The sequence below is a fragment of the Nuphar pumila genome, chromosome 3, assembly GCF_984573655.1.
Source record: "Nuphar pumila chromosome 3, dmNupPumi1.hap1.1, whole genome shotgun sequence".
Taxonomy (NCBI): Eukaryota; Viridiplantae; Streptophyta; class Magnoliopsida; order Nymphaeales; family Nymphaeaceae; genus Nuphar; species Nuphar pumila.
Window position 1 is genome coordinate 114,931,634 of NC_143251.1, and position 72,089 is coordinate 115,003,722.

General features: G+C 36.1%; 1 protein-coding gene across 1 annotated transcript; it reads right to left on the reverse strand.

Moving 5' to 3' along the window:
- Positions 1 to 21,685: 21,685 nt before the first annotated feature.
- On the reverse strand, positions 21,686 to 37,998 carry LOC149843381 (uncharacterized). The gene is made up of 13 exons (XM_089999753.1): positions 37,866 to 37,998; positions 37,062 to 37,767; positions 36,399 to 36,483; positions 36,198 to 36,287; positions 27,311 to 27,384; positions 26,473 to 26,557; positions 26,305 to 26,394; positions 24,992 to 25,113; positions 23,506 to 23,587; positions 23,353 to 23,400; positions 22,751 to 22,823; positions 22,528 to 22,631; positions 21,686 to 22,093 (listed from the first exon to the last, which is right to left on the reverse strand). Exons 1-13 carry the CDS (start codon positions 37,963 to 37,965, stop codon positions 21,977 to 21,979), a joined length of 1,776 nt encoding a protein of 591 aa, XP_089855879.1. The 5' UTR covers positions 37,966 to 37,998; the 3' UTR covers positions 21,686 to 21,976.
- Positions 37,999 to 72,089: the final 34,091 nt, after the last annotated feature.

The window sequence follows — 72,089 nt, forward strand, 5'->3', positions numbered from 1 at the left end:
CTTTGACTTTGGTGCGTCGTGATTCTCATGATTCGGTGAACGTACGGCGCAGACGGTTTGGATTTTGGTTCGAATGTATTTACTATCGAGTCCGATTTAATTTGAATCCGACTCATTGTGAAGCTACTCAATCATAATATATTTTTAATCATATTATAAAAATAATTTTATAAGAAATATAACTAAAAATTATTTAAAAATAAAATCTACACTGTTTTAACCGATAAAAACATAAATAAAATGCGACATTTATGTTCTTGACGAAAAACTCACGAAAAATTACCGTTTTTAATTTTTGGGTAATTTCTCGCAAGATTTGTTATTATACTCAAAATTTCACTCAGGCTCAAACTAGGTGTGTCATTGGGTCAGATCTGATTCGGAATCAGGTATATAAGAATTTGTATCTGACTTTGAAATGCAGGTATTGGGTCAGGACCTGGGTCTAATCAGATCTATCATAAAGAAGAAGAAAAAATATGCCTCATTCTTATAAAGATTACATGAACCAGACCCTTTTCACATCCCATAAAATAATAATTTTTATCTTTTCTGCAGTGAAAAAAAAGGATGACAGTGGATCATGAAAATTGGGGATCCATTTGAACTCGCCCCATTTTGAGAAGAGATGGAGGACATGAAAGGGAGAATGAACCAGAGATGAAGGTGAAAATCAAAACCCATGTGGGAATGGAGACGGGGATAAAGGGTAAAATTTTCATATGGGGCGTAAGTAGAGTGCTTGTCCCCTGCACCCGCCCCGGTCCACTGGGATGGAAAATCATGGGTATTAATTGGAACTTAAGTCAAATCCAGGTCTGGTATGAAATTTCACAAACCATGCTTAATTTTGTATCCTAATTGGGCTCTTTGAGTCCAACTTGGATTCCTAATTGAATCTTTTTCTTTATAGTCAAATCGTGACCCTATAGGTAGGGGTCTTAGAGGGTCGGATTTGGTTCAGACCCAAGTGAAACCAGACTTGAACAAAATTTTTGGGTATGGTATCAGGCCTGGATCCGGGTCTAAGAGAAACCATACTTGAACTCGATAAGAACTACATGAAACAGACCCGGACCATACCCAATAAAATAATATTATTTATTATTTTTGCATTGAAAAATCATTGGTCTTAATTGGAACTCGAGTCGAGTCTGGGTCAAGTATAAAATTTCACAAACTATACTTGGGTCCATGTATTAATTGGATCTTCGGATCCGAACCCGAGTCTTAATCGAGTCTTCTTATTTGTCACCATACCCAGACCCTATAGGGTTTGGTCTGGGTCAGGTCCGGGTAAACCCAACCCGTTGACACCTATAAGTTTTGATACGAGTCAAGGCAAAGTCAAACTCAACCCATTGACACCCCTAGTTCAAACTTCAATATCAAAATACAACCCAAAATTGATGCTAAGCATCCAGATATGAGCGACGAGCAAGAGACCTGATCTAGATTGCAAGACCCATGACCCCATGTCAAAATCACCCATTTTGAGTCCATTTGGGGTTGAGGGCTATTTTGGTCATTTTAAGTTTTTATTTTCTAAGAATTTTGGTTATATTTATCTTAGAAAATATATTTTGTTTTATGATTTTTGGAATCACCTCTGTATTTTATTTATTTTAGGTGCTAAATTATACGAATTTGGATAGGTATGATATTCGTTAGGATTTATTTGTGGCACTAGAGGGTGTATGGAGATCTAGGGTAGTATTTTTTCTTTTCTTTTTATCTAGATCCGGATCCAATTTGGTAGGAAGGCCCACTTGCCATGTGGCCTTTTGTAATTGAGTCTTGGATGAAGTGGCCACTTGAGTGACTAATCAAGGGCCAACCACCTCACTTAAGAACCATTTGATGTTCCAGAGGTGTTGCCCAGTTGGTCCTTTCCTTTTAAGTTAGGAGAATTTCTATTAGACAACCTTGAGGGAAAACAAGAGCCTAAGATTTGAAATGAGGCTTCTCATTGGCCTCAAAGAAAGTTGTCTCCCATATGGCCTATGAGAGGCCATGCTGCATTTTATACTTCATTAAATCCCTTATAAAAAAATGTTGGAGAGGTCTCTCTTTCCATTTAAAAAATTTTGAGAAGAAAAAGAAAAGAAAAATGGAGTTCTCACCTTGGATAAGCCCTAGTTGTGTGCACCATTAAAGGTTGATTCTTGTGATTGCCAATTGGAGTCATTGTTGTCGAGTTCCTATTGGTCGTGTTCTTGTTGCTGAGTCATTGATGTTCGTGGTGAAGCCATTGGTGTTATTCGAGTGTAACCATTGTTGAATTGAGTACCTTGTTGTTGCCTGTGTCGATCTGAATCCTAGTTGTGTCAACCTTGTTCTTGATAGTAGTGAACCTTGTAGCTACTTAGGAATATTGTACTATTTGTAAACTTGTGATGGTCATGGATTGCATCCTCATCTTTGCGAGTCCATTGTTTCGGAAGAACGTGGTGTTTGAGTCATCAATCTTCATCCATTTTCGGTTTGGCTAAAAACTTTGTTATTATCTTTGTGAAAAGTGCATTGATTGTATTTTTTAACTAATCAAAGTTGGGTTAAAGAGTAAGGGTTTTAGTTACATTGGAGAACAAGATTAGAAGTGTTTTCCTGCAAGTTGAACTTAAACACCTAACTAAAATCGGATATCCCCAAGCTTAGGTCTTGGATCAAGTAAGGAGGTTTGGATCAGATTCATACCATATGTGGATCCAAGATCCATTTAAAAAACTATAAATAGGGGTGATGCTCTGTAACGACCCCAACTCATCTCTCTTGAAAAGTAATTTTTTTTTAAACAATTACAAAAAATATACCTAGAGATCAGGAGCCTTACAGACAAAACACAATCCCAACCATAAAGGATCTTACATTAACCATCAACCAAACTAAATAACTTTATTCATTAATAATTCAAGTTTAAGAACAATAATCAATTCATTATTAATAATAACGGAGCCACACGATCCTAAAGCAAAATGTCAAAAGTCGTCACGCAGTTCTTATAGGTTCCTTATGGCAGTCGACCTCATCACTGGGCTTCAGATCCTATGAAAAACATAAAAGATGAACAATAATCAATTCATTATTAATAATAATAGAGCCACACTATCCCAAAGCAAAATATCAAAAGTCGTCATGCAGATCTCGTAGGTTTCTTGTGGCAGTCGACCTCATCACTGAGCTTTAGATTCTATGAAAAACATAAAGAGCGCAAGGTCATAATCAAAGATCTTGCGTACAAATTCCTCTAACAATTCAAATAGGCAAGAAAAGCATAAATCAAATGCATGTAACATTTTTATAGGAACATAATTATAACAATTCTATAATCCACTTACTATTCAAGCACTTAGAATCAGATATAATGCATTAACAATAACTAACAGGGAATGAAACAAGTAAAGTTGCATGAACTAATGCATAACAGTAAATATGCATGATATCAATGCACATGCATGAATAACTTATTAAGTTATTATCAAAGTTTTCTTTTGTATGCATGTCCTTATTAAATGCACATAATTTTAGTTTCACTTTTCATTAAAACTTGTCGATACTAAAAAATGGGTACAACAATTCTCGAAGTTTCCAGTTATAGCATAACATATAATTTGTATTTTATTATTGGGTTCCACACTTGGCCCTTGACCGATATCAAGAATCAACATCATCCATTGGAATATTAAAAATCAACATCTAATGTCGGGACACTAGGAAAATCAACATCCACTAATGTCACTTTCTTGGTATACCAATAACAACAGATGTGTCTACATACCACCCCAGGCAAAGTGGCAAAAATTTCTTAAAACTGTGGCCGGGAGGCGAACCATCATATCGGATTCAGGGGCACAATCACACACAGAGTTTTAGTATCCCCACAGTTTTTCCAAAACCGTCATCCAAGATTCTCACACTATGGAAGGAACATCTAGGAAGAAACATTAATTATATTGTTTTACCTCTTTTGTCTTTTTATTAAAAGACAGTTTCTTTTTTAAAAAATAGTTTTGCAAATCAACATACAAAACGCAACACGGGACCTTTGCCCATTACAAAATTTCATAGTGCAATTAATTTAAAAATCAATAGTTTCAAATGGATTTTGCAATGCATAAAATAAAACATAGAGCAACACCTGCTTGTGGTTCACATGGCCTAGAGTGGTTCACATCTGACCACTGGTGCATCTTACGCAAAAACCACAGTGAACATGTGATTACCCAATTATCCAAACATGTCCACAAATGCATATTCATTCACACATAATACGAATGTACATGAATAAACAAATTACATATGCATATGAACACATGCTTGGAACCTACATTTTGTTCTCATGTTTTATCTCATGCATATCCTTCAAACATGCACATGATTACGTTGATGTGACAGTAAATAACTTAAAAATTCAAGTGTTCATAATATGCACATCTATGTCATTATTGTATTAAATCTTATGATCATGGAAACAACAAATATTTTTGCCAATTCGGGCAACTCGGGCTACAACACATAGCTACCAAGCCTGAAGTTATGTTACCCCGCACATGGAACAATATTGGGACTCTATTGACAATTGATTGGACTTTGACAAAACAATCATAGCCCCAATCGATGACCCTATGAAGTCTCATGTTATTTTCTGCATATATGTGGTGCTCCTATATAACACTAAAGCACATACTCTTAGTGAAATTTCAAGACTCATGAATAGTCACATAAAAGCATGCATGGTAATCACATAAAAATATGCCTAACAGTTATATGAAAGCATGCATAACAGTTACATGAAAGCATGCATAATAGTCCGATCATAAGTAGAAATACATAATCTGAACATGAACATAAACATATAAATCTAAACATTCAACATGTATAAATCTGAACATTTAACATGTATAAATCTTTTCACAGGGACCATATCATGTAAATATATATATGTTTGATCATGCACAAGAATACAATCCATAAGCATCGATCATCACATACACAGACTATTAAGCATATGCAAGAACCAACCCATCGAACCTCCCAACGTATTATTTATGTCTTATATATAAATATATATATATATATATATTATCAAACCCCAGCTAATTGCATTCGGCTGGGAGGAAAACTATGAAGTTTGTCCAACTCATTGCAGTCGGCTAGGCTTAACAATTTTTAGAAACTGCTCAACCAACAGAAGTCGGCTGGGCTTAACAATTTTAGAAACTGCTCAGGCTATTTCAATAGGTTCCAAGTCCAATAAAAAAAAATCAAACTTACGCCAGTTCATGTAGCAGCAACAAAATGAGTCACATGGCAACACACCTGATCTAAACTTAGAGGTGGAGACGCAGTTTAGAGGTGGTTTGATGCTGGCTTGAACGACAACATCAAACAAGGCTAGATAGGGGTCCTAGCCGATGATATTCGACTGGGCAAAAACTCACTGGCATGAGCCCTAGCTGACGTCAGTTGGCTGGGCTTGATGTAATTGCCCATAGCCCAAACTGATAACAGTCGTCTGGGATGAACCCCATATCATTTTTTTCAGAACTAAGAAGTTATACAGACATTTATATAATCATGTGGCGATGTCAAAATCTATTTTGAGCAGCCTAACGGGGATCAATGCAGTTTTGATATAATACAGACACCACAATTTTTTTTTAATTCATACATGTATGCTTTAATAATAGTTTTTCAAATACACGCTAATACAGTTAAATCAGCCTGCTACGCCTGTGACAAGCCTGGTTTAGATCACACCTGATCCGAATCAGTCCGTTGTGGGTTGAGGTTAACCCTGGCCAAGCCCATATATATATATATATATATATATATATATATATATATATATATATATATATATATATATATATATATATATATATATGTGTGTGTGTGTGTGTGTGTGTGTGTGTGTGTGTGTGCATAGTCATGTATAAAGTATGTTCTTGTTATGAAATAAAAGTTTAAATCAGAAATACATGACATAAGCCATGCATATATCGAATTTCATAGATTGGACATACACAACCAAAATCAGATTCATGGTTTACTTCAAAAAATCTCACATAAATCTGATTTAGATTGTTTCCCTCCATTCGAATCAAGAGAGAGGAACCCGTACCTTTTTTTTGAAGTTTGAAAAAGAGATCGGAAAATAGCGGATGACCGGAGAGGAAAAGAGTCTCCTCTTTTTTCTTCTTTTCTTCCTCTCTCTCTCTCTCTCTCTCTCTCTCTCTCTCTCTCTCTCTCTCTCTCTTTCTTTCTTTCTTCTTTCATTTTTTTTTAAGTTTTATATTAGAGGGGGCCTCTATAGGGTGACACCCCTCTAGGGCTTCCTCATATGGGCTGGAGATAGAATTTCCCATATACGATTCTATCTCCAACGCCCTTTCCTAATCTTTTTAGATTTTTTATTGACTTTTCCAATTTTACTTCTTTCTTTTTTTTCTTTACTTACTTTTTTTATAGCAACCAAAGGGGCTCTTCTAGAGGTCCCAACTATTTGATAACTACCATATTTGATTGAAATTCAAAATTAATTGTTTTATTATTAATTTAATTAATTATTACTTATTTATTAATTAATAAATATCCAACAAATTCCATAGGGTGACTCATCCCTCTGCGAGTCTTTTAACTTTAAATTTACTTAATTTAAACCTTTATACTCAATTTAAAGCTTTAATTTCATTGGACCTGGATTTTGGATCTAGATCCGGATCTAAATCTATATCCAATATCCATATGAATCCCAAACTAGATCATAACCCAATTAATATGGGTCTTGGACTGAGTCCAGATCCATATTAACTAGGATCATATAGATCAGATCTAGTCTGATCCAACCCCGACCCTGTCCTATCGAGACATACATTTTTAAAAAAATATATATGATTTTTGGGCCAACCATAGCCTGAATTCAAGAAAATAAAATATCGTTGAAATCAGTATTATGAGGCGCATCTAATGATGTATAACTTGAAATTTGACTCTAAATTTTGCTTGAATTTAACCTAAATTTTGCTTGATTTTAAAGGTAAAAAATAAAAGTTTTCAGCATATTTTGTTTGGCTCATTTAGGTATTGTCAATGAGACATGGGCATATTCATTTGATGCCACCTAATATTGAGTATTTATCGATTGTTCTATAACACTTAGCCAAATTTTCAAAAAGCCAGAATTTAATATAGTGTAAAAACACACAATATTACATTTCTACCCCCTTAAAAGAATTTCGTCCACAAAATTAGAACGTACCAAATAAGTGTGGGTAGTGTTCACACATGTCAACCTCGGGCTCTCAGGTGCACTCGTCCAATCCGTGATGCTGCCAATGCACTTTCATGAACGAGATCGTCCTACTACAGAGTGTCTTCTCCTGGTGATTCACAATCTCCACCGGCCTCTCCTCTGTCATCAAGTCAGGCTGCACCTCAACTGCCTCATAGTGGATAACATGTGAGGGGTCAGACACATACTTCCTCAACATCGAGACGTGAATCTGAGAAAACTAAGGAGAAAGTGTCACACGATATACGATCTCTCCAACACGTTCAAGTATCTCGAAGGGTAAGCTTCCCCTTCTTCCCAAACCGAAATACACTCTTTGTAGGAGAGATTCGTACAAACACGTGATCACCCACGGTAAAGCTGAGCTACCTACGTCGTTGATCGACATAACACTTTTGCTTACTCTATATTATGACCAACCTCTGTCGAATCAACCGCACCTAGTTCGAGTAGTGCTAGATGACATCTAGAGGCTCCACTGCTCTCATTCCAACCTCATCCCAATACACCAGAGATCTACATGGTCAACCATACAGAGCTTCGTATGGAGTCATACCCATACTGGCATGGTAACTATTGTTGTACAAGAACTCTGGAAGCTTCACATGCCTATCTTACTCTCCTGCCCAATCCAACGTGCATGCTCTATGCATATCCTCAAATGTCTATATCGTGCGCTTTGTTTACCCATCAGTCTGTGGGTGAAAAGTTATTCTGAACTTCAATATGGTATAAAGGGCCTTCTGCAACTAACGCCAGAATTGAGACATGAAGCGACAGTATCTGTCTGTCACTATCGAATGTGGCACCTATGAAGTCAAACTATCCTATCCACATAGAGATTTGTTAGACTCTCCAAGCTCTGATTGATCCTGATCGGAAAAAAATGTGCACTCTTTGTCAACATGTCCACTATCAATCAGATGACATCGTGCTGACGACGAGTCCTTGAAAACCCTATGTTGAAGTCTATCGAGATGTCATCCCACTTTCACTCTAAAATATCTAGTGGCTGAAGAAGTCCACCAGGTCTTTGATGCTCGATCTTCACCTGCTGGCAGGTGAGACACTAAGAAATGAACTCTGCTATGTCCCACTTCATCTAGTTTCACCAATACGTCTATTGGAGGTCCTTGAACATCTTGGTGAAATCAGGGTGAATGAAATACCTCATCCTGTGGGCCTCACTGATCAGCTCCTCCCACAATTCTTTCAGAACCCACCATCTATCTTCGAACATGATGGCCTTGTCCTCCCCACGACGAAACTGTGTGTCAGGCTTCTGGGTACTCACGCACAACCTCTCGAACTCTGGATCAACCGACTGAAGCTTCTCGATGTAATCTATAATCTCAGGTTGTGCCTGCATCCCAATACAAAGGATGTGTCTGCAATCGTCTGCAAATGGCTGCCATCTGACAAAATCATCGATCAGATCACAACTATGTCCGATCAAACTAGTTGTCATGACAGAAGTCTTCATGCTGAGCATGTCTGCAACTATATTTGCCTTACCAGGGTGGTAGGCGATGGAGAACTCGTAGTCCTTCAAGAACTTCAACCACTTGCGCTGCCTTAAATTCAAATCATGCTATGTGAATATATACTTGAGGCTCTTGTGATCAGAGAGGACCTTAAACTATTTTTTGTATAGGTAGTGACGCCAGATCTTCAGCGCAAAGACAACTGTCGCTAACTCCAAGTCATGTGTGAGGTAATTCTTCTAGTTCACCTTTAGTTGTCGAGAAGCGTACGCGATGACCTTACTGTGCTACATCAAAACACAGCTCAGTCTGGTCCTCGAAGCATTGTTGTACACAATGAATCCACCCGTTCCAGAAGGCAAAGTCAAAATTAGGGTTGTGGTCAACCTCCTCTTCAACTCATAGAAGCTCTCCTCGCACTGAGGTGACCAATCAAACTTCACCCCTTCTGCAAAATTTGTGTCATCGAAGAAGCTATATGAGAGAAATCATGTATGAATTGACTATAATAGCCCACCAATCCCATGAAGCTTTTGATCTCTGAAACAGTCTTCGGCTGCTCCCAAGATAATACAATGTCTACCTTGGTTGAATCGACCTCAATGCCCTTCTTAGAGATCGCGTGACTGAGAAACATCACCCTGTCGAGCCAAACCTTACAATTTGAGAACTTAGCATAAAGCTGATGTTCTCTCAGTGTCTGCAACACAATCCGCAAATGCTCTTGGTGCTCCTCCACACACTTGAAGTAGATAAGAATGTCATTGATGAATACAATGACAAAAGAATCCATCCATAAACTAAAGACCTAATTCATCAGGTTCATTAATGTTGTAGGGGCATTGGTGAGTGCAAAAGACATCATCAGAACCCTGTCAGAATGGCTCATTCCACCTTCGCCTGTAAGGGCACCCTACTCATAAGGGCCGGTGTGTCAGAGTAGTTGTTGCGCCTTGACTAGGCTAAGTGCTCGTTGTGGCTACATATGCCGAGCAGTCAATCTGATGTGATCGTGGTATATGCATGCTCATATAAAATACTATTGTACAACTAGACTCGTAAGGGTCAGAGTGTCAGAGTTCGTTGTCCTCCTAAAAGAGGTGAAGCGCTCTTGAAGGTTGTAGATACCGAGAGTGGAGTCATGCATACATATGAATAAAACTTAACGATAGTCCCTTGACTACACGGTTGGATCATGCTTCAGAATACTGAATGAGGTTGGGGAACATATTTCTCTTAGTGCATAATGTAACACCCCAAATATTTAGCTTTAAAATTTTGGAATAATTTTTTTTTTCTAAACCACAGTGGAAAAGCTTTATTAAATCCTTAGTCAAGTTATTTGGGCGGGTTACAAGTAATAGCACAGACTCGAGGCATTTAAGTAAAATAAATTCTTGCATTGAAATACTACAAGTTATTATTTACAACTTGAAGATTTATTACAAGTCAGAAATCCTTAGGACATTCGAAGAAGATATGGTCACATGGCACTATCCGCAGCGACGACCGCAACTACTCGCCATATTGTTTTCCTAAAAATATTAATTCAGAAGGAGTCAGACTACCACGTCTGAGTAAGAAGCATAATATCCATATGAATGTGCACAGTGTCATGTGTATAAGTATATGTGTAACATGTTTAGATAGAACTAATAACCATTTAATAAATAATAAATGTACAGGTCACTAAAGTCAAGTATTTCATGATATATTCCATCAACATCAAAGCACGATGCATCACATGCATAAACCATATTCATATAAGTAATAACAACTTTGTAACTAATGTGGATGTACACCTGACTTAACTAAAGCATTTCATGTAAAGTGTGCATAAGACACAAAAACCAATGTTCAACACATCGTTCATAAGTTATCACAATTTTCATGTAAAGGAAAACCGATTTGAATCATGCCCTACAAGAGTCACAGCTTACTTCAACTATTTCAGCATCAAGCAGTATGCAACTACTTGAAGATTTTTCTTAATGCACTAACTTTATGTTTCATCTTGTTAATTATCATGTGGGTACGCACAGACATTCGACATCGTAGCAGACCGAGACCACACGGGGGTCTATTATTTTGTAACCTGTGTGACTAGCCGTACGGATATCCAAAGGGAACGGTTCATGACCGAGAGAGTACTCCCCAATGGATATAACAAGAATTAGGATGCACCAGTATTTCTGCAGAAGACTTGGATCTACCACCTAGGACGAATTGGTAGTCCTGACCCCCTAACTCCGTGGACTGGGGACCGGGTGAGACGTCTAGCTCTCACAAAAATAAGAATGTCCACAAAGCTTGTATCACCTACCCTCTCCAAGGTAGACCATGGGCCCAGTAACATACACCATCTTTCAGGTGTACCCAGAGCCTTGGGAAACCAGTAACATATATTGTTTTCAGGTATACCCAGAATCTCGGGAAACCAGTAACATATACTATCTTTCAGGTATACCCAGAATCCCATATATTTATTTTATGTGTATAAATATTCATTCTTGCTTGTTTGGGTCTAATAACATACACCGCCTTTTAGGTGTACCCAGAACCCAGGAAAATCAGTAACATATACCATCTTTCAGGTATACCCAGTATCCCACATTTAAGTTAAATAATGCATATTTTATATTTTGTTAAATTCTTAGTGCGAGTCATTGCACCATAGGGGCTTTCCAAAATCCCAACCCACATTCAGGGTGATCTTAGTGTATGCACATTACCCACTAGAAGCCCAATAGGTGGCAACCATAATTTCTCAGAATTCTGGTTCAACTTTGTGTCGAGTACTTATACATTCGGCATTTTAAGTTTGTTTATGAGCTCGAGTGTACGTTTCGTACTCCCACTGGTTACGCCGCAACATGGCTTTATCCAACTTTATCATTTCTTAAGTACTCGTTTGGCACTCTCAACATTTAGCAGAACCACATGTTCATTTTTGAACTCTTATATTATCCTGAACAAGAAATGATCTTCGTTGTGCAAATATTTGTATCATGTGTGTTCCATGTATTAGACATAAACCTAAAGTCCATATGTGAATCACATATTTAGTTTACCATCGAAGCTATTTCCTTCATAGATATATCATTTTCTTTCAAAGCACAGTGGTGGCACAACATTATTTCATATGTATGTGATAAAATTACATTTTTTAGAACATGCAAATATACCCATTCCAATCAGTTAATGGCCTGAATAATAAGGTATGCATTCTTCTAACAATTCAATGGTTTGCCTAGGACAACCACCCGATTGAGTACCTGATAACCCTTTTTGAGAATTCAATTCTATAACCAAATTCATATATGAAATGGAGCATTATATAATCTGAACCAGGGTAAAAAGAACTCATGGGTGCGATGAACAATTGTCTGAGAGACCTGATCATGCTTGGGTACATCACTGGCTTAGATTTGTTGGTTCACCTATACAGGTAATCATTTAGTTCCCAAGCATACCCGTGTATGCAGTTGTATAGTCAGGGCTAGGTGGTTCATCTACTACAGATTTGCACACATACTAGGTTGTACACATACCTGAATTGCATGCATAGATGGATTCTATGTTTACTTATGCAACATAGACTCTCATGTGCCAAAAGTATGTATGACGACATGTACTGGGATATTTTAGTCATTCCCACACACATTCATGTGTAAACATTTATCACCGTGTGAGTAGATTATCTACAGGCTAGAATATTATTTGATGGCTTCGATCATGTATGATTAGGTTTGTATTAAGTGTTACGACAATGAAGTTGTACACAAGACTTCAAGTACAAGGTTTTGATGATGAACAAGTGAATCAACTGCATTTCAGCTAAGGCAATGAAGAAAGATGACAAAAATTGAAGAATTCGATGAAGAATCTTTTGAAGACTAGTGTGCAAATGTAAAGTTCATTATATGGCTTAGATTCTTGTAAGAGCCTTACTTAGAGTGCATTTCGATTGCATTTCACCTAAAAAGTCTTTAGAAAAACTTTTCTAAAAGAACCTTTCATGAAATCATTTTAGAAAACTCTTTACTTAATTTTTCATGTTTATTAGTCGACCAATAGACTCACCAGTCGACCAACCTTTTTGCTTCAAATTTTCTAAGCAAAAACGTTATTTTTTTATAAAATTAGTCGACCGAAGGTTTTATCAGTCGACCGAACAAAATGTATGTTTTCTGGAAACTTTAGCAGCAGTCGACTGAAGGTTTTATCAGTCAACCGGACAGAATGTCTGTTTTCTGGAAAATTTAGCAGCAGTTGACTTAAGGTTTTATCAATCGACCGGACAAAATGTCTGTTTTCTGGAAAATTTAGCAGCAGTCGTCTGAAGGTTTTATCAGTCGACCGGACAGAATGCCTATTTTCTGAAAACTTTAGCAGCAGTCGACTTAAAGATTTTTCAGTCTACTTATGATATTATCAATCGACTAACTATTGTTCCAGTCGACGAATTTTGCCATTTTTCTGTAACTTTTAAAATGCATGTCTTTTCATTTTCAAACGTTTTGATCTTTCAAAATGGACTGTTTTGACACCCTTTCATACCCTCAATGTATGAATTTTTTCAATTATAAATATGAGTGCATTTCACACTCAAAAACATCAAATCCAATCGAATTACCCAATATGAATGATACATCTTTATTTTATCATGATGTGAAATAGCAATCACGTATACATAACTTCAGACTTGATTAAGACCATTCAATCTACAAAGTATGAAAGGTGTATTGAACAAGAAAATAAAACAACCAAATGATAATTTCATGAATAATAATCTGAGATACGCATTAGGTGATACTCATATATATATATATATATATATATATATATATATATATATATATATATATATATATACATATATATATATATACATATATATATATATATATATTATTTTATTTTTTTATTTTTTTCTGTGTGAGCGTTCAATACAAGGCTAATACTACCGATCCCACTATATAGAGTGGATCGATGCACGGACCAAGGCGTTTTCCAGCATCCCCTCATAGGTTCCACGTCATTTGTGTACCTAAGATTGTTTTGATCTTGGATCCGTCATGGCTAACGCCCACTCCAAAATATATGTATTTCCCTACATATATTCGAATTGTAGGTTTTGATATGAGTACTACACGTCACTAGGCATACACATAGGAACATAATGCCCTTACCTCGTGAAGTGGCCAATCCAAAGGTATGGCGTTCTTCCTTGTGGGCGTTCAGTTTTTCCCGCACTAACACCTCGTCGGAATCAATAGTGGATGGCGTCAACACTTGCACGGCTGGCGTGAGAGAGTAGGCGTGAGAGAGGGAAAATGGGGAATCGTGAGAGTAAAGAGAGGAGGGCGAGTTCCAAGGGCCCCTTTTTGTAGACTCCAGCCCACCAACCGTTCCTATCCTCCTCATTAACTTTCAACTTTTGATACCCCCAGCCCAACATTCGAATTCCAAGGCTTTCTCTCTCTTTTTTCTAATTTTTCATTAACTATTTGGTTGGGCTTCCCATTTGGGGAAGACGCCCAGCCCTCTTTTCTTGGGCGCCACTCCTTCCCCATTTAAGTCTTCTTAAATGGGAAGGTGAAACGCCCCTTTTCTTTAAAATTCCAATAAAAATTTTATTACTAATCTACCCTTTTGCAAAAATACTCTTTATTGTTGGCACAACGGGGATTCAAACTGAGGTCTCCACCCTAAGGGGTAACGAGCCCCCCCAGTGTGCCAGAAGTGATTTTGTTGCAAGTCCTTGCAACGAAATTTACTTATTCTTTCTCTTTCCTGTGTTGTGCTTTCAAAAAGCTAGCGGTTTTGCAAAATTTCTTGACGCCCAAGGAGTTTGAATCTGTGACCTCTATCATGTGAGTCTAGCGTCCTAACCTCTGTGCCAACTCTTCTTTAGTTGTCCTTTCTTGCAACTTAAATTCTCTTATCCACTTATGACAATCCTTCTAAATCTCTAGAATGAACATTTTCGACAAAAAGACACATCCTTTTTCAAAAATCTGTGAGGTTGGCTACTGAGGTTTGAACTCGGATTGCCTCATAACTGGGCAAGACCTCCTGCCATTATACCTCATCACCTCTTGTTATGATATTGGTCTTGTTTAATTCTTTTATAAATAAATTGAATTTCGACGAATTTCAAATACGAGTTGGATGAAAATTGTATTTTTGATCTTCTAAACTTTCTAATTACGTTTCTGGATCTTGATTGTTGTGCGACCCCTATTTGGATCCCTTAAGATCCAATTGGATTCTAATTAGGTTTCGGATCCATCCAGGATCTGAATCCATTTGTCGTATATGAATCCAGACACTGGATCCAATTGATCCAATTTGGATTCCAAGATCCATTTGGATCGACTCTACATCATTTTATCATATTTATTTTTAAGAATGGTAATATTTATTTATTTTGATAATTATCAAAATTTTACGGGTTTTACACAGAATGCATTGGTTTGCCCAAGTGGCAGTTGAATGTCCTATAAAGAACGGTTATGCCACCGAACACCTTCAGGACTATTGCTCACCGTGGAAGATAGTGATGGTACAGCCCACGAGTGGCACATATTTATCATGAACCAAAAAGTTCAAGGGACCTCCCATCACTCAGGAGGTTTGGAGGTTGAGTTATCCTTAAGATCTAAGGATTAAACTCTACTACTACAGTAGAGGATGTATTTGAAATAACCTATTAAGGTTATCCCGGTATGAGTTCTACCGCCCTACCATGGACAGGGTCATCAAACCTTTGAGGTATCTAAAATACATAGAATAATAAACTCCCAGAACATCGCGTTGATGCTGAAGTTCAAGTTTCTTCTATGTATCAGGAGGTGAACAGTAAATATCGAAATAATGCATTAGTTCTAGGTTCGGCGATGTATGAATGAATGTACGTTGATTTGATAAGTCTTGCATAACCTTGTGGAAGGCATTGAGATCATTATACTACTAGACCGATAGCGCAAAGACTCATGTTGTATCCGCATAACTAAGCTAAGCTTGCAGAGCTCTTACCTGGATTCGTAGGATACGAATGTGTCAAGTCTTAGAGACTTGAGCTTGATATTCTAGACGTGACCCTGAAGCAACTTACGTGATGTATGCCAAGTCTTGAAGATTTAAGCTCAATGTTCTAATCGTGGCCCTCAGAAGTTTTTCGTGTTATACGCTAAGTCGTGGAGACTTTAGTGTCATTATTGCAAATTGTGGCCCTAAGTAGCTTTGTGTATTTTCATAAGTTTATACTTGATTTGATTTAAATTCTTTCCTACCAGAGCAGCGATGGTTCTAACCCCATTTATTGTGAAATACAGGTATTGAACCTGCGATGCGATATGCGAAGCAAGGCGGCATTAAGTTCTATGGTTTCTCCAGACAATGTTGTACCGCTTTCTTTATAAAAAACTGCTTTCATAGAATACTACTTTTTTAAACAGTGATGTTTGTAATAAACAACTCATTTTGATAAATGGAATACTTTGGTGGTCATTGAGTGCTTGGCCACATACCTGTGACTTGCCCAATGTTTTCTAAAACTGACAACTCATTATCATCCATTTTTGCTACTAATTTTTTTTTCTAAAATCCACTACAAAGAAAAAAAAAGAAATCCATGAATTTTCGACCAAGTATTGTTTTGAAAATCTGGGTAGTTACACTAGTAGAGATAGTTCAAGCAATCTCATGCTCACCAAGGTCGGATACTTATTGATCATTGAAAACATATAAAACATAAGCTTCAAGCTCAATTTTTGCCTATTAACTATCATAGAGAGTTATACCAAAGGTACCAAAACCTCATGCAAGGTGCAAACACGGCAGATCAGTATACCAAAGAATTTCATGACCTCGTGGCTAGAAATGATATTTGTGAGAACTAAGAATGGTTAATTTCGAAGTACATAGGTGGTCTAAGCTATCAGTTACATGATATGCTCAATTTTATAGAGTGTTGGATGTTATATAAAGCTCATCAAAAAGCTAGATAGTAGAAGAAGTCTTCTCAGAGGAAGGCTTTGGCTAGAGTGAGTCAGTCCATGAAAGCCACTAGTCATGCACCTGTCGCACCAGCTAGTAAGTCGTTACCACCCTATAGGCTTCCCAATGTGAGTACTTAGTTTAGGAATACGAGTTGGGGCGTATAAAGAGCATCCCAAACTAGGCTAATTAGTTTAAGCAACCCCATCAAGTGTTACATGTGGGAAGTCGGGCAATAAGTCTATCGAGTGTAAGGGTAAGACTTTGTTCATGGAAGGTACGAATGATGAAGGAGAATATGAATTTGATCCAGACTCAAAACCTCAATATGACATGGAGGTCAAGGAGATTGAAGGAGAAGAGGAGTTAGAAGACTCATTGTTACCTGATAGAGGCAAAACACTCATTTTCAAGAGAGTTTATCTAGCACCTAGGCAGGACCTTAGCGATAGGTGGCTTAGGAACCATATTTTTTAGTCTACATGCACTATAGATGGCAAAGTATATAGGTTTATCATCGATTCAAGCTATTGTGAGAATGTTATATCTGTAGAAGTCATGTCTAAGTTGAAGATGGACACAAAACCACATCCTAGGCCATATCAGATGTCGTGGCTTAAAAAAAGTATGGATGTATGTGTTGAGCGTCAGTGTCTGGTTAAGTTTTCTATGAGAAACACCTATTTCGATGAAGTCTGGTGTGACATCCTTCCTATGGATGTGGGTCATTTGATTTTAGGAAGACCATGACAATTTGATAGGTATGTGGTGCATAACGGTAAGACCAATACCTACTCGTTCACTTATAAGGGCAGAAAGATCAATTTGTTACCTTTTAGTGATTTGCTACCACTATCGTTATCATCTTCATCATCCAGTGCATCTCCATCTTCATCCATTCATCAACCCAACCCATCTACATCTGAGTCAATTGCATCATCTAGGGTTAGGTTAGAGGGTGATTTGAAAGCGAGTTATAAATTCGAAGAAGAACCTCAGTTTGATGAGAGAATTATGGAAGTCTTGGAGGAAGTAGAGTTGGATGAGCCAAACCATGTGTCCTACATAGATCTGATATTCAATGAGATTGAAGACAACGAAGGAGTCAAGTTTGGTGTTGATCTTGAGGTAGATCCCCAATTTGATGAGGAGTTAGAAGAAAAGGAAACCTCACCTGAATTTGAGGACGTTCCTACATTCATAGATGAGGTTCATGTCATCTTTGACAATCCAATATTCGATGATGTCGATGTGGAAAAAGTTGAAGAGTCTCGTGAAGAACCTTCCTGTGTCATTTTTGACAATCTGATATTTAACGATGTCAATGAGAAAGTCCATGGAGAATCCTTACCTATTTTTTAAAAGGTCCTATTAGTTGATGAGGTTTGCAAGGAACTTATGTGCGAAGTTGAGGATCCATCTACTTTTTATGACTATGAGGATAGTGATGGGCTATAAGAGGATTATTTTGTCGATCATTTAGGAGTTGAGAAAGAAATTTTTCACATTGAGCATTTAGAAAGTACCAGCATCCATCCATTCCTAAATGTCAGTTGAACACCTTAGGTGTGTCAAGCATGAAGACACCAAAATTTTCTTTATGGTCTTATCAAGTGGTTGAACTAGACTATGCATCGAACATTAAATTTTAAACTAAGGAACATGCATATTGTTCATTTGATTTATTGAATTTTATAATGTGTTTCATTGCTAGCGTTGAGAAAGGGAATGTGTTATCATATAGTGATCTTAGGAAGAAATCCTTTAATTTAAGTGAAATTTTGCATTACAATTTTTGTTACGTGGATGATACAAATTTTTCTGAGATTGTTATTGCTTTAATTGAAGATAAACCTATTGAGTGTTCTATTTTAGATGACTTGTTACGTCAAGACAATTTGCTGCAATTTTCATCTTTTGTTGAGCTTCAAGTACAGGTTAAATATGCTTTTTGTGAAAATTCAAAATTGAAAAATCGGGTAATCTCCTAACTTGACAACCTTCTTTTTTCTGATCATGCATAAGTAGTATTGTTCTATATCTCTTGGCATTATAAGTTGCAAACATGCTTATTCTCACAAATATCCAAATTTGCTTGCATTATATAATTCATCTCTTTGTCATGGGGACAAATTCTATGTTGATTTTATTTTGATTTTTTGTATGCTGTGAAAAAGACTAAGCAGAAGGTAACATATAATTTTAAGTAGATTGTATCATCCAATTTGTTTCCTTTTTGTCATTTGTTAAATTTTCTTTCTTAGGTTTTAGCCCCTAGAGTATAACATGTATTAGTTGTCTCCAACTCATTAGACTCATTCAAGTGGTTTCTGGGTTTTACCTTGGTACTTACGTTCACATTACTTGCCAGCGTGGATACATATCAAATGTCTGGATTGTCTAGATGAAAAAACAGCGTATTTCTGCATATTATGTTCCTCTGTGCATAGGGATGCACAACGAGCCAAGCTAGCTCGGTTCGTGTTCGCTAATACAAATGAGCCAAGCTTGAACACAAGACCAGGCTCAGTTTAGATAAATGGGCCGAGCTTGTTTAGATATGTATATTTCTTATTTTTATTATCACATAACAGTTGTTGCTTTAATGGTTGGGCGGCAGTCTTTTTTTGAGAAGGTGGCAGGTTAGAATCCAGTTGCCAGCAAGTTTATTTTAATTGTTGACAATCGACTGATGACATACATTTCTGGATGTTTTTTAACAGAAAAAGAGATGTACCCTAATGGTGAGTCCTGCTAATTTTTCAAAAGTTCAAGGATCGAATCCCGCCCCTGTAAACATTTTTTATGTACTGTCTCGGCTCGAGCTCGAGCCAAACTGAGCTTGAACAGTATGCTTCGAGCTCGAGCCAAGCTCGAACATATATATTTTCAGGCGAGCCGAGCTTGAACAGCTCAGGATTGGCTCGAGCTCGGTTCGTGTGCATCCCTATCTGTGCATCAACCATATGCTTGGTTTTTCTTATTCTAATCATGCATCAGACATGCCTTAGTTTTTCTCTCCTTTTCAAAGTGTGGACTTTTCACATTATTATATGGTAGCATCATGTTCCCGAGTTTTGAATCACACCAAATTAGAATGGATAGTTTTCAACAGATTTCATGAGCTTTGATCATATAAATTAGCCGGGATTGGTATCCAAGTTCTGGGGTAACACCTTTGAGTGCGGGTGCTCTGGATTATTTTGGGTATTGTTTGCTAACCAATACTTGAGCAAGTCAAAACCTTAAATGCACACCATATGCACGTAAATAGAGAATTCATTTTCAAATGGGTTCTTGGAACATAAAGTCAATTTGTGATTGTAGTTCCTACCATGGTAATTGGTAGGTTTCATTTTTCCCCATGTAGGTTGGATGATTCTGACCAGAGCAAGAAGGGAAGGGAAGGGAAAAAAATTCAGTAAAATGCAGTCAATAGCTTATCCATCTTTTGGTCATATGTTTCTACAGTTTGATCGAATGGCATATTTTCATTGTATAGGGTTATCTATTTTGTCATTTCTTTATTATTTTTAGGGTAATATATTTCTATATTTTTATATTACAAATCTGAATTATGTGTATTTTTTACTTTTGCATGGATTCTTGCGCATTATGTGTTCGTTGAATTTTTTCCAATGCTTTTGTAATGAAATTTTAAACATACTATGCATAGCAAAGTTTGCATTCTGGAGCTGTAGCTGACCCTCATTTCAATGTGAGAAAACATTGAAGTTTTTACTTGTTTCATGGCTATTCAATGTATAAATGTCCTTGCCTTATTTCTGCAGCATAATACTTCTTTTATTGTTTTTTCTTTGGGTGTTACAATTTCCATATATAATTATTTATTCTATATCAGATGCTTGCTGTCATTGAAACTCAGTTTTTGTCTTTTTTCAGTCTGAATCCTCAGTAGGCGCTCTGCTGAAGTCCTTAAATCTGGAGAAGTATTTAATTACATTTCAAGCAGAGGAAGTATGTGATTTGTTGCAACCTCCTCTTGTTCATTTCTTGGACCTTTCTATGTTTCATAACCTTATGGTTTTCTGTCTAATTGTGCATCTCCAGATTGACATGACTGCACTTGTTCACATGACTGATGAGGATCTCAAAGCTCTGGAAATTCCAATGGTATTTGTCTTTGATCACTTTACACTTTCAGGAAAGTAATTGGTTTTTCGAATAGTGACCATAATATCCATGATCTGTCGGTGATTCATCATCCATCTATTTTGGGTAATCTATTATAACGCCTTTGTGTGTGAGAAAGATGCTTCCTTAGTAAAGATTACATCCATTTTTATCTGAAATTGATGCTTGATAATTATATTTTTGTTGCAAGCAGAATCTTTCCTTTTTAATGGTAGCTCTTTCCCTGCATTTTTTATGTATATGGATTGACATGTTAATTTTGTTTTTGTTTGCCTATCAAAAAAAATTGTGTTTGTTTATTTGGTGGAATTTTTAGGGACCAAGGAAGAAAATACTTTTGGCTCTGAATTCCAGAATAGAATTGAAGCCTCCTTCCTTTTTCATTATTTAATTTGCAGTGCCCAAGGTCATTACTAAAACAGTCCTGCCTTTTAAAATTTGAGTGTTTTTTTGTTCACCATTTATTTTGTTTCTTTACTAGGCTCAACTAACTCCAAAAAGCAATCACTTAAAGTTGGCTGTTCAAAGTAAGATCACTAATTCAAATGTATCTTTCCTTTTCCATTTATCTTTCATGTTTCTGTTTAGAGTGGTAGAATCTGAGGCCTAGTATGGAACGATCCTCTGCAAAGCCAAACATGTAATTTTCCTTTTTCTGATACAAGTTCTGAATGTTTAGCATGCCAAGCAAACTGCAAAGTTTTTAGTAACGCCAAAGATACACAGCAAAGAACCTTCTAACACTATATTATCACAACATTTTCATCTATCACAGAATATTAATCCTAGAAGATATAACAAGATCAACTGACAAAGGACATGTCTAAGTCTCCTGGGAACCAAAAACAAAATTTCTTTCTCTGCGGTCAGCATTTTGGAGCTGTTCCGTTGCACTTTCCATAATATGAGCAAAAAATTCAGCATATCACCTAAATCAAAAACTTCCATAGCAGAAAACTGGCACATGAACATTGGCTAAACGTGACATTGCACATATTAGATGCTTTTTCCCCATCTTCTTCGGTGACATTGCACAGAATCAAGAGGATGTTGCTTTACTTTTCCATGCAAGAAATCTTGTCCTTTCTTGCCTGTACCGTTTCACTTCTTTAAAGGTTGCTAGGAAAACATGCATCAGCACTGGAACAAAGAAAGGCTGTTGCATGGAAATATCCAAACAACAGACATGCGTTGCATAGTCAGGAAAACTGAAACAATGTTATAGGTGCTGCAAGAACCATGTCTCAGTCTGACACCTTTTTTACACAGACAGATGGGATAGGAATTCTCAAGCTTCATATTTTGTATTTTTTTATTTCCAAGAGTCTGAAATAGAAAAATAAAAATGAACGCAGAAAATATATACAGTTCTGTTTAGAAAACATTGGGTAAAAAGCCTCTTTTTTCCTTTCATGACATAGATTTAAGCAAAAATGTAGATGCAAATAACTAAATAAAAATCAGACATTTGAACAGGAAAGATTTTTGAAAATCACATGCGCAAGGACATTTCATGCCTAGAGACATTTGAGGAACTCTCACATGTCAAAATGTTTTGTGTGCTGTTCATATGGTTGGCTTGCTACATACCATGTATATGGCTATGTGGTGCTCAATGGGAAAATAAAGGAGCGACATAATTGATGGATGGAAAAAAGCATCTTCAGCTAGTGCTCTTGCTTGCCGAGAAGATACTGCACAAAAATGTGAGTGCAGTCGTTAGCGTCTCCACAAGTCTAAGCACATAATGCAGAGATACACTAAATTCATGTACTTTAATTTTGAAAGAATATTGAGTTTGAAAGATACATACATGCAACAGTGTCATAATCTCCATGAGATGCAATCCTCTGAGCTGAAGTTGAGGCTTCAAGCGATAACTTCACCTTTACAGAGCACAATAATTATCACAAGAAAAATATGAAAAATTAGAGAAGCAAGGAGTTATCCAAGATTGCTGGAAGAAAGAGTTGTTTGATAGCGAGTGATGGAGAAGTTGGAAAAACATTAACAGCTCAATGGTCTATGCTCCAGTTTTTATAAATTTCAAGTGTCTCCTAGTCAGACAGTTAAGAGAAACAAATCTTTATGGAACCACTTCAAAGATGCCATAAAACATTTATAAATTCCTGACCAGGTATCTGACCCTGGTGAGAATTCAATTAGAATGAGATTTCCTTGCATAAGCAATACGTAAAAAGCATCTAAATATTTAATTTTAAAACTATCACAATCATGAAACCCTGCTGCATTTCTATAGTGATCAATGTGAGAAGAAATAATAATAATAATAACAACAACAATAACAGCAAAAATAACAAGGCATGCAAGTGCAGCATCCCCTTAAGAAATATAAGAATCAGAATACATAAAATGTCGAAGTTAAAGTGCATAAAAAGAAATGGAACATGTTACCTGGGTCCCTATTTCATCCATGACAATCATACTTGGAAGGGATTGGACCTATGTAGGAAACATCCACTGATAAATACATGATTTGAAAAATAGGAACAGAAAATACTGGATGCTTCTAAGTCACAACTTTGTTACAAACCAAAAAACACGCACCAATCTAGAAAGAGAGCCAAGAGTTGTTGCACAAGATAAAAGATTAAAAGATGCATGGCGACGAATCAAGAAATCAAGCTCCCTGCAAGTACAAAACGGCACCATGGGCAATGTGTTAACACATTAAGCAATAAAATCTTCTGGCAATTAAGCATATGTGGATCTCAAAGGGATCATGCTTTCCATTTGCAGGGAAAAATAGTTTCAAATTGATGGGATACATAACATGATTTAAGAGACTAAAGTCTAATTGCTAGGAAGAGTTCCAGCATGCACTAGAGTAAGAGATGGAGATCATTTCCACTTTTTATGGAGGTCAAAGAAATAATTCTGGTAACAATTATTGACGTTTTCATGTGACCAGTTATCAAATATTAACAAGGGATTGATCAGAAGAATTATGTTCCTCAGTGGGTTTTATTACATCAAAAATACAGGAAAGAGGTTGGAGAAACACAAGCCAAAGTCATGAAATCATTTATGTAATGATGGCTGAGATCATTCCATCATAGAAAATGAAGTTGGCATCTGGAAGCAACATATATGCAAATAGATTTTTTCCCCTTAGAAAACCATATGCATCAAAATGAAAGTAAAATTTTTCTTCAGGCTGCCTGTACCAGTGGTTTCTGACGTAACTAGAGACCTCAGTAATGATAGGTCTCATATCAACCTGTACCAGTGGTTTCTGACGTACCTAGAGACCTCAGGATGATAGGTCTCACATCAACGTAGTTGTACATTAGACAATTGACTACAATTACATCTCTCATCAAGGTTTCCCACTAATCTAAAATTTCTTTTCAAGATAATAGTTATTCAGACAGTCAGATGCAAAACATAAGACAAACTAATTTGTGAAGAGTTTCTCAACACAATTTTTTCGTGAGCATTGGAAGCTTTTCTCCATGGTTGAAATATTCGTGAAGGTGATCATCAGAGGCATCATCACGGTAACAAATGCAATTAATTTGAAGCTCCCAAAGACAAATATCAAGAACAATAACAAAATCAAAACTTAAAGCAAGATTTTTGCAACATGTAAAGTAATGATATAATATTGTAAGAAATTGCTAAAAAAACAGAAAAATCAAATTAACTATATGTTCATTACAGAGTACATGAAAGGACAAATAGCTAGACTACATGTAGGAAGAACCATGGTTCTGCTCACATAAGTGAAGAGACGCAACACACAATTATACACAACCAAGCAAGCAAGAACACTAGTATGAATTTCCTAGAAACTATGTTTTCCAAAGCCTGTACAATTGCGAGAATAATCTGTCAGGTATGCATGTTAACTGTATAATAATATGAAAATGCCAGTATTGAAAAAAAAAGGTTTCGCACTAGGCTTTCACATAGCCAAAAAGAATGTCTCTGATCTTAGTTTCCAGCCAAGATGGACAGGAAAAATCAGAATCATTGTTTAATCTGGAATTGGATGTCTACAAGTAAAATGATATGCTAGTTGAGCATTTACCATGCTGTAAAGCCTGTTTCACTGGCTAAGACGTTCAAGTCCTCACTCTGTGAATTGTCAGAAAGAAGACCAAAAAGCAGCCTCACTTGCCCTATAAAAACTTTAAAGACTTGTTCCAGTTCCTGTTGCAAATTATACAAGCATCGACAAGAAGATGTATTTGAACTCAACAACAAACTACTAGTCTACTACACAATTAAGAATAAAAGAAGGATTGGTTATAAGAGCAATCAGCATTCAAAATACTTGCAGATAGACTATAAGAGCAAATCAAATAATCAATATCCAAAATACTTGCTTTGGTGCACATTGACAATATAAAACATGCACACAAAAACATTCAAATGATATTTGAAGTTTCAAGCTATTGCAGTGAAGTAGCATGGTGACAACTTGTACCAAAAGCAAATAACAGCTCCATATTTCCTACTTTACAACTTACAAACAGAGAAATAAGGCTAATAAGAAAGTACGGTTGAAAAAAATTCCAGTTGGCAGAAAAAATTGGAAATAAAATAATATTTGCAGTGAAGCTTAGATTTTCAGCATCTTTAAGCCTGATATTTTTAAGACTGCCTTACCAACAGCATTTGCAGAACAACTCAAATTTCCTTGTAAAGAAAAAATCAGCTTTTATAATGACAACAAATCTGCATATCATGGCATAGCATGGCCTAGAGTATGCTTTTGGAAATTTTATTATCACAAGTTGCCCTCATGGAAACCCCCTAAGAGCCACTTCACACAAGAAACTAGACATAACCATAGTCATTAGGTGTCACAGATTGTCAGTCGTGGATCGCAGGTAGTGTGCTGTACATTGCTTAACTACTAGCTGGATATTAGACAGCTTCTGGTATCCAGTTCAATATAATAACCATAACAGATATCATAAAAAATAGAAAGTTAGGACCCATACATGGGAAAAGATAAAACAAAAATCAACAATTTTTTTCTTGTCAAAATCTAAAGATAAGACATGAAAATTGGGTTCACCGATTTTAGTGATCTGGTTACCAACTACCTGCAATCCAGCATGTGCAACCAATCACCGGTAGGTCCAGTAAATCGTTTCACAATGGATATGACAAGTTTCCAACTTAAAAGTATCTTTCAAAAGAAGAAAAGCTGCAAACAAAAGTGACTCAACAAACATTTAACTGAGATTATTCTGAGAAATAACAAATTCCATCTGCAAAATTAAAAATGACAGAAACAGAATGCCAAACTCATAAAACAGTAAAATTCCAGTAAACACACAATCCTTTGCCATTACGCAATCTACTGCCTACTACACACATTATAAGTGATACCTGGAAAGAAAGAGAACTACGTGAAGGTTTAACTCTTTGAGAATTCTTCAAACAGCCAGGTGGGTTCCAAATAACAACGCCTCCCCACATCTAAAGAACAGCACTATGATAATGAGAATGCCCATACAAAAATAAGTAGCCCAGCAAGTTTCAGGTAGCGGAACTTACTGGAGATATAAATCCATTGGTAACAGAAATGTCACCATTTGGAAGTTGCAGAACCAGAGGGCACTCTTCTGCAGATGGAATATATCTAACAAAAATAAAACCCAAACCTTAATGATTATGAGATTTCTCAAATCCTAAATTTATATCAAACTCATGGTGGTATGGCAAGTTTTTCTGCTCAAAAATAATCAGTAAATCAACATTGAGATGATCACCACAAGAAGAAACAAAAGAAACATTGGATAATAAGTGTTCACAACATGTTGAAGAATCAGCCATCCAACATACACCTGTACACGTTATCCTCATGCATTCATCCAAAAATGGCTTACTAACTAGATGTATACCAAACGATATAATAAAAGCATCTAGACTTGCATTCCTAACAAGACTGGCAGAACGACAAGGCAGATTGCAGCAACTGAAAATATGGGCATGAAAGAGGTGACTAAGATGGGGAGTTCTAATTTTCAAGATCCTGTCCTTGATAGATGCCGATTAAATTCTATCAAAATCATCTTCACTAGTAATCAATATGCTGCACTTATAGATAATTACTTATATAGAATGTATAGGAAATTGGATGACAAATTTATGATTTTTAATAGAACCTAACAAATTTCAAATAAATCCACAACGAATTCTGTATTTCTATAAAAAAAATAGTAAAGAAAGAAATGAAGCTTAAATTCAAAAAAGATGACAAGCAATGGTCCTGTATTCATCAAAAAACCAACTAGCACTTCAATCAAAATACTCATTATAGGCTAACAAAATATTGAATAACCAACTTATAAGAACCCTCTGAAAAGAAAAGGATAGAGGTGGAAGACTATACACCACAAACTGCAGAATCTTTGACCTTCCAGCAGCAGCTACAGAGGTATCCAAATGCCATTCATTTGAATTTACCTATGAAATTATCCAAATTGTAAGTAACAGAATGTGGTTGCGTGATCTGAAGCAGATGGGCCACAAATTTAACTAAGTACTCACAGAAAGCACAAGATGAATATACCATGAATATGACTATCACAGCAAGACTTAACATACAGCGTAACCAGTAACGATGATAAGATACAACTTGGTTGACACTCTAAAAATAGAAGCAAGAGAAGTAAACTCTTTTTTTTTGCAAAAGCCATATTCAGAAGAACACAAATACATAGATTGGGCATCTGGATCATGGTCTCTTCCATCATCTCCCAATTGAGATCTTCAATTATGAGTTAAGCTTCTTTTCTCATGGCTCACTCCTTGATTTTCATTTCTCCTTATGAGGATCATGCTGTTAAATTGTGTCTCATATATATATATATATATATATATATATACCCAATAAGGGTAAATCTGTCTTTTTCTTCTATTTTACACATATTCTACTTTATGAATATGTATGTAATTTTATATTTATTTTTCCTTTTTCTTTTTTCTTTTCTTTTCAGCCAAAGAGGGGCCCCCAACATAGACGTTGGGGCCCCTCCAACGGTTAGAATTCTAACCGTTGGAGGGGCTCCAAGTCTATATTGGAGCCCCTCTTTGGTCTCCTAAGGTGTATAAATAGGGGGTCTTTTCCCTTTGTATTTGCTAAGCTTTTGTAAAGTCCTCTTTGGTGATTCAATAAGAGTTTATTTTTTATGCCTTTGTGCACTTGTGAGTGTTCTCCTTGTGCCTTTGTGCACATTTCTTATATCAAGGGTATTGTGTTTTTATACACATTTTCTCTATAGACATTTTCACATGGTATCAGAGCTCGGTCATCAAAAGAATGGATCGTGTGCTATCGCATTCCGGTGTGTATCTCGAAGAACGTGCTCTTACCTCATCCTTGGTTTTTTGGCATGAAAAACTCTTGCAATACAATTCGTGAGAAGCATACCACTTCAAGTAAGCATTAAAGACTTATTGTGGTAAGTATCTCTACTCTTAAATCCTCTCTTCTCAAATGGCGGAAAAAGACTCTCATTTTTCTCTTGGTTTCAAATTCAATGGATAGAATTACCATGTTTGGGCCAGCAACATAGAAACTCATATCAAAGGTAAGGGGCCTTGGGGGTATGTTCAAGGCTCAATACCGGAACCGGAGCCAAAAATCACATTGGTAGAAAAAGGAGAGATAAAAATTCTTGAGGAAGAAGAAAGAACCAAAGCTCTTGAAGAATATAGCAAGAAACATGAAGAATGAGATATGAGGAATTTCAAAATCCTATCATGGATTTTTTCGTCCGTTGAAACTAGAATCAATGCTAACATTATAAAGTTCAAAAAAGCATCTCAAGCATGGCAATACCTTGAAAAGATGTACACCACAAGGGATTTGTCTCACAATATTACCTTCAAAAGAGGGCCCCATTGAACTTCAATACAAACAATTAGAGTCAGTTTTTCAACTTCTTAAATGAGCTTAGACCCGAATTTGAACAAATTAGATCTTCTCTCCTATCTTCTTTTATTTCTCCTTCTCTTGAATATGTCATTACCAAATTAAGTGGGGAAGAAACTCGTATGGGCATAAGCAAAAATAATTCAAGTGTTCTTGCAACGCCTTCCAATCAAGAAGAAAATGATGGAGTAAATGTCGTTTCTAGACCGGGTAACAACTTGAGAACATATAAACCTCCTCATTTTAAAAATCAAAATCAAGGAGCAAGAGAAAATGGTGGGCAAGGCGAAAGAAAAGAATATAGCAAAATTATGTCATTTTTATAAAGAACCGGAGCACATCAAACCGGTATGTCCAAAATGGAAGAAGTTGTTGGCTATGTCCACATTTCAACCACAAAAGGAAGAAAGTTCATCTACTTTCACCAATGAAGCGCTCTCTCTAAATCAAATCGTGGAGGCACTTCAACCTCTTCTCAAAGAAGCTATTTCCGAAGCCGCCATGTCAGCATTCTTTCATCCTCGTAAGACTTCTTGGCTTTTAGATTCGGGTGCCTCCTTTCACATGACTCTAAATATTTTTTCCCTTTCCGAATATTCAAAAAACGTATCACCATCCTTTGTTTCAACCGCGAATGACACTTCTCTTGAAATCAAATGAATTGAAAACTTTGAAAGACAAGGATTTTTTATTCCCAAAATTAGATTTATACCAAATTTAAATTTGCTTTCGGTCTCTCAACTCTTGGACCATGGATGTGATAAAATTCTTATCTGATAAATGTTGGATACAAGATCGTCGGTCCGGAAAGTTGATTGGGGAAGGCTCTAGGAAGGGAGACTTCAAATATCAAAGAACTTTTTTTGTAATGTTGCCCAACATAAAGATATAAATGTTTGGCACAAAAGACTTGGGCATCCAAATGTCATCAAGCTCTCTTATTTACATTTTGTTAAAAATCTTTGTAAAAATAATTTCTCTTATAATGATTGTATTCTTGAAAAAATGAGAAGGTTTCCTTTTGAACAAAGATCCATGTTTACTACTAAATCATTTAAACTTGTTCATTCTGATGTATGGGGTCCGACACCTGTTATATCAAAAGAATGCTTTGCAAATTATGTTATTTTTGTAGATGATTACTCTAAATTTTGTTGGATATACTTTCTTAAACATAAGCATGAAGCTATGTCACAGGGATTCGGCTAGCAGGGTGCCGCACCCGCGTCGACGCGACTCAACGCGGGTGCGGGTGCGGCACAGGGTGCGGTCAACCTGATCCTGGGTGTGTTGACCGCACCCAGGATCATTAAGGTCCATTTTTTTTGGGATTTTTTTTTAAAAAAAAAATTGCCCAAATGGGCTGCGAAATTTTTTTAAAAAAAAATTATGCTGACAGTAGTTGTCAGCTGCTGTCTGTCAGCTGCTGTTCTGTCAGCTGCTGACAGCTGCAAAATTTGAAAAAAAAACCCGCCTGTTCCCCCGACCCCCTTTATATATATATATATATATATATATATATATATATATATATATATATATATATATATATATATATATATATATATATATATATATATATTACATTTTTGCCCCTGCCGCACCCCCGCACCCAGGTTTTTTGGAAGTGCCGAATCCCCGCACCCGCACCCGCACCCATGTGCCATAGGCATGAAGTATTCTCATCATTTAAGGCATATCATTGATTAAAAATCAATTTAATGGTAATCTAAAGATACTTAGGACCGACTTTGGAGGTGAGTATCTTTCAAATGAATTCAAAAGTTATCTTGAAAATTACGGCATTGTTCATCAAAAATCTTGTCCTAAAACCCCTCAACAAAATGGTTGGCTGAAAGAAAACATAGACATATTATAGAAACCACAAGAACCTTACTTATCTCTCAAAATATTCCAAAGAGATTATGGGCCAAAGCAGCTCTTGCATCCGTTTATCTTATAAATCGTCTTCCATCCAAAAATCTAAATAAAATTTCTCCATTTGAAATATTGTATCAAAAAGAACCCGACTATAATAGGTTGAGAGTTTTTGGATGCAAATGTTTTGTACTTACAGATAAAAATGGTAAACTCTCACAAAAAGTCGTTCCTTACGCTTTTCTTAGATATTCCGAAACGCAAAAAGGGTTTCGATGTTATGATATTAAAAATGACAAATTATATGTTTCGAGAAACGTAACTTTTTTGGAAAATGTTAGTGGTTTCGAACAATGTGAATCCCATGAAGAAAATATAGACTATTCCTTCTGGTTTGACTTATTATCCAGAAATGATGATATTTCTAGTGATGATGAATTCACATACAATGATATTAGTGATAATGAAGTGGACAAAAACAACAATGTTTCTAATCCACCTACCAACCATCATCACGAAGAAAAGACATCTACTGATCCTATCACTTATACACATAGAGATAGAGGCATTTTTAGAAGTGTAATTAAAAAATATAGTGAGCCTGGTGAACCTACTTCTTCATATGATGCAAATCCTCGAAGAACTGAAAGAACTAGAAGAGTTCCCTCTAGATTTATATCCTATGATTCATTCTCACCTAAATATCGAGTTTGTCCTAGTGTCATTCACTCATATGTCAAACGTAAAAATTTTGAAGAAGCCAAAAAGAGTATCAAATGGAAAGAAGCTATGAACAATGAACTTAGAGCACTTAGGAAAGTTAAACCATGGGAATTTCAAAATCTTCCTAGTGGTAAGAAAACTGTAGGATATAGAGGAGTTTTTAAAGTCAAAACCAAGAGTGATGAATCACTTGAAAGATATAAAGCTCGCTTAGTAACTAAAGGATATAGTCAAGAATATGGAATAGACTATGATGAGACATTTGCTCCTGTTGCGTGTATGGTCAATGTTAGATGTCTCATCACCATTGCCTCAATTGAAAAATAAAAAATTTATCAAATGGGTGTCAAAAATGCTTTCTTAAATGGTGATCTTAACGAAGAAGTCTATATGGATGCTCCTCCAGGTATAGAAATTCCTAAAAATAAAGGTATTTCGTCTACGAAAAACTCTTTATGGTCTAAAATAAGCTCCCAAGGCTTGGTACAATAGATTTAATAATGTGATGTTGGAAAATAGATTTTTTTCATGTTATACAAAATTTGAAATGTCAGACTTAGGTTTTCTGACATATTTTTTGGGTATTGAAGTTGTTTATTCTCACAGAGGCTATTTTTTATCTCAAACTAAACTTGCTTGTGAGGTCATTGACAGGTTAGGAATCATAGATGACAAGGTTTGTGAAACTTCTAAAATAGTAGGATCGAAGATGAAGATTGATGATGGGATTTTTTTAGAAGATCTCACTCCTTTCAGGCAACTGGTCGAATCATTAACATATCTCAGCATTACCAGGCCTGATATCTCTCATGCAGTACATGTTGCTAGCCAATTTCAACATGCCACTACAGCAGTACATATGAGCGTCATTCTTCAAATTATCAGATATACAAAGGAAACCACAAATAAGAGAGTATTTATATCTTCCTCCTCTGAATTAAATTTAATTGCTTATACTGACTAGGACTGGGGAGGTGACCCTAATAATCGTTACTCCACCACTAGTTTTTTGTAGTTTTTTAGGTGAATTATTAATTTCTTGGAGATACAATAAACAACAAAAGGTGTCTCTCTCATCTACCGAAGTTGAGTACCGAGCCATGGCAACCACTACCATGAAAATTGTTTGGATTCGGAGGTTGCTAGAAGATATGAAAATACATGTTCAAGGGCCCACAAAACTGTGTTGTGATAATAAAAGTGCAGTCTATATTGCCAAAAATCACACATTTCATGAGCGAGCAAAGCATATTGAGATGGCCTACTACTATGTTAGAGAAGAATATCTGAAAAGAGTTATAGATCTTCCTTATGTAACATTAGAATATCAATTGTCGGACTTCTTCACCAAGGCGCTCTGTTCTCCAAGATTTAACTTTCTTCTTAGCAAACATTCGGTCATCACGCCCTAAGTTTGACGGGGGGAGGGGGGTTAAATTGTATTTCCTATATATATATATTTATATATATAAAGAGAGATACATATACATATATATATATATGTATATGTATCTATCTACTCATATATATATAGATATATATTTATACCTGATAAGGGTAAATCTGTCTTTTTCCTCTATTTTACACATATTCTAATTTATGAATATGTATGTAATTTTATATTTATTTTTCCTTCTTTTTCTTTTTTCTTTTTTCTTTTTTCTTTTTTCTTTTTTCTTTTTTCTTTTTCTTTTTTCTTTTTTCTTTTTTGTTTCTTTTTCAGCCAAAGAGGGGCTCCCAACATAGACGTTGGGGCCCCTCCAACGGTACAACGTCTATGTTGGGGGGGCGTCTTTGGTCTCCTAAGGTGTATAAATAGGGGTCTTCTCCCTTTGTATTTGCTAAGCTTTTGTAAAGCCCTCTTTGGTTATTCAATAAGAAAGAGTTTATTTTTTATGCCTTTGTGCATGTGTATCCATGCCTTTGTGCATGTGTATCCATGCCTTTGTGCACTTGTGAGTGTTCTCCTTGTGCCTTTGTGCACACTTCTTATATCAAGGGTATTGTGTTTTTATACACATACTTTCTCTATAGACATTTTCACACATGCACCATATTAAAGCCATCAGAGAAGCTTCCTAAATGTAAAAGGAGAAAGTCCAAATGCTGGAGTCCTGACAATGTCAGAGTAAGGTCACCACTTCCGTACAACACAAGAACCAAAAGATGAGTTGTGAGGAAAAAGGTCACTGTGGTCATCTTTCTCAAAGCATGGCAAAACATACTGAACTGCTTACAGAAAAATACTGTCATATTTAGGTAGGTATATATAAATGTCGAAGGTAGCTATCAAAATTCAAGGAAATTCAGCCTTGCTCTATCATTTTCCTTAGAAGAGAGGAGGATAAGGCTAGCTAAAAGGATGAACATTGAGACTTAAGGTTTGGTTTGATTTCATGATCTTCAACGAAGAGTGTAAGACCCTGTTTATAGTCTAAGCATGCCTAGATGAGGTGGATTTCACCATATCCATGAATAATTGCTAACTGTGAGCTAAAAGCATGTCTATATAAATGTTGAGACTTGTGCAAATGTGAAGATTGTGTTTCATATGTTATGCCTTCCCACTCTTAGCGCCCACGCTATTTTCTAGAGTGGCGACCTACCCCTAGCTCTTCTGCCATCGCCACAGGAAAGAGGAAAGAGAGTAAAAAAAGCATCATCGTTTGTATAAAATAAAAGAACTTGTGGCAGTAAGCAAGTGAATTTGATCCCACCCTCTTTCACTAGTTAAACAGTGTGTGTATTCTCCGCTCATTATAGCTCTACACAGCCAGCTTCGCCAGAAGCAAGACAAGGTTTGTTTCTTCATAGATGGACTTGACGTATGCCGCAAGCGCCTCCCGCATTCCCCTTCCTTGGAAGCAGACTAGGGGAGTGATGCAAACTGGGGGAGTGATGTAGAGGCAACCAATCTCTCCCCCGCATCAGATTTACCTAGCTGAGCTAACACCCAACACGATAGCAAGCATTTCTTTATCGTATGCCTTAAATCAAACTCAATGAGAAACTTAACGTGGTTACAGCCCTGAATGGATATTCATTGAAGACCTATGTTGGACTACTGCTTGCTGAACCCCTGCTTGCCAAATTCCAGACATCTTTGAGGCCTAGTATTTTTAAATAGTAAATTAATTTAGAAGCAACCTGTGGAAGAACAAAGGCAAAATTTCTTTAATTGGCAGAAACTTTGTAATTGTATTCTATATTGGTTTAATAGAAACATTAGTTTGTCCAACGTTTCCACCATGAACATTAATAATGCATTTGCAAGATTTATGCTCTTTCTCTAAGATTTCCATAATCTTTCACATTTCCTTGGTTTTCGACTCTGAAAATGCTCTATGGCGCATGTTCAGGCCATCCATTTGTACTTGACACGCAATAGACAAAAAGTTGATATCTAAATATGTACGTTTATGTGCTTGTGTGTGCTTCTGCATGCACATCTACACAACATCCAACCTTGGACGAACCTGTCCACAATCCAACCAAAATCTTTAGCCCCAAACAATCTAAGCCATGCAAGTCTATTGAAAGCTATGTCACATGGGTGCGGGTGCGGCGCAATTTCAAAAATTTTGGACACGGGGACTGGCTATATATATATATAAAAGACTCGGTCAAAGTTGTGCCCATTAGGGGACAGGTGATGAGTTGTGAAGCCTGATTCAGGGTTTTTTTCCTTACAGGAGGGAGGGGGGGGGGGGGTCCCAGCGCGGTCAGCGGGCAGGGGTCCAGGGGGTGCCGCCCCTAGCGGGGGGTTATAGGGGGAGCTGCGGTCAGCGGGCGGGGGTGCCGCCCCTAGCGGGGGGTTATAGGGGGCAGCGCCATCCCCCCCCCCCCCCAAGAATTTTTTTTTTTTTTAATTCTGTAGCCCAGAAAATTTTAAAAAAAAAACAAAAAATAGACCAAAATGACCCTGGGTGCGTTGACCGCACCCATGGTCGGGTTGACCGAGTCCGAGCCGCACCCGTGACGGTGCGTGTCGACGCGGGTGCGTTGACCTTGGAGCCGATTCCGTGTGACATAGATTGAAAGCAATAATTCAGTAATATTTTCAAAGTTTAACTAAGAAATACGTATACATGTGTGTGTGTGTGTGTGTGCACGCTTTTGTCCAAATGTTGTGTCTATTAATGTATAAGGAAACCAAATGAAGTGCAGGCCTCAACCTAGCCACAACTGAAAAGTCAAACCATAAAGCAGACTCAAGAAACAACTACTTACACCAAGCTATTTCCCTACTCTACCTGCCATAATTTTGCAGCTTGCCATTTATTTTAGAAAATCATAGAAGAAAACTTCCTTGTCCCACTTCAGTTTTAGGAAACAATAGTATTATTGTTGACAGATCATGAGATTGTGGGTTGATCTTAAATGATCCCTTGTATAATATGAGGCACTTTATAATTTAGCCATTACATAACCTGGTTAATTAGTTGCTTGAAGATGAGGTGAAATCTATTTTTCCCCATTACAATGCATTTACTATCAACATTACTCAATCCCATGGAAATCAGGTTTAATAGCATGATAATAGATACATCTCCATTCTACATGCCAACAAAACAACCAGATACAAAGCACAAAGATAGCAATCCATCACATTTTGTAGCAAACTTTTCTTCCAGGGAATAAGAAAATATTTAACAGATGAAACAATAAGCTGCATGACACCATCAACAAACACATTAAAGAGTTCAAAGTTCAAAGTTCTTAAGTGGAGAATAAGTCGTACAAAAAATGGCAAATCTTTGGTACTAGAGATATAGCTTGACAACTTTTCATCCCAAAAGGAGCGTGATGCCTTTGGTGTGTGGTACAAAACCTGAAAATGAGGAACTTTGTTCAAAAAGCCTAAATGGTGAGACGCTTGACAGCATAGGGAGAAAAAGAACATGTGGAGAACATTACCCTATGAGGAGAAGCAAGCAACTACCTGACTTTCCACACTAATGTTAGCTACAGGTGCCAATGTCTTGATAACAGGAGACAATAAAATGTCATCTATCTTCTGGAAATCCCTGAATTTTTTAAGGAAACAAAGGAAAGTGTCACAGTCATGTGAATAGAAATGTAGGCATTAAAAATCATTGAGCTTCTTTGACAGGTATGTCATAAACTCATAATTGTTGGACGAAGAGAAAATGTCTAATAATGAAGATAGTTTGTTCTTGGAATCATAAGTTTGCATATTTATAGCAAATATTTTACTTTAGTTGATACTTTATATTTCAACTTAAAGAAAAAAAAAGGAAAAGCTTGAAAACCTATTTTTGATAATCCTATCATTGCAAGACCCTGATTCCGTGAGAGCTTCCTGTTTATGATGTTGAGAAGGAAATTTACAGAAGACAGTAGAAAAAGGAGGAAGGAAGAAAAATAAAGCGATTCTCTACTCTCGTGGACTTTGGTCTTCATTCCATAGGTTTCTGTTGATTCTGTACGATTTTACTGATCCTTAGAGAACCAACAAGGAGGCACCAGTTACCATGTTTTTGAAAAAACAAGACCATCTCACGATGTCATTAAAGTGGAATGTAACTCATCATTCACGGAGCAGATATTAGAACGGAAATAAGCTAGCATTAAAGAACCATACCAATCATAGATCCAATCATTAGGGTTCGAATTAAGCAGACTAAACGAAAGCACGACGCTTCCATCCGCTGCCACCGGCATGGACTCCTCTCCCGTCTGCAAAAACGCGTCCTCCCTACCACCATTAACGAAGAACTTCACAAAAATCCTTCCTACCAACGAAACAGCATCCACTGCGGACAATTTCCCCAGAATCCAAGCATGCCGATGCTTCCCAACCACGGACCTCACCGTGCTCCGATCCCCATTGATCACAAAAACAGTATAAACCCCATCGCGGCCACAATCCGCATTCCCCCCATACAACTCCTCCAACGCCTCATCGATTCGCTCATCGCTGTCCCCAGAATCGACGTCGAACCGACGAAAAAACGAATCTCGCAGCCCACACGGCCACCAACGCTTTTCTATGGCGCCTCCACTCGGTACGCACCCACTCCCGGTATCGATCGCCACTTCCACAGAGCCATTACCTCCGCAACCGCTGTGCCGCAGATCGCCCGCCGTCAACCGCCCGATCTCCTCGGATATCGAAACCCCTAGCTCATCCGCGCCGATTCCGATCCGATCGAACCCCAAGAACACCGCTCGGAAGCGACAGGGGAGCAAGAGCGGGTCCGTCTTGAGGCGGTTCGAGAAGGAGTCGATCGATCGGAAGGGGAGAGGCGATCGGTAGATCTCCGTCGACTTCAGAAGAAAGGGAAACCCTAAAAAAATTGAATAGAGAAAGAAGAACGTCGTTTTCTACACCGGAAAGAGGGAAAATCGAGAGGGAGGAAGGACGAGAAGGGATCAGGACGTTTACCTAGAACGAAGGAGAAGAGGACGCAGAGGGTTAGGGTTAGGCGCTTCGTTCCAGGAGGCGAGTTCCGAATCTTCGATCCCTCGTCGGGAGAATCCGCCATCGCTTCCGATTCGCGAAGCGCGCGCCGGGAAAGTGGAATGTCTCTTTCAAACGGGGTACCCGGCTATACTCTGCCCGGCTGTGAGAATGGATCGGATCCCTATGGGTTCGAAAGGGATCCGAACGAACCGAACAAGAGCTTGCTCAAGCTCGGTTTTTTTTTTTTTGGCAACTTGTGAGCTGGCTTGTTTACCAGATAACACATTGTCTCAAAACTTAAAGCAATATACCATTTGAACTCTAGAAGGGGCATTTATTTTTGGAAGCAAGAAAAATCTCATAGGAAAGAAAAATTTTGCATATGAGAAGTTTTGATATGATAACCTTTCCAAATGAAATTTTTTCATTTGTTTGTGTAGCACGAGAAACACAGAACAGAAAATTTGAGAAAAATGAGAGAGAGGTGGTTTGACCACACCTAAGATAGGGATGGGTGGGCCTTAGGTGCAGTCAAACCACACCATAGCGAGAGCGAGAGACCTGAAAATGGTGGGAGTGAGAGGAAGATGAAGGTAGATGAAGCTCTTGTTGTAGCGGCTCATGGAATGAGATGTGTTGCGGGTGAATGATTGTCATTAATGCTAAAAAAAAAAAACTGATAGGAAAAAAAAATTCACCCCTACGTGGAGAAAATTTTTCTAGAAAAATCATACTTTTTAGAAAAAGTTTTCTTTTAAATTTTTTTCTAGTTTGGAACAGTTGAAATTTTATAATGTTTTCTTCCCTACTATTTTCTCACTTCCAAACATGAGAAAAAAAAAATAAAGGAGGTGAAACAAAAATTTATTGAGAAATATGTGGCAGCAAACAACTAAAATATATATTTTATGTGAAAGTTGTTTCCCATGAGTGAGTTTGTAAGAAATGCCTCTTAAAACTATTGAGGCAAAAAGCTCAAGCTGAGTGCTGAGCCTTTTATATGAAAGACAGTAAAATAGATCGTATTAAAATTGAAAACAATAGGCCCATAAGGGTTCCGCTCATCTTATAGAGGCCACTTGTGAATGTCACCAAGTTGACGGAATGTCAAGAGTTTGAAAGCCATACCACCCCGTAAGGTTGAAGCTGGGAGTACTCTTCGGTGGGGCAAGAAAAACCTCAACGATTTTACCAATCAAAGACCAGCCAATGTCCAGTAAATGATGATGGTTTTCCCTTGAATTATCCAAAAAAGAAAAAAATTTGAAAGCAATAGGGTTGAAACTCTATAAACCTACTCTATTTGCACGCCAAACACTGCAACTATTTACTTGACACATACATTATGTGACAATAAATACAAAAAATGATTGTACCTTACAACAAAAATGACATGTTTCCTAAAAGAACCTGAAATTTCATAAATCAGTTTGTTGTTCAAAATAGTATATATTGTTATTTTTAGGACTTTTTTAGCCTTCACACCTATTGTTTTTGGTGAGAATTTTCTCCAAATGTGAATTTTTTTCGTCTCCACTGGAAATGCCTTAGCCGCTGCCATCACTGGTAGCCACCGCCTTAGCTGACGCTTAATCTCCATAACCGTGTCAAAAAACAGTCTTTCGTGAATCCCCTAGTAGTGAAGGTATGGTGGATTCTACCGCGATTAGAGGAGCCACTACTTGACGATGAAGAATGACTTGGGTTTTCTTATGAAAACTTGAACCTCGAAACCTTGCAAATACTCGAGTTATCGCAGATTAAAATTTTACCAAATTCGTATAAAATAAATGCGAGCGAACTTTCTTTTAAACATGAACCGACAAACATTGCAAATACTTAACATACCTCGCATATAAAATATAATGACATCGCATAAAAATCTGCAATTTTTTTTTAACTCAAACCGACAAACCTCCAAGTACTTGAGTTACCTCACATAAAAAATGTAATAGCATTGCATGAAAAATCTATGGGTTTTTTTTTTAACTTGAAGTGACAGGTCTCGCAAGTACTTGAGTTACCTCGCATAAACAATTTATGAAATTCACATAAAATAAGTACGAGAAAAATTTCTTTTAAACTCTCAAACTTTCAAACATTGCAAATACTTGAGTTACTTCGCATAAAAAATTCTTAAATTGGCATAAAAATTTGCAAAATTTCTTTTAAACTTGAACTAACAAACAATGCAAATACCTGAGTTACTTTACATAAAAAATATAATAATGTCGCATAAAAAAACTTTACTTTTTTTTTTAAACTTGAACCTCCAAACTACGCAAATACCTGAGTTACTTCACATAAAAAGGCTGCAAAATTTCTTTTAAACTTGAACCTCCAAACCTCACAAATAGTTGAGTTACCTCATATAAAAATTATACTAAATTCACATAAAATATGTGTGAGCAAACTTTCTTTTAAACTCGAACCTCCAACCACCATAAATACATGACTTACTTCACAAAAAAAATATAGGCAATTCGCATAAAAAGTATGCGACATATATTTTAAACTCGAACCAACTCTTGGGCTTTTTCGTGTTATATAAATAGTAGCGGCCAAGACATCACATATTCTAGAGCTCGCATTATAGTGCTATTCTCACATAATCTAGGGTTTTTTGTGATCCCCAAAATAATCTGATAGCTATTTTCAGTGTTTCGGTGACCTTTTTTTGGTATTATGGCGACTGAGAACCATGTGCTTATGAACTACGTTGTCCTTCTTACATTGTACTGTGAAGTATGTGAACGTCTTGAAACTTGAAGAGAGGGGGTTACACCTTTATTGTATTTGCCTCAACAGTAGCCAAAATAGAGGTTTTTAGACGTTTACCACATAAAATGCAAGCTAAAATTTTCATTCCGTAAGAAGCAACTGCAAACACTAGCCGAAAAAATAGATGAAAGGGTTGTTGTCACAAAGATGTCTCCTATTCTCAAAGCATCTAAGGAGGGGGAATCATCGAAGGAGCATTTGTTTGAGCCATGCACTCACTTAGATGTTGGAGATATAGCTAAGTTGCATTCTTCCCTTGTTGAGAATATGGATGATAGAAGAGTAGAGGATGAACCTCAGCAAAAGGAGGATCGAGTTGCACAACGATTGGATGCTTCTCAATTAGGGTTGCAGGCAGTTGTGCAACAGAATGACACTTCTCAACAAGGAAATAAGGCAACTCAGCAAGGGGCGGATGCCGAGAAGAAAGTGCAAGTGCTGAGGATTTTCTCGAAGAGGAGAAGAAAGTTTGATGCTCCTTAACAGGAGTCATAAGTCGATCACAGCTGCATGCACCACTTCTATTGGTTTCAAGCACGACAATGGTTCCAAGCTCTTCTGGAGGACATGAAGAAAATGCTTGATGGCATGCATTTCCAAAGTTTCTTTGAGATCTCACCATAGAAGATTAGTGACCCCCTCTTAGAGGACGTGGTGAAGTTTTTGAAATTCCACTAGAGGGGGGGGGGGGGTGAATAGTGAAATACGATACAGATCGATAAAATAAAAATTAAAGACAATAAGGCACAACACAATAAACATAGGATTTATACTGGTTCGGTCGAGTTACTGACCTACATCCAGTCCCCAAGTAAAACACTTGAGCCTTTCACTATAAAATTCGTGTTACGGGATAAATAGTACAACACCCTCTTCCTCAGAGGTCTACTTCTCTAAACAAAGAAGGGAAACACCCTCTTTCACAGAGGTCTACTTCTCTCAACAAAGAAGGGATACAATAGATAACAGAAAGTTACAACACTTTCCTAAAAAACCTTCAGAATGATATGCAGAGTATGAAGGCACGTATGAAGATTCTTAAAATGTTCTCTCTTTTGAAAATAGGTAGAATAATCTCTCAGGAGAACATAATGTTCTTTTTTTTTCACACACACTTGATTCTTATGTTAGAGAGCTTTTCTTGTCTTTTTCTCTTTCTTTTCTTTTTCTTTTTCTAAGCTCTTTTTCAATGTGTCGAGTAGGAATTTTTCTCTTTGAAAGTTCACTTGTTGTTTTGATATTCTTTTGTTTGTATATATATAGGTCTTAAGAAAATAGTCGTTGCTTTTTGAAATAATTGTCCTTTTGAGATGTGAGGTGTCAGGTCATCTCAAAAAAACTTTGTGTGAAATGATATGTGTATTATATTGTTTTTTCAAAAAGTCGTCATCCATAAATTAAATATTTGAGGTACATTATACGTTGTTGTGATTAAAAATGATATTTAATTTGTAATGGGTCTTTTCTCAAAATAAATGCTTTGTAGTACATTGATCATTGAAGTTTAATTTATAATGTAATTTGTCTTTACTCAATTTAATGATTTGTAGTACATTAATAGTTTTCTTACAAAATGTCACTTCTTTGTTTAAATGTTTGTAAGTACAATAAATGCTTGTTAAGTACTTTAATTTATAAATGGTCATTTCTTGAGTAAATGCTTTTGAAGTGCCATTTTATGTTTACAAAAAAAATGATAACTTTAAATATAAGTCAACATTTTTTAGTGTGAATTTTAGTATTAAATAAATAAATGGTCATTTCCTAAATTAAATGTCTTGTTAAACAATAAGTAGTTGTGTATAAAATAATATTAGTTTTCTCAAATCGTCAATTCAAGATGAATGATTGTGTATTATGAATCAATGTATTTTGTCTTTTTCTTTCATAAAAGCTTTTGAAATCATGAGCTTTTATATCTTTTCAAGTTGTCTTTTTCATAAATGCTTGTAGAAAGTACAATTAATGATTTTGAAATCATGAGTTATTATATCTTGTCAAAATGTCTTTTTCATAAATGCTTGTAGGAAGTATAATGATTTGTTTCAAAAAAGTATTTTTGAAATGCTACATAACGTATCCTTTTATGAAAGCTTAACTTTTTGTAAATAAATGGCTTATATGATTTCAAAGCATATAGTCTAATATGAAATATGCATGCTTCTGAAGGTTTTGTTACATATGACTCTAAAGAAGAAAAAAGTCTTCATCTTGAGGTAGCCGATCTTCTTGGATGATCTTTATGAATGTATGACCCATCAAGCTTTTTCTTCATAGTAGTATGATTGCATCAAATAGTTGCACTTGATCAAGTTGTCTTCACTCTTCTTAAGTGAAATAACCTTGCATCAAATACTCGTTAAATACATAGCACATCATATCCAGTCATAATATAACATATTCAGTTTCCCATATGAAAGCATATCATATTTATCATATCTCACGAAAGCATATCATGTATTTAGCATGTATCATCTGTATGCATCATGAAAGCATATCATATTTATCATGTATCATCAAAACATAGTTTCTTAACATTCTCCCTCTTTTTTATGATGACAATATATGCTCCCTTTGTCAATAAGCCATATGCATAATGATAATTTAAATATGATATCATACATGAAAAAAAATGCATAAGATGATAATATATATGAAAAACATAATTAAAAGTTTAAGTTTAGAAAATCGGATTTCTCCTACATAGGAGAGGTAGGTTTTTCTCCCCCTTTGTCATTGACAAAAAGGAGGGATCAAAGTAGGAAAGTTAATATTACAGACCACAATTATAAATCATTCGAAATTAGACGAGGGATGAAATTGTTGAAGAAGAGCATCTTGGCCAATCTTCAGAGAGTGAAAGGCTTGTTGCAGAGAGGCTTGATTCTTTAGCAGGAGATTCTGTGTGTTCTGGACATCCACGAGAGCAGAGAATATATCAAGTTCAGATGTCTGAGCAGGATCTGCCTTACTAGAGCCTTCGTCGTCAGTATGTTGTGGGAGTGACCCTTCTTCGGAGAAGTAGGTATCATCAAAAACATGTGTAGAATAGCAGACGACCTCACTGTGAAGTGGCACATTGAAGTATTTAAGAATGAGAGTTATAAAACACCCAAATGGAAGTGAACGAAAGACACGAAAATTAATCATGTTGTTAAAAATGATGCTCAACCAGTTGATGGGGAAGGAACAAAAAATTGCATAGATTAAGAGAGAGATTTCGTTTGGCACAAATCCCTTGGACGACTATTTGGGAAAGACATTGTGCGATAGGATTTGTGACAGAAGCTGAGCATGAGGTTTCAGATTGCTCATGTGCCACAGAAAGTGGGTGGATCTTGTGGAGTGAAGCACTTTTTTAAACACAGTACGATCGATGGGTATTATGTTTGGTAGATCGATGCCATAGTATGGAAGGTTCAGAATGCACCCTAAGGGGTGAATGTCAAAGGAAATGATTTTACCATGAACCATGGTGGTGACAACAGTTTGATCATGATTTACCGAGAGGTTGGTATAAAAAATCTTGATGAGAGTGGGATAATATGAAGCAGTATTTGATGATCCTAAAATTTGAATAAAGTCTTGGAGAGAAGTTTCGAGATCAAAGGAGGTGAAGTCTTCGAAGTGAACTAACTTTCCTGTTTGGATGAGAAGTGAGCTTACGTAGTTGTAGTAGTGAATGAGATCTGGATATCGCAGTTCTGAAGATTCAATCATGTTGACATCATCAGAGAAGGATTTGGAAGAGGAGGCCATGACGAGTAACTAAGAAAATAAGAAATAACCTTGGAGAGGATGTAAGGGGATAGAAGTTTTCGAATAGGTGATGAATTTGTGAAGAGTGTATCAATTTATTAAATAGAAGGATGAAGTTTATTTTAATAACAACTTGATGTTTTGTGAATGACAATTGAAATGAATAAAATTTGGATTTTAGCTGAGTCCATTATTCGTGAATGTCTATTTATGAAGAGTGAATAGTATATCTTAAGGCACTCGTGAATGAGTGATCAAGTCACTCTTTAGAAGAGTGTGTGGATATGGTCATAAGAACTTATTATATCATGTTAGATATGACACATGAAGAGTGGTTTGAATTCTTGTGTATGAAAGAAAAAAACATAGTTTCGAATATTATTTTCCATCATAAGGAAAACTCGATATAGGAGAGTCCATTGAATTGAGAAAGAAGTCATGGTTTGAGAATAGTGTGCTATTTGGAACAAGCTTTTTATGTGTGATTGATAAGGATGGACAAGATAGAAAGGATGAATAGAAACAAAGAGATGTATGGAACGATGTAAATAATGACCCACGAATTTTGAAGAATCTGATCATAGAGGTGATGAGACATAAAGAGTCTTAGAATGAGGAAAAAAAATGTCGTGAGAAGAGATGAATGTATGAATGCTATAAAGTGATAGGATAGTATAAAATAGAGAGTTTAATAATGGCCTAATAAAACAAACAACAAGTTGGAATATCATGGGTCAAAATATTTGATTTAATTAAAGGAGATAGACTCAATTTTCGTAAGGGAGGTTTTGAGAAAAAGACAAGAGAGAGTTATGAGATGAGTGATATGAAAGAATATTATGATGACTTATTTAATGTAAAAATGGTTTTTATGGATAGGCGTGAAAGGAGATAGGTCATAGGGTAATCATGTGATGTGTACTTTGAAAGACATGACATTTTTTGAAAGAAATGAGTGACATAAAGTATTTGTTTTGTATTTTAATACTTATAGTTTTTATGAGTGTACGTGAATATGAGGACTCACTTTGACTTTGAAAAGTGGTAAAAGGATGATGAGACAAGAAAAGTCAAAAATATATTCGAGAGAAAAAAATGATAAGAATAGATGAATGATAGATAAAAAAAACGAATAGACAAGAAAGAGTCAGATTTGAAAAAAAGATTTAAAATATATAAATGATAAACAAAAAAAATCATAAGATATTGCAAGGTTTTATCTAAGTAAAAATACAAATAAGTGTGATTAATTAGAAGTCACTTAGTTTACAGATTCTTAATTCTCTTCTAATTCGTATAAAGTCTTCATTTTTTAAAGGTTTAGTGAAAATATCTGCTAATTATTGATTAGTGGGTATAAATTCAAGTTTGATTATGTTGTTTAAAACTTGTTCTCTTAAAAAGTGGTGTCAAATTTGAATGTGCTTTGTACGTGAGTGAAGAATATGATTTTTAGATAAATTGATTGCACTTGTACTATCACACAAAATAGTTGTGTTTTCAAAATTTAAACCAAAGTCTTTTAATGTTTGTTTCATCCAGATGACTTATGTACATGCTAGGCTTGCAACAATATATTCAACTTCAGTAGTTGATAATGATACACAATTTTGTTTCTTACTGAACCATGAAACTAGTGAGTGCCCTAGCATATGACATGTTCCACTTGTGTTTTTTCTGTTAGATTTACTACCAGCAAAATCAGTATCACTGTATGAGATTAAATCAAATATAGATGATTTTGAATAAAATAACCCAAAATCAACGGTTCCTTTTAGATATCTCATTATTCTTTTTACAGCTTTAAGATGTGGTTCTTTTGGATTTGATTGAAATCTAGCACACAAGCAAACACTGAACATAATATCTGGATGTCTAGCAGTTAAATATAGTAGTGATCTTATCATACATCTGAATAGTTTCATATCCACAGTTTTACCATTTTCATTTTTGTCCAATATAGTGGTTGTGCTCATAGGAGTATTCTTTGAAGCAGTTGAGTTCATGTTGAACCTCTTCAAAAGTTCATGAGTATATTTAAACTGATTGATAAAGACCCCATCCTTGGTTTGCTTAATATGCAGTCCAAAAAAGTAGGTGAGTTCTCTCATCATACTCATTTCAAATTCTTTCTGCATGGACTTAGAAAAGTCTTCACAAAGACCATTATTAGTAGATCCAAAAATGATATCGTCCACATATATTTGAACGATTAAGGTATGATCATTCACTATTTTTACAAATAAAGTTGAATCTGCTTTGCCTACAGAAAATCTGGTTTTTAATAGAAAAGCTTTAAGTCTATCATACCAAGCACGAGGTGCTTGTTTTAATCCATATAACGCACGTTTTAGTTTAAAAACATGAATAGGAAATTGTTTATTTTCAAAACCTGGAGGTTGTTTTACATAAACTTCTTCATTTATAAAACCATTTAAAAAAGCACTTTTAACATACATTTGATATAGTTTAAAATCCATATAGCTTGCATATGCCAAAAGCATTCTTATGGATTCAAGTCTAGCAACAGGAGCAAAAGTTTCATCAAAATCAATACCTTTCTCCTGATTGTATCCTTGAGCCACTAGCCTTGCCTTGTTTCTTATGACATTACCTTATTCATCCAGTTTGTTTCTGAAGATCCATCTTGTCCCAATGATTTGATGATGGTTTGGTTTTTGTACAAGATCCCACACATCATTTCTTTGGAACTGGTTAAGTTCTTCAGTCATTGCTAGCATCCAGAACTCGTCAATGATGGCTTCATCAATCTTTTTAGGTTCAAGTTGAAAAATGAAAGCCATGTTTGCAATACGTTCCAACTGAGCTCTTGTTTGAACCCCCTTGGTCAGGTCTCTCAAAATCTGCTTTTGATGATGATCTCTGATTTCGGCAAATGTTCTTGGATGATCATCTTCATTAGATTTAGCTGTGTTATCTAAGAGAAAATCTGTACTTTCAAGATCATCATCGTTAGTCTGCTTATGAACAAATTGATCAACAGATTCATAAAAGCTGACATGCATAGATTCTTCAATAGTATTAGTACTCTTATTAAAAACTCTGTATGCTTTACTATGACTTTAATATCCTAAGAATATGCCTTCAACAGATTTAACATCAAATTTATCAAGGCTATCTTTTATGTTTAGGATAAAACATTTACACCCAAAGACTTTGAAGTAGTCTATTCTTGGAGTTCTGTCATAGAATAGTTCATAGGGAGTTTTATTCAAGAGAGGTCTAATAAGAACTCTATTTGAAATATAGCATGTAGTGTTAACAGCTTCAGCCCAAAAATATTTAGCAAGATTATTATGTTGGAGCATAGTTCTAGCAGATTCATGAAGGGTTCTATTCTTTCTTTCTAGTACACCATTTTGAGGTGCAGCTCTTGAAAAGGCAAAGTTATGAGAGATACCATGCAAGTTACAAAATTTTACAAAAAGATCATTATCAAATTCTCCTTCATGGTCACTACGAATTTTAACAATTGTAGAAGATTTTTCATTTTGTAACTTTTTACATAAAATTTCAAATTCACAAAATATATCACTTTTATTTTTCAAAAATATTACCCAAGTGAATCTTGAGTAATCATCAACAATGACAAAAGCATATTTATTATAATTAAGACTAGCTACCCTAGAAGGACCAAAAAGATCCAGGTGGAGAAGCTCTAAAGGTCTTTTGCTTGACACAATATTTTTTGATTTGAAAGATAATTTTGACAGTTTTCCTAATTGACAAGCATCACAAAAATAGTCCTTTTTAAATGATATTTTAGGTAATCCACGTACTAAGTTATTTTTAGCTAATTTAGACATATATTTAGAGTTAACATGTCCCATTCTGATATGCCATAAATTTTGAGAGTCATTATTAGCTATAAGACAATGTTCAGTAATATTTTCTAGGTGTAATTCATATATTTTAGTTTTTCTTATACCTTTCAAAATAATATTTTTGTTGGTGTCTGCTATGAGGCATGCATCATGTTTGAAGCTAACATTATATCCTGTGTCACACATTTGACTTATACTTAAGAGGTTATGTTTTAAACCTTTAACAAGGAGAACATCTTTAATAAGAGGTTTATCGATGTTACCAATATTGTCAATCCCAATTATTACTCCTTTGTTGTTATCTCCAAAGGTGACAGTTCCAACTTCTTTATGATGAAGAACAACAAAAAGACCTGGATGCCCTGTCATATGCTTTGAACATCCACTGGCTAATATCCATATGTTCTTCTTTTTTAGTGCCTACAATAGATCAAGTAAAAATTCTTTTTGGTACCCGTTCGGGTCCCTTTTTGTTAGACTTTGGAACCCATATCCATTTTGATTTGGGTTTATCTACAGACTTAGAGGAGTACATGGTATTAAAATTGAAATTGTAATACTCCTGCTTAGGTTCAGCAGAACCTTTGACAAAAGCAGTCTTTTGATTCGTACAAGAAGGTCTATTGAGATAAGAGTAACCAATATCATTCTTGTAAAACGAGACTTTTTTAGAGGATAGGAGTTTGTCCGGGTTCTCTTTTCCTTTGGTAAACTTGAAAACTGTTTTCATAAGGTTTTCAGTTTTACTTTTTAATTCTGAAATTTTTACTTGAAGTTTTTTAGTCTTGGAACTAGTAGAACTAATTTCAGAAGTAAAAATAAATTTTTTCTTTTTCAACTTAGAATTTTCAATACTGAGTTTTTCATTTTTCTGGGAAAGCTCTAAATTCTCGGATTTTAAAACTTTGTTTTTGAGAATCATTTTTCTAGATTCTTCAAAAAGTTCTTGAAATGCATTTAGAAGTTCTTCAAAAGAAAAGTCAGAAGATTTACTTACAGAGCTTTCTTCTGCCATGAAGCACATGTTTGCAGTTTCGACTTCATCGTCACTTGACTCTTCACTGGTGGATGGTTCTGAATCATCCCATTGAGCATGTAGAGCCTTTTTCTTGAAGAACCTTTTCTTTGGTTCCTCGATTTTAGATCTACTTTTTAGGAGAGGACAGTCACGTCTTACGTGACCTGGCTTATTGCATTGATAGCACATGGTATCTTCCTTAGAATCTTTCTTTTTCTTGTGCTTATTTGATAGCCTGTTCTTTCTCATAAAGCGCTGAAATCTCCAAGCAGCGCAATTTCAGTTTTTTTTCTGAGTCCTCATTCTCAGAAATGGCTGGGAATACTAGATTTTTCTTCGTAGTTTGTTCCTCTTCCCTTCTTTCTTTCATATGAATTTCATAGGCCATAAGATTGCCTATTAAGTCATCCAGAGTAAGCTTGGATAGATCTTGGGCTTCTTCAATAGTTGTTGACTTTTTCTCTCAGTCAGTTGTAAGAGATCTCAAGATCTTTTTCACCTTATCGGTCTAGAAATAGGTTTCTCTCAGAGATTTAAGATCATTGGTAATATTGGTGAATCTGGTAAACATCTCTGTGATGGACTCATCTTTGTTCATTTTGAATAGTTCATATTTTCGAGCCAGAGATGAGATCTTTGCTTCTTTTACTCTGTTAGCTAATTCATGGATAACTTTCAAAGACTGCCAAATATCATATGCAGATTCACAAGCTGATATTCTGTTAAACTCATTTTGATCAATGGCGCAATACAAAGCATTCATAGCTTTTGCATTTAGGTTTGCCATCTTCTTTTCTTCATCAGACCATAAACTATAGTTTGAAGTTGGAGATGTGTATGGACATTCTACAATTTTCCATACAACAAAGTCTATAGATTTTAGGAATATGGCCATTCTGCATTTTCAATATCCATAGTTGGTGCCATTGAAAAAAGGAGGGCGAGACGCGTGTTGACCTTCGATGTCACGAGCATAAGAGGTTGATACCATTTGTGTTGAAAGACTTGTTATGTCGAAGCCAGCAAAACCTGCTCTGATACCAAATGAAATTCCACTAGAGGGGGGGGGGTGAATAGTGAAATACAATACAGATTGATAAAATTAAAATTAAAGACAATAAGGCACAACACAATAAACACATGATTTATACTGGTTCGGTCGAGTTACTGACCTACATCCAGTCCCCAAGTAAAACACTTGAGTCTTTCACTATAAAATCCATGTTACGGGATAAATAGTACAACACCCTCTTCCTGAGAGGTCTACTTCTCTCAACATAGAAGGGAAACACCCTCTTTCACAGAGGTTTACTTCTCTCAATAGAGAAGGGATATAGTAGATAACAGAAAGTTACAACAGTTTCCTAAAGAACCTTCAGAATGATATGCAGAGTATGAATGCATGTATAAAGATTCTCATAATGTTCTCTCTTTTGAAAATAGGTAGAATAATCTCTCAGGTGAACAAAATATTCTTTTCTTTTTCACACACACTTGATTCTTATGTCAGAGAGCTTTTCTTGTCTTTTTCTCTTTATTTTCTTTTTCTTTTTCTTTTTCTAAGCTCTTTTTCAATGTGTCGAGTAAGAATTTTTCTCTTTGAAAGTTCACTTGTTGTTTTGATATTCTTTTGTTTGTATATATATAGGTCTTAAGAAAATCATCGTTGCTTTTTGAAATAATTGTCGTTTTGAGATGTGAGGTGTCAGGTCATCTCAAAACAACTTTGTGTGAAATGATGTGTACTATATTGCTTTTTCAAAAAGTCGTTATCCATAAATTAAATATTTGAGGTACATTATACGTTGTTGTGATTAAAAATGATATTTAATTTGTAATGAGTCTTTTCTTAAAATAATTGCTTTGTAGTACATTGATCGTTGAAGTGTAATTTATAATGTAATTTGTCTTTACTCAATTTAATGATTTGTAGTATATTAATAGTTTTCTTACAAATCGTCACTTCTTTGTTTAAATGTTTGTAAGTACAATAAATGCTTGTTAAGTACTTTAATTTATAAATAGTCATTTCTTGAGTAAATGCTTTTGAAGTGCCATTTAATGTTTACAAAAAGAATAATAATTTTAAATATAAGTCAACATTTTTTAGTGTGAATTTTAGTATTAAATAAATAAATGGTCATTTCCTAAATTAAATGTCTTGTTAAACAACAAGTAGTTGTGTATAAAATAATATTAGTTTTCTCAAATCGTCAATTCAAGATGAATGATTGTGTATTATGAATCAATGTATTTTGTCTTTTTCTTTCATAAAAGCTTTTAAAATCATGAGCTTTTATATCTTTTCAAGTTGTCTTTTTCATAAATGCTTGTAGAAAGTACAATTAATGCTTTTGAAATCATGAGTTATTATATCTTGTCAAACTGTCTTTTTCATAAATGCTTGTAGGAAGTATAATGATTTGTTTCAAAAAAGTGTTTTTGAAATGCTACATAACGTATCCTTTTATGAAAGCTTAACTTTTTGTAAATAAATGGCTTGTATGATTTCAAAGCATATAGTCTAATATGAAATATGCATGCTTCTGAAAGTTTTGTTACATATGACTCTAAAGAAGAAAAAAGTCTTCATCTTGAGGTAACCGATCTTCTTGTATGATCTTTATGAATGTATGACCCATCAAGCTTTTTCTTCAGAGTAGTATGTGAAAGTGCAGTAGGATCGAGGCAACGAGCACTAGAGGGGGGGTGAATAGTGCTTTAAAAAAATGTCTGCAGAATATTGACGGATTTTGCAATTTGAAAATCAAATACTCAAAGAACACAGAATTTATCCTGGTTCGGTCTTTCCTGACCTACATTCAGTCCCCAAGCAAAACCCGCTTGAGATTTCCACTATCAGCCGTGTGTAACTACAAAATCGTACAGACCAAATCCGGTCCCACTTTCAGTAACACACCTACTGAAAGCAAACAACTCCTTTAAACCAAGGAGTCCTTCCTTTTACAGAAAATTGAAATAAGTAACAACTTAAAATACAACCTATGAGCCCTTCTTTTGAATGAAAATGAGATACAATTGGCTTTTGAGGTTGTTGGAATACTCTACTCATGAATTCACTATCTCTCAAAAGAATTTGAGTGAAAAACTGAAGTGAAAAATATCACGTGAGTGAGAAAATGAATATGAGTGAAAAGCAAAGAGTAATTGATTTAAATTGATTGAATTGAAGTGTTTTTGAGTGTAAAATGCACTCATATTTATAGTTGAAAGTTTCCATACGTTGAGGGTATGAAAGGGTGTCAAAACAATCTATTTTGAACGATCAAAATGTTTGAAAAATGAAAAGACACGCCTTTTTGAAGTTTCAGGAAAAATGACAAAATTAGTCGACTGGAACAGTAGTTAGTCGACTAATAGTTAGTTATTAGTAAACTGACAGTTATCGTCGGTTGACTGATCTGTTTATCGAGCCGTTTGAAAATCTGAACTTTTGAAACTTAGTCGACTAGAGATAAAATTAGTCGACTGATAATATTATTAGTAGACTGAAAAACCTTTCAGTCGACTGCTGCTAAAATCTTCTGAAAAACATACATTCTGTCCGGTCGAATGATAAAAGCATTAGTCGACTGCTGCTAAAATTTCCAAAACACATGTTCTGTCCAGTCGACTGATAAAGTCATTAGTCGACTGCTGCTAAATTTTCCAGAAAACAGACATTCTGTCCAGTCGACTGATAAAACCTTCGGTTGACTAATTTCACAAAAATGACTTTTTAGAAAATATGGCGCGAAAGGATTAGTCGACTGGTGAGTCTATTGGTCGACTAATAAACACGAAAATTTAAGAAAAGGATTTTCTAAAAATATTTTCATGAAGGGTTCTTTTAGAAAAGTTTTTCTAAAGACTTTTTAGGTAAAATGCAATCTAAATATGCACTCTACGTAAGGCTCTTACAAGAATCTAAGACTTTTAATGAATTTAACATTTGCACACTAGTCTTCAAAGATTCTTCATCGAATTCTTCAATGTCTTCATTGCCTTAGCTGAAATGCAGTTAATTTCACTTGCTCATCATCAAAACCTTGTACTTGAAGTATCATGTACGACTTTAGTGTCGTAACAATCTCCCCCTTTTTTATGATGACAAACTTAATCAAAGATGAAGCATTTAGATGCTTAGATGGAGATTTTACTCCCCTATCAATATGCTGCAAAACATTAAAAGTTAGCACATTTAAAGCACATATATCACATATTGGTTGGTTTGCATTTCCATAATTACTTCATGCATTTTTAAATCTTTTTCATAAATGAAATTTTCAGTGTTTTCACATGATGTAATTTCCATGTCATAATGCAATATGCAATTTCTATCTTTTTCTCTTAATTTCGCATTTCTCATGCAAAATGCTATCTTTTTCTCCCCCTTTGTCATAATAAAAAAGAGTAAGGGCAGAAATAACATAAGCAAAAATGTAAATACAAGTTTAAAATATTACAACCCATAAAGTATCAAAGTTTAGTAAAGACAGAAATCAAAGATCAGAAAAGTGAGTTGAGCAAGTCCTTGATTGCAGTCACATCTTTCTGAATCGAAGAAAGTTGTTGAGTCACATCTTCACGAAAAGTGCGTTGATGCAGCTCCAAAGCTTCCAGTCGCTGCAAAACTTCATCATTGTCTTGACTTGTAGAAAATTTCTTTCTTTTTGCTTGAGATGAAGGTGTCACAGAAGATGGTGAGGGTTCATAAATTGATGGTTCAGTAGGATCAGATGGTTCAGTTTGATCAACATTTAAAGGAGGCAGATATTTGATTTTCATCCTTTTAAAAATAGTTTGATCAAAGAACTCCTTTTGCTCAATATATTTTTCATTAGTTAAGGGAACTTTGAAATGTCTGAAAATATGAGTTAGAAGACATCCATAAGGAAGAAATGGTTTTTGTTTCCACAAATTTGTAAAATACACATTGGCCCAATTTACAGAAATATTTCCAAATAAAACATAAAGAGTCGTAGATAGATCTGTGGAATAGTAATCAAAAGAACCAATTTTAGGTAGAACATTGTGGGCAAGGATTCATCCAGCAATGCGTGCATGAGTTTGAAGATTAGTATTTTTGAAAGGAGGGCAGTGAGGTGCACCTGAAAGAAGACTTTGTTCAAAAATTCTCTCATCATTCAGTTCAACAGTATTGAAAAGAGTGTCTGAAGATGAAATTTCTAGGATTTCTCCAAGTAGTTTAGAATCAAACTCGATTTCAACATCACAAACAAGAGAGGAAAGAACTCTAGTTTCATGATCAAAATGTAAATTCGTATAAAACAAGTGAATTAGAAAAGGATAGTGAAGGGTGTCTGCACAGGCATCAAAAAGATGTGAAATTCCTGGAAATAGTTCTCTTATTTTGTAACGAGAAAACAAGTGAAATAGTACATTTCGGCCTGGTAAAATAGGTAGTGTAGAAATCGATCCAAAAGTATCATATAAAAGAAAATTTTGGAGTAATCTGAGAGAAAATACATGTCTTGAAGAAGGTGTAGGAGGAGGAGAACCCAAACCTTTTGCAGATGCAGTCTTCGAACGAGGCATGGTTAAAAAAACAGATTCACCTCAAAAAATAGTTGCAGAGAATGATGTTGACTTCCAAATGGCGTTCGGTGGGAGGAAGATGTTATCCGGCGTTGCGAAGGAGAACCAATGCAACAGAAACAGTGAATAGACGAGTAGGAGTCCGCAGTGGATGACGGTAGATGCGAGGAGGCTGCCACAAGGGGATTCCGACAAGGACTGCAGATGCACCATCACAACAAGAGGATTTCGGCGAGATCCGAAGATGTGTCGGTTACTGCAAGAGGATTCTGGCGTTTTCCTGTCACGGCCAGAAAATTCCGATGAGGATAGGTTCAAACGGCACTCCGAGGGTTTTTTGGAAGAGAGAGAGGAAAGAGAGAGAAAGAGGGTTTTCTTTTTTTTTCAAAGGGTTTCATTTTTAAGAAAAACGAAAAGGTGTGAAAATGAAATGAAACGATGCTCTTTTTTTAAAAAAAAAAAAATTGGGTGTAAAACAAATCCAAGGGGTATCGGGTCCCTTCAGTTGAATTTTTTTTAAAAAAAATTAGTCGACTAAAATTTTATCGGTCGACTAATAAGGTGCGACTCATTCTAAATTTTTTTTAAAGCATCAGTCGACTAGAAATTTACCGGTCGACTAATATGGTGCGATTTTGAGATTTTGTTCAAAAAATCAGCATTTTATAAATCCAAAAATAAACAAATGCCTAGTTCTCTCCTAATTCTCATAAAATCTTTATTTTTAAGTGGTTTAGTGAAGATATCAGCATGTTGTTCATTAGTGGAAATAAAATTTAACGAAATATCTTCTTTTAACACATGATCTCTGAAGAAATGATGTCTAACTTCAATATGCTTAGTTCTTGAGTGCTGAACAGGATTTTTTGAAAGATTTATAGCACTAGTGTTATCACAATAAATAGTTGTTGTGGAGTAATTCAAACCAAAATCTTTTAAGGTATGTTTCATCCATAGTACTTGTGAACACGCTAAACTAGCCGCTATATATTCTGCTTCAGTTGTTGAGAGTGACACTAAATTTTGCTTTTTACTAAACCAAGAGACTAAGGAATTTCCTAAGAAATGACAAGTTCCACTAGTACTCTTGCGATCAGATTTACTTCCTGCAAAATCTGCATCACTATATGAAACTAAATCAAAGGAAGATGATTTTGGGTAAAACAAACCAAAATCTGAAGTATCTTTCAAATAACAAAGTATTTGTTTTACTGCAGTTAAATGAGATTCGTTTGGATTAGCTTGAAATCTTGCAAACATACAAACACTAAACATTATATCAGGTCGACTAGCAGTTAAGTATAATAGAGATCCGATCATACCTCTGTAGAGCTTAGTATCTACATTTTTACCATTTTCATCTTTATCAAGAGAAGTAGTTGTACTCATAGGATTCCTTCTTGATTTCGATGAGTCCATCCCAAATCTCTTAAGAAGTTCTTTTGCATACTTAGCCTGATTGATGAAGATTCCTTCTTCAGTTTGCTTTATTTGAAGTCCAAGGAAGTAGTTTAATTCGCCCATCAAGCTCATTTCAAACTCTTCCTGCATAGCTTTAGCAAATTCTTTACAAAGAGAATCATTAGTAGAACCAAATATTATGTCATCAACATAAATTTGCACAATAAGAATATCTGAATTAAGGTTTTTAATAAATAAAGTGGAGTCTACCCGACCAATGGAAAAACCAGATTGTTCTAGAAAATTTCATAGTCTTTCATACCACGCTCTTGGTGCTTGTTTAAGTCCATACAAAGCTCTTTTTAATTTGTAGACTTTTTCTGGATATTTCTCATTTTTAAAGCCTGGAGGTTGCTCTACATAAACTTCTTCATTGATGTGTCCATTTAAGAATGCACTCTTAACATCAATTTGATATAACTTGAAGTTCATGTAACTAGCAAAAGCAAGCATCATTTGAATTGACTCCAATCGAGCCACTGGTGCATAGGTTTCATTAAAATCTATGCCTTTTTCTTGATTATAGCCTTATGCTACTAGCCTTGCTTTGTTTCGAATGACTTTGCCATTTTCGTCCAGCTTATTTCGGAAGACCCATCTTGTTCCAATTACTGAATGATCCTTTGGTCTATCAACTAGATCCCAAACATCATTTCTAGTAAATTGGTTAAGTTCTTCAGACATGGCCAAAAGCCAAAATTCATAATCACAAGCCTCATTGATATTCTTTGGTTCTATTTTAGATATGAAAGCAACATTTGCAATATATTTTTCTAATTGCCTTCTAGTTTGGACACCACTCTTTATTTCTCCAATAACTTGTTCATGTGGATGATTAGGAACTTCTTTCCAAACTGGTTGAAGAGGAACATTTTCTTGAGAAGTACTCTCTATCAAAGGTTCTTCTTGAAGTATTACTTCTTCTCCTTCGCTTAGAGGTATTACCTGCTCACAATTCTCATCAAATGCAACATGTAAAGATTCTTCAATGCAAGATGTTCTTTTATTAAAAATACGATAAGCTTTACTTATAGAAGAATATCCAAGAAATATTGATTCATCTGATTTTGAATCAAACTTATCAAGATTATCTTTGGTATTTAACAAGAAGCATTTACTACAAAAAATTTTGAAATATGAGATCTTTGGAATACGATCATAATACAATTCAAAACATATTTTATGTAAAATTGGTCGAATAAGAACACAGTTTAAAACATAACATGCTGTATTTATTGCTTCAGCCCAAAAGTATTTTGGTAAATTTTTATCTTAAAGCATGGTTCTAGCACATTCTTGTAAAGTTCTATTCTTTCTTTCAACAACTCCATTTTGTGGAGCCGCTCTAGGAAAAACAAAGTTGTGAGATATACCATGTAAATCACAATACTTTAGAAAAGATTCATTTTCAAATTCACCACCATGATCACTACGAATTTTAATTATAGATGTAGATTTTTCATTTGTAATTCTTCTACAAAGTTTAGAAAATTCCAAAAAAACATCATTTTTGCTTTTTAAAAAAATCACCCATGTAAACCGAGAATAATCATCTACTATAACAAAAGTGTACTTGCTACCATTCAAACTTTGAATTCTAGATGGTCCAAATAGATCTAAATGTAAAAGTTCAAGAGGACGTTTTGTTGAAACTATATCTTTTGCTTTAAAAGAACTCTTGATTTGTTTACCCCTTTGGCAAGCATCACATAAGTGATCTTTATTATATGGTATTCTAGGTAGGCCTCTAACAAAATCATTCTTAGATAACTTGGAAATAATTTTAAAGTTAACATGTTCAAGTCTCTTGTGCCATAACCATTGAATTTCATTTGAAACAATAAGACATTTTTCAATAAAAGTGGGTAACTCATCTAGATATAATTCATACACATTGTTTATTCTTTTACCTTTAAAAATGATCTTTTTAGATTGAAAATCAGAAATTAAGCATAAATCATTTTCAAAAGAAACATGAAAACCTTTATCACATAATTGACTAATAGATAATAAATTATGCATTAAACCATCTACTAAAAGAACATTTTCTATCAAGGGAAATTTTGGATTACCAATATTACCAATACCTATTACTTTTCCCCTGTTATTGTCCCCAAAGGTGACGGTTCCTCCATCCTTATTTTGAAGGGTGGAAAATAACTCCGGCCTTCCAGTAATATGTTTGGAACAACCGCTATCCAATATCCATTTGCTCCTTATTTTGTGTACCTACAACAAAATTAGACGACAAAGCATTTAACCCCTTTCTATTTTTGGGTCCATGAGAGTTAGTCTTAGAAACCCATATCCATTTGGATTTTGGTTTCCTTTGATAATAAATATTCTTTCTATAAAAAGATTTAGCATTCTAGAGTAATCATGTCTAGGCTTATAAGCATTATAAGTTCCATGATTAGATGCATTTCTACTAAAAAATTTAGTTCTTTGAACAAATGGTTGAGAATATTGTCTTTGATATTTCACAACATAGTTTGGTCTATTTTGAGTATCAAAGAAGCTATATCCCAATCCAGTTTTATTAACCGAACATCTTTGAGAACCAAGAAGGCTTTCTAGATTCTCTTGACCATTTGTGAATTTGGTCACTATAGAAAGAAGATCATTTGATTTTTCTTTTAGACTAGTTATTTCTTTTTGTAAGAGATTGGTTCTAATTCCAATTTCTTTTATCTCAAATGCTTGGCAAGAGTTTTCCTTCTTGAGATTTTCTATCTCTTGAAGTAACACTTTATTTTGAGAATCAAGAGTTAAATTTTCAGTTTTTAACTCTTTGTTTTTAGAACTTAGACTCTTAAATTTAGCATGTAAATCATTGAATGCTTCTAATAAATCATCATAGTCAAATTGACTTACCGGATCTTCTTGTACTACAAAACACATGTTGGTGACTTCTTCATTTGATTCTTCATCAGAAGATGAGTCACTATCATCCCAACATGCTTGAAATGCCTTTTTCTTCTTGAATTGGTCCTTGGGCTTGATTTTGAGAAGAGGACAATCTTTCTTGATATGTCTAGCCTTTTTGCAATTAAAACACTTGACTTTATTGGGATTGGAAGAATCCGTTTTCTTTACCTTTCTTTGAAATCTTCCCTTTTTGATGAATCTTCTGAATTGCCTTATAATGAGGACAATATCTTCATCTTCATCTTCTTCTGAATTTTCAGAGTCAGAAGTAACCTTAAAAGCAAGAGATTTCTTCTTGGGTTCTTCTTCTTGTCTGTCTTGAAGTTGGACTTCATATGCCATTAGGTTACCAACCAAATCTTCAAGAGTGAGAGTATTTAGATCATTTGCCTCTTCAATAGCTGTGGATTTTCTCTCTCATTCAGGAGTTAAACACCTTAGGATCTTTCTGACTAAATTCACTTATGAATATTCTTTTCCAAGGGATTTTAGAGTGTTAGTTATATCGGTCATTCTTGTTACCATGTCCGATATAGATTCATTTTGCTTCATTTTAAACAATTCAAATTTATGAACTAAAGAAGCAATTTTAGATTCCTTTACCTTTGACGTACCTTCGTGAGTCACGAGAAGAGTATGCCAGATTTCATTTGCTGTAGAGCATTGAGAGATGCGATTAAACTCTACCTTGTCAACGACACAATACAATGCATTCATTGCCTTGGCATTAAGTGAAGCAGCCTTCTTTTCTTCATCGGTCCATCGGCTGAAATCAGTTGATGGAGTTTGGTATTTATCTGAAACAACTCTCCAAATATCGAGATCCATGGATTGCAAGAATATTGTCATTCTCACTTTCCAGTATCCATAGTTAGTTCCGTCAAAGAGAGGAGGACGAACACAGGAGCATCCTTCTTTGTGCTGAGATGTTGTAGTTGCCATGCTAGATGATGATCAAATCAAAATAATAGCAAACCTTGCTCTGATACCAAATAAAAGTGCAGTAGGATCGAGGCAACGAGCACTAGAGGGGGGGTGAATAGCGCTTTTAAAAAAATTGTCTATGGAATATTGACGGATTTTGCAATTTGAAAATCAAACACACAAAGAACACAAAATTTATCATGGTTCGGTCTTTCCTGACCTACATCCAGTCCCCAAGCAAAACCCGCTTGAGATTTTCACTATCAACCTTGTGTAACTACAAGATCATACAGACCAAATCCGGTCCCACTTTCAGTAACACACCTACTGAAAGCAAACAACTCCTTTAAACCAATGAGTCATTCCTTTTACAGAAAATTGAAATAAGTAACAACTTACAATACAACCTATGAGCCCTTCTTTTGAATGCAAATGAGATGCAATTGACTTTTGAGGTTGTTGGAATACTCTACTCACGAATTCACTATCTCTCAAAAGAATTTGAGTGAAAAACTGAAGTGAAAAATATCACGTGAGTGAGAAAATGAATATGAGTGAAAAGCAAAGAATAATTGATTCAAATTGATTGAATTGAAGTGTTTTTTAGTGTAAAATGCACTCATATTTATAGTTGAAAGTTTCCATACGTTGAGGGTATGAAAGGGTGTCAAAACAATCTATTTTGAACGATCAAAACGTTTGAAAAATGAAAAGACACGCCTTTTTGAAGTTTCAGGAAAAATGACAAAATTAGTCGACTGGAACAGTAGTTAGTCGACTAATAGTTAGTTATTAGTAAACTGACAGTTATCGTTGGTTGACTGATCTGTTTATCGAGCCGTTTGAAAATCTGAACTTTTGAAACTTAGTCGACTAGAGATAAAATTAGTCGACTGATAATATTATTAGTAGACTGAAAAACTTTTCAGTCGATTGCTGCTAAAATCTTCTGAAAAACATACATTCTGTCCGGTCGACTGATAAAAGCATTAGTCAACTGCTGCTAAAATTTCCAGAACACATGTTCTGTCCAGTCGACTGCTGCTAAAGTTTTCAGAAAACAGACATTCTGTCCAGTCGACTGATAAAACCTTCGGTCGACTAATTTGACAAAAATGACTTTTTAGAAAATATGGCGCGAAAGGATTAGTCGACTGATGAGTCTATTGGTCGACTAATAAACATGAAAATTTAAGAAAAGGATTTTCTAAAAAGATTTTCATGAAAGGTTCTTTTAGAAAAGTTTTTCTAAAGACTTTTTAGGTAAAATGCAATCTAAATATGAACTCTAAGTAAGGCTCTTACAAGAATCTAAGACTTTTAATGAATTTAACATTTGCACACTAGTCTTCAAAGATTTTTTCATCAAATTCTTCAATGTCTTCATTGTCTTAGCTGAAATGCAGTTAATTTCACTTGCTTATCATCAAAACCTTGTACTTGAAGTATCATGTACGACTTTAGTGTTGTAACAATATGATTGCATCAAATAGTTGCGCTTGATCAAGTTGTCTTCACTCTTCTTAAGTGAAATAACCTTGCATCAAATACTCGTTAAATACATAACACATCATATTCAGTCATAATATAACATATTCAGTTTCCCATATGAAAGCATATCATATTTATCATATCTCACGAAAGCATATCATGTATTTAGCATGTATCATCTATATACATCATGAAAGCATATCATATTTATCATGTATCATCAAAACATAGTTTCTCAACAGTTTTGATATCCAAAAACCAGCACATTTTGATTTGAAGATATGAAGATGACCATCACGTTAGAGGGCATGACACAAATCACCAGATTAAAGTGTCACGGGATGCCAGTGAGTAGTTAGCAGTGGAGAAATCACAAGCAGTTGGCTACCATGGTTTTGGGAGCGACGAATGATGTCTTCGAAGGAGAAAAGTTGAAGTTAGCATGGTTGAGAAATTACCATGACCCCACGGCAATGAGGAGGATAAAGGACAACTATCGTGTGCTAGAGGGAAGGCCGGTAGTACCTGGAAGAAGGATCTAAGAGCATTATTGCTCTACTTCTTCAGCACATGCCTATTTATTGACAACGATGGGAAGTCGATTCATAGTTCTTATGTTAATATGGTGGCAATATTGGATCACATAGACGAATACGCATAGGGGGCAACTGCGCTTTTACACCTTTATGCTTCTTTGAATAGCGTGAAGGCTGAAAAAATAAACTTTACTGACATGTTGGTCTTGTTGGAGGTAATTACTCTTTTATTTTACTTAAATTGTTGATTTAAGCTAAAATATTAGTTATTTAGTTGCATTTTATATTTTTTATGTAATTTACTGTGTTCTTATGCGTTAATCTGTGTATGAATCCCAATAGGTTTGGTTATGGGAGCACATATTTGTTGGAATGCCTCAGAGAGGTCAGGTTATCCATAAATTTTAATGTCTTGCAATGTGGAGATGAAATATCAACAAAGATGCACCTCATCAAAGGAAGTCTCATCACTATAGGATTGTGACCTCATGCATGTTTTAAAGTAATGCAATATAGGACTAACCATGAATAAAACTTCATTACGTAAGTAGTGATGCCCCAATGAAGATGCGGGTGAGAAAGAGGAGAACTGAGATGTCATTGTGCAAGCAAAGGCTATAGCGAGAAAGGACATTTGGTTGCACAACATGAATAAAATAGAGTGCTATATGGCCAATTGAGTGGTCCGACAAATTGGCTATATTCAATAACAAACTAATTGCCTTGGCGCAGTTACCAAAACTGTTCCGATAACAATCAAGAATAAGTCAAAGGATTTCCCCACCCTATTCCAATTGAAACTTGTAGACTGATGCAATAGCCGCTAAGATATTTGCTTGTCCTCTATGGTAGTTGTTGGTGGTGACAAAGATGTAGTTTCTCATCATAATGTAGGCAACCCCTTCGAAAGGAGAGTCAAGGAGGAAAAGAAAAAAGAGTGTGGCCAAAAACAAAAAAAAAATGCAAGTGGAGCAAATACTCAATTGGCTCTTGCATTGTCAAAGATCAAGCAACTGGAGGATGCACTTTTTAACAACCCCAACTTATCCTCGTGAAAAATGATTTTCTTTTTTAAACAATTGTGGAAACCAAACCCAAGGATTCAGGGTCTCACAGATTTAATAATTACCAAATCACAAGAAATAGTGCATTGAATCAATCGAAGAAATAATCAATATTATTAACCAATATAATGAATGTCCTAAAAACAGAAATAAATAGTCTGTAATATATAGCCACTCTGTCAAGAACATCAGAATCATGTCACACAAACTCACAGGCTCCATATAGCAGTCACCTCCATCACTAAGCTCCTAGTCTTGAAAAATATTTTGAAATACAAGGTAAGAACCAAAGTTCTTTGTACAAGTTTCTCTAAAAATCCAAACAAAAAGAAAAGAGCACAAACCAAATTCATGCATAAATTTAGAGAAATATAACAACAACAATTTCATAATCAATTTACCATTCAAGCATTTAAAACAAGTATCATGCAATAACAAATTTTATACGAGACAAAATACGTATGAATGCATAAACTAATGTAGAACAGTAAAGATGCATGATTCAATGCGCATGCATGAATAACTTATTAAGTTATTATCACAGTTTTTTTATGCATATCCCTATTAAATGCACATAATTTTAGTTTCACTTTTCATTAAACCTGCGGATACTCAAAACGGGCACAACAATTCTCGAAGTCCAAGTTAAGTTTTTAGTTGTAGCTTAACACACAATTTGTAATTTATTATTGGGTTCCATACTTATTTTTTGACCGATATCAAGAATCGACACCATCCATCAGAACATTAAAAATCAACATCTAATGTCAGAACATAAGAGAAATCAGCATCCATTGATTTCACTTTCTTAGTATACCAATAACAACAGTTGTGTTAACAACAACACCCTCAAGCAAAGTGGTTGAAATCTCCCTAAAACCGTGGCCGAGAGGTGAATCACCACATCAGGTTTAGAGGCATGATCACACATGAAGTTTTAGTATCCTCACAGTTTCCCCAAAAACCGCCATCCAAGATTTTCACACTGCGTAATGAACATCCAGGAAAAAAATTAATTACATTGTTTGTTTCTTTTAACTTTTTAAACAAATTTGAGTTCTTTACACAAGAACTGTTTTGCAAATCAACATGCAAAACCCAACTGGGGCCCTGGCCCGTTACATTTTAATAGTGCAATAATTTTGGAAAGCCTTTAATTTCAAGAACAAATTTTATAATATATAAATAAATTTTGGAGCAACACATGCTCTAGGCCCACATGGCCTGCAATGGTGCACATATGACCACAAAAGCATTTCAAAAGCTATATGCATTTTATGTGAAATTTCAGTGAACACACAACACACATTGTTTCCAATCATGTTCACAATGCACATTCAAACACACAAAAATGAATGCACATAAAGCCAACACATACACATGCGAACAGATGCTTGCAGAACACATATCATAATCAATTCCATGCATAAACATTTAAACATGCACATGATCATATTTATGCAAACATCAATATAAATTCAAAATTTTCATGCCTATGATATGCACATTCACAACATATTAATGAAATATATAACATGCACAAATAAATATTCAATACATGTATCATATAGCACCATGACATGCAGTTAGTTGTATGTCACCGCTGTGTTAAGGCAAGCAACAACATGTGCTGCCAAAGTGCACATCAGGGTGTTGTGAACAACAATATGTGGCTATAAAAAGGGTGAAACACTATTGCCTCTAACAGCTCACCAAATGTAGCTGAAAATAGGTCGCATCCAACAGGGTTATAGGCAGCCCAATAACAACATAAACAGATTTTTATAACAATAACATTTTGTTATGAATAACAACAGTTCAATAAACAAAAAAAATCAGCAAATTGTTTGGTATGCATGACAATAATAATTTGATAAACAAAATCAACTAGACAATTTGGTATTCATAATAGTAAAATAATTTCACGAGCAAAACAATAAATCAACTTTTGATATACATAACAGTGGAACATGTTTTTGATATACATAATCAACAAAACAATTTGCATCAACCACATGATAGGCATTTCATAGTTTTGTTATGACAGTCACATAATGTTGTCAAAACCGAGTTTCATAAAGTGAAACTTAACTGATGATAGTCGGCCAGACTAAAATCAGTCTAATAACAGTCCATGGTATGGTTTAACCAAATCTGAATGTTTATCGAGAAAATAAATTGCCGTAACAGTCTAAGTATGAGCATATAAAAAAATTCAATTTTTCAGTCCACCATTAAGTTTATCTAATAGCCCACTTATGAGTTTCCAAAACAGATTTTTTTTTAAAGTAGCTGATGACAGACATCACTATGACACATACATAATCAGATTTGATATTAGTCAACATGGTCTGCCATACAAAGCTTTGTACGGGGCCATACCAATACTGGCATAGTAATTGTTGTACGAAGACTATGAAAGCTTTTATGCCTATCCCACTCCCGTGACCAATCTAACATGTATGCTCTAAGCATATCTTTAAGTATCAGTATCGTGCGCTATGTCTGCCCATCAGTCTGTGGGTAAAATGTCGTGCCAAACTTTAACATGGTACCAAGGGCCTTCTGCAATTGGTGCCAAAAATGAGACGTGAAGCAAGGGTCTCGGTCTAACACGATCGAACGTAGCACCCCATGAAGTCAGACAATCTCATCCATGTATAGATCTGCTAAACTCTCTAAGCCCTAACTGATCCTGATCGACAGAAAATGGACACTCTTTGTCAATCGATATGCTATCACACAGACGACAACGTGCTGACGATGAGTCCTCGATAAACCCACGATAAATTTCATCGAGATATCATCACACTTTCACTATATAATGTCTAGCGGCTGAAAAAGTCCACCAGGTCTCTGATGCTCGATCTTCACCTGCTGACAAGGAGACACTGTAACGCCCCAAAATTTCAAACTTGCGAATCTTTCAGAAAACAGACAAGAGACTAGAAAAAAATCTCTTTCCTTTCAGAGTTTGTTTATGTAACCAGCGAAAGATAATTCTTTTGTTGAATTTAGAAAGGCAAGTTGACAACTTTAGGCACGTTAGCTAAAAGAACCAAAACTCACTACACATGTTACTTGCAAAACACTTGGAAAAGCCACTTTCATTTAAAGAAGTTTTCAAATAGTACAAAATTCGAATATTCAAAGGAAAATCCGTGACAAAATCCACAAACGTCCAGGACGTGAGCAAAGAGCAAGAAAAGAAAATCTTGAAGCCATCGCGCCATCACCCGTGGTGTACCTAATCATCACCTGTACCCATAGAATGAGTTAGTTTCGCGAAAAACTAGTAGGTGCACAAGAGAGACTACATAAAACTAAATTAAGAACATTTATTTCAGCATGCTAAGCAGTTCAAAGCAAGTAAGCATTGCAACTGTCAAACGCAACATGACGATTCATTTGATCGTAAGCTGTGAACTACCATGCAACAAGCAAGTCTCATGACCCATCAACCAGTATGAACAAACTTTATGTTTCGATATTACTGGCCTGTGGGTACACGCAGATAAATCGTACAAACAACTGAGAATAGCTCAGACATCTGTTATTTTATGTATTTTCAATAACCCGAATAGCTAGTTGAGTCCTCTCCTAAGGGGACAACTTTAGCCAAGAGAGGATTCTCCAAAGGCAGGTACTTGGCAACAGATGCATCCAACTTCTGTAGAAGTTCTTGGGATCTATCACCTAGAATAATGTTTGGTAGTCCCTTCCCCTAACTCCAATGACTGGGGAGGCTGAATCTTTGCCCGTGGGGTGGTTATTAACAACCTGTCCATTGGAATGTGTACCACTCTGTTCTCTCCCTTGACGGACTATAAGAAATGAATAAGTGCGTCAGAAGTAAATTAAATGGCGACTTATTCTATATGCTCTGGTCTTTTGACCAAATGAGCATCTTACTTGTGAAGGCAATCTCATTTTTATGTGTTTACAACATTGTGCATTTAGCATTGTTCGAGGTCGCACGACCGTCTCATCCAATCATCGCAGTACTAGCGTGTAGTGCACGACTACAAGTACTCTAGGATGAAAGGGATATAGTTCCTCAATAGGAGCCTCAACAAAAGTGTTTCACAAATATGCAATGTTTCTCAAACTTTACTTTTGACATTATTTATCTTTTGAAACATCCAACAACTTGTGCCAACATTTGGCATGCAATTTTCTAGAATCTCATCTACTATCGTGGTATCTACATGCCTCGCATGACTCGATACCGGCCTTGATGAACGAGTTACGGGTTTCTCAACAGAACCCCTGCTAAGAAGTTTGCTCAAGCCTCAATTTGAAGTTACCCGAGATATGTCAAATAGACGAACAGAACCAACCAATCACATCCTTCCAAATACTTCGATATGGGCAATCTTTGATGCTTTTACGCAGCTCCCTAAATTCTCAAGTCTACTTTGCAAGATTGCTCACTCGAAAAGCCAAGATCCCTCTCCTTAGACGGGGATGTATTGTTAAGCTCTCGACTCAACTCTTGTCGCAAGAGGGAGAGTGATAAATGCCTCTTGCATCCTCCATGAGGATGCCTTTATAACACATGCAATGAGCAAAAACCTGAGCGTCATCTGTAATGACAAGGCAATAACGAAACATTTACAAAAGCAGAAGCCTGGTCGCAAAGCGCGATACCAAAGTAAAGGCATGAAAAAATGTAAAGGACAAAGATCGCGAAACCACATCCTTGAGTTAAATGCGTACTCGTATAAATATATATATGCATATATATTTATTTAATTGTCCTTTTTAGTTAATTAAACTCAATTTAATTGTCCAAGTCCTTCGTGCAATCTTCCCCTACCTCAGAGAGTTGTGAGTTTGCTGGCGTCTACGAGTGTAAGCGATTGATGGCTTGGGTCACGAGGCGCGAGCGGGATCCGTCGTACAAGCAGTAAAAGCAAGACGTCAACATGCTATCTCAATAAAAAAGGTAGAAAAGACAGAGGCACTGCTTCTATTCTATCATGAAAGAGGTAGAGGCAAGGGCAGCGTGCCTCTGCGAACCTGCTTTAAGTGTAAGAAGCAGAGGCATGGGCATGGGCTGCGAGCCCCTGTTGACCTGCTGTCAGCGAGAAACAAGGAGGCAGAGGGCTGCACCTCTGCCTGAAGAATACAACGAGGGAGGGTTCACCCTGCCTGCCGAAAGAGCAAAGAGGCAAGAGTGAGGTTGTGGCCTGCTAGCCACAAAGGGAGAGGCAGGGGGCTTCGCCCTTGCCTACCGAATACGCAAAGAGGCAGGGGCTTGGCCCCTGCCTGACGAACATGCAAACAGGCAGGGGGCGAAGCTCATGCCTGACGCCAGATAAGATGGAGTAGGGAGGGGGCTCGACCCCTCCCCTGAACAAAAGAGGGATGAAGGGGGTCTCGGCCCCTTCTCAGCGAAACACGGAAGCAGAGAGGGGGCAACCCCTTCCCTGCGCAACAGACAAGCAGGGAGGGGCTCGACCCCTCCCCCTGTGAAAAAGACAAGCAGGGAGGGGGCTCAATCCCTCCCCTAACATCAAAGGGACCGAGGAGGGGGCTCGATCCCTCCTTCTGCGTACTATGAAGGCAAGGAGGGTCGAACCCTCCCTTGCGTAGCTCGAAGGCAAGAAGGGCACAAGCCCTTCCCCGCAACAAACAGAGGCAAGGAGGGTCAAACCCTCTCCTGCGCAACAAAAAGGAGACAGGGAGGGATCACCCCTCCCTGTGAAAAAAGAAGAGACAGAGAGGGGTCTCGACCCTCCCTGGTGAAATAAAAAGGGCAGACAGGAGCCCCAAAACCCCTTGCCAGAATCCTTCTCACAGGCGGCAGGGGTTTTACCCCTGCCGACCTGTCGACAAAGTGGTAGGGGCTAAAGCCCCTGTCGAACGTCCATTCTCTGCCATAAAAGACCGACAGGCAAGGGCTTTTGCCCCTGTCGGTCAACGAAAGGAAGAAGAAAAGAAAAGGGGAAGAGGAGGCGACAGAGGGGTGTGCACTTGGGCTTCCAGACGGAAGGTCGTCAATGGTGGTGGGTCGTTGGGGGGTCTTATGCACCGATCCCAACAATAAGAGAACCAAGAGAGATGCAGGGAGAAGACGGGAAAGAGGCAGTGGCAGTTGATCTCCGGTGAGTAGAAACAAGAGGGGGTCGGGGGGAGAGAGAGTGCAAAGAGAGAGAGAGAGAAAGAATGGAAGAACAGAGGGGAAGGAGGTTTCAAGAAACCTCCCCCTTTGTCGCTGCGTGCTTTTATAAGCACGCAACCGACAAAGCATCTGGGTCTGGGTCCGGATCCGGATCCGATATTTTTTTTTATTCGTGGGTTTTACATCCTACCCTCCTTAAAACAATTTCATCCACGAAATTTCTATTTCATTTATTAGTCAAAATACAAGTTAGGGTAATTTTTCCTGATATCTGACTCAGGCTCCCATGTACATTCATTTATTTCATGGTATTGCCAACGTACTTTTACAAGAGAAATCATTTTTTATCTGAGCACTTGGTCTTGATGATCAATGATTGCCATAGGTCTTTCGTCGAATGTCAAGTCTTTTTGGAAGTCCACATCATCGTAATGAATGATGTGCGATGGGTCTTGAACATATATTCTCAACATAGATACGTGGAAGACGTTGTGGATCTGAGCGTACTGAGGAGGCAGTGCAACACGGTAAGCTGCGTCATTGATTCAATCCAGAATCTTAAATGGTTCGACGAATCAGGGACTCAACTTTTCCTTCTTCCCGAACCGGAAAATGCTCTTTGTAGGAGTGTGAACACCCCAAAATTTTCAAAATCTTTTAAAAATTCCCGTTTTGCCCCTGATTCCATTTTCTGAGCAATTGAGTCACTTTTTAAATCTAAATTCTATTTTATTTCTCAGGTTTTACTAAAATTAAATCCATTTTATATATCTGACTCAATTTCGGATCCGGATCCAGATAAAAGATCCAAATCTGAGCTTCGTTGTCCAATTTTTAAATCAAATTCTCAAAATTACCAAAATAACCTTTTAAAAAGGCTCAGACAGTTTGTCCGGTATCCGTTTGGATCCATCATGTTACATTCCTCGATTCGAGGTTTAGAACTTGAATATTTTCTCAAAACTTGGGTCCAAACCCATTTTCTAAAGAAATTTCCCCAAAATAACCCTGACTTTTCAGAAAAACCCTTCTTTTGTGAATATTTTGAAATTTTATAAAATTAGTTTAAATTCCTTAGTTTTAGAGCTTTTGTCTTCAAAACATACAAAAATATAGGAAATTGTGAAAAGAACAAAAAATAAAATATCGAAAAAAGTATTAAAAACCCCCTTTTTTGAAAATATCCTTTTCCAAAAACTCCTTTTTGAAAAACAATTTTTTTAGAAAAACCCTTGAAGAGAGACCCCTCTTTGTAAAAACATGAAAATAAAAAGGGCCCCCTTTGAACCTGTTTTTAGGGTTTCTTTGAAGACCCTTGAGAAGAAAGGGGACATCGCCTCTTCTCTCGACCTCTCTCGCCCGAACCCTCCATGGCGATGTGCGACCTCCTCTCCATCAGCGCTCCATCAGCCCTCTAATTGGTTGCTCCTCCCTAAGCCCTTCATCGCCAACCGAATCCTTCTTTCTCGACACTTCTTCTCCTCCCTACATAAACAACCATGGATCCCCTCTCCAGACCATTCGTTCCTCACCACCGCACCTACTCTTTCACAAAATCCGTTATCACCCCAGCACCCCTCTTTTCATGCATTGATTCATCCCTCCTTCTGACCCCTGCAAAGGAATCAAAGCCTCTCCCCTGCAATTGTTCGAAGGAGATTCGGTCCCCTGCAGTAATCGGGTAAGCCATCCATACCCTTTCCTTTTTGCGATTTTCCTGAGTTTTCTGTTTAGTTTCTAATTCGTTTTCCCCCATTTAACACACCATTGAGCTATGGACTGGGCTGCATATAGCATCCTCAATCCCTTCTCTCGTGCAAAAGCAAAAAGGGAACTATCCCGCTCCTATATATATTTTTTATTATCATTTTAATCTCCCTTTCACGTTGGATTTTCTGTTTCGTGGTGATTATTAACTCATGTCTTCCTTTCCTTGGTTTGATTTCGATGTCCTGCTCCCACCTCTGTTTTCAATTATCTCTTGATGTTTTTTTTATCTGCATACAATAATCATATCGTGACCATTGTTTTTAGTGTTGTTCCTCTTTATATGATAGTAACATCATTTTTGTTATTTTTTTAGTTAGGTTGTTACGATGATGTATTGATTTCAGATGCACGACAACCCGAATCATCTGAGTCTTAGAGTTTAGAATACCTCTTGGCTCATAGATTTCTTGTTCCTAAGGTACTGCAATCTCTTTGCCGCAAAGTGCTCTCATTAGATCTCCAAAACCATCATGAATATTGTAGGATTTTTACAGTGTAACCCATGTACGTCTGAGCCTCGTACCCCTCTCCTCGTGCTCGCCCCTTTGGAAACCCTCGTCCCAGCCCTGTCAATACCAGTTGAAAGTTCGTTGTGGCTTTCTTCCTAGAAGTCGTTCCGGCTGAGCTTTCAGCCTATGCCAATGAAAAGGGAGTAGTATATGGGTATTATACCTGTTGATTCCTTTTATGCACAACTCTTGAAGCAAACAAACAGGACTCTTAGGTTTCCCACAATCAGACCAAAGATGTTGTAACAGAACCTCCACCAGAGATTGTCATTTGGGAGCCCTTGGTAAGGGCAAAAGGCTGAAGAATGGGTGTTGCTTTCGTCGGAAGGGTGACAGACGAAGATATGATTCACTGACATTAAGTTACAGTTGGCTAATATGAGGATTATTTTACAACAAGCTGGAGTTAATTGATGGGGTCATGGCACCATTTG

What these genes read in the sequence shown, in the direction of transcription:
- LOC149843381 (XM_089999753.1), bottom strand. Translation starts at nt 37,965, where the DNA reads ATGGCGGATTCTCCCGACGAGGGATCGAAGATTCGGAACTCGCCTCCT. An exon ending in AGATTATGACACTGTTGCAT is followed by an intron (nt 22,632 to 22,750) that starts GTATGTATCTTT and finishes ATTTTTGTGCAG; the next exon opens with TATCTTCTCGGCAAGCAAGA. An exon ending in ACCACATAGCCATATACATG is followed by an intron (nt 22,094 to 22,527) that starts GTATGTAGCAAG and finishes TCCATGCAACAG; the next exon opens with CCTTTCTTTGTTCCAGTGCT.